The following is a 72,089-nucleotide window of genomic DNA, read 5'->3' on the forward strand; positions in this document are numbered from 1 at the left end:
ACATAACATGAACGCTCTCAGAGCCTACTTGTGCAATGTATGAATAAAGTCTCATACCCCCACTCATACTAACTAGAACATCTTGAGGAGCCATAGTACATAACTCATGTTCTTGTTCTTGTTCTTGTTCTTGTTCTTATTCTTGTTCATGGAGGGAAAATAACATTAACCGACATATTCCATGTGAGCTACATGGAATCCGGTGTCATGTCGCACACCAAAAAGAGATGTCCTACTTGCCTAAGATAGAACTAAATGTATTAGCTTTTAGGTGGATCCACTAGCTAAAAACCTGTGTGGGCACATAGTTATGGGATACAAAGATTGCTTCTAGAATTATTGACTGGGGAGCTTCCATCTCATGAGATTATATTTAGAGAACTCGGCGTTTTGAATTGACGGGAGTGCCTCTACCTCACTTTCCATATCCACTCGGTGCTAAGCATTATTTCCTAAAAATTACAAGTTTAGTCTTGAATTGAATTTACATGCATGAAAGAGTGTCTAAACCCTCCACCTAACACAATTCATAAAATAGCTCATAGATTCAATAGGTGAGAATGGGCTTTCAACCTTAGAATCATCATTAATTATGTGAGAAAAACTTTCATATTATAATCATGTGTTTTCATTAGAATAGTCTTTCAATCAACACAAGAAGATTATCATGGTCAAGTACATTTCATGCATAGTCATGTGTAAGGGTGCATATGAGAAATAGCCTTTCAACAACAACTTAGTCACATTATAGCCATGTCCATGCATGGGGTGTGTGTGATTGTCCTTTCAATGACACAACAATAACATTATCATCATAGACACTTCACTCTCAAAGTGCTCATAAAACACACACATAATATCATAATCATAGAATCTTCCCTTTTTAAGTGAGTCACAAGCTCATGCACAATTCTTATCAACATGCACAACCCTCATAATTTGCCCTTTAAGGTCTATGAATCAAACTCAACCCAAACATCTAGAATTACTACATTAGATAAGGGGAATATCATAATTCAAGTAAATTATTCATTTCATGTATAAACTCATGTACTCATATTATAGGTCTTGTGGGATAAGCCCTTTCACAATAATGTCATTTACAATTCAACATACATAATAGCCTCCTTCTTAAAGCCTTAACATCCTTAGTTTATTCAAATTAGCTTTTACCCTTAAAGCCCTAGAAGTCATCTTCATGCTACAAGCATTACTCTCAAGCAATGCCTCACATGATCATCATGTATACCTAATTCTCAAGGTAATCCAATCATATGCTTCATTCTTAATCAATTGTAATCATATGTCATCATATAAACATAATCAATTCACATACTTTCTTAATCAATCAACCCACGTAATGAAGTCACAATTTAGCAATATGAGGGATTCATGGGTTCATGGGGAGATTTCATCATAAATCAACAATAAATCATCAATTCAATCATAATCCATCATAAATCAACCATTGGAAACGTTTTGAAAGAGAACCCATGACTTAGATTGAAACCCTAGCTTTTGGGGGAAATTGAAAGCTTTGAAATCAAGTTTTTAAGGGACTCTATGGGTGAAGGCTACCCATAGATGAAAAGACACCATACCTTATGAAGATTCCTCACGAAATTGAGTTGAAAAGTTGAGTTCTTGAGCCCTAGACCTTGACCTTTTCTTCTTCTTCTTCTTCAACGGAGGTTTTTGAGAGAGAAATATTGGAGGGGGGGTTGGTTTTGATTTTGGGTTTGGGAATTATGAAGTGTAAAGGGGTGGTTAATGGTTTAAAATACTTATGTAAGTCTGAATAAACATTATAAACTGTCCCCACACTAAAATAATTAAAATAGAAATTACCTAATTCAACCTTACCATGGTCGAACCCTTGGCAGTTTATGCAGGCATCATCCATAACCCAGGACTCACGGACCGTGAGCAGGGTCACATCTCATCCTGCAGGTCCGTGGGTGGTGGTCTGCAACTCTACATTTTGGCCCTTGACCCACGACTTGGTTCCACGGGGCGTGGATGGACCTACGTCGAGTAGGTCCCATCCGTAGGTCATGTAAATAGGCAATTCTTTTAGGGCTGCTTTGGGGTCCTCCTCAAGGACCCCTTTGGTTGGTCCTTGGGGAGTTGTACCTTGACGTTAGACCCCTAAACCCCTCAACCTAAGTTCGGGAAACCATTTTACACTTTTAAACCTCACACCAAACTCAAACACTCTCACGTAAGGCTCTAGTTTCACCTACTAGTTTTTCGGGATGTTACAGAATGAAGAGGACGAGAGTGGGTGTGGTGGATGAAATTCCAAGAAGAAGAAGAGCGAAGGGGGGCTGGGGACAGAGTAGAGAGGGGTGGGGTGGGTGGGGGTGGGGTAGGGTGGGAGAGGGATGGTTGAGGAAGAAGGGTTTTTAATTTTTTTTGAATTGATAATAATAATAATTATTATTATTTAAATATTTTTAATGTAAAATACCTTGTTTATTCGTTGTCAAACGCGTGTAATCACGTAAATTTCCAACTCAGCATTATCAATGCCACATAAGTTCGGTCAATGGTCAAAGGAGTTTAAAATATTGTGTTCTGATGAGTTTAGAGGTTCAGTTGGCACATTAATAAGTAGGAGGGTCCAACTTACAAATGGAGTCAAGTACAAGGGTCTCCCAGGTCATTCCGTCGTATTCTTTCTTACATAACAATGTTGATAATTTCCACTATCAAAGTCAAGAGAAACTAGCTGATTTCAGTCACCTCGCGGATCTCTTCTTAAGATAGCTTTGATATTAATAGTTGTTTGTTAACAAAAAATTTAAGGAAATAACAGATAAATGTTATAGTTAAAAATTTTGATTTATTCGTCCCTTAAAAAATCTAAGAATTAATCATTGATAATTCGTCAGATCAATTGATACAAAAATATCTAAATACCAAATTCAACTTCTATATACTCCCCACAAACCAGACAAAGCTTGTGGAAAGGTCAATACAATTCTAACTAAGAAATTGAAAAATATGCCAATGACTTATATGAAAAATCAAATCACGAAATGTAACACTTCTAAATTCAAGTCACATAGAACTCTAATGAAAATAATTTGAATCCTTCAAGTTAAAATCTGATTTTCTACAAGAGAAATCTTTGATTTGTGTAATATCTCTAAGCTATATTATAGACATACATTTTTACTTACAATAAAGTTCACTTACTCTGCTTTTATTCTTGGCAGAAGAGAATGTTCAATTTTGGGTCATGAATTTAGTGGCGGCAATTCATACCCATTTTTTACTAACCCACCCATTAAATATGAGTTGAATGAGTAATTTTTAAATATGGATAATACTTGGGCTTATTTTCATATTTGACCCATTAAAATATGAGTATTTACGAATAAACTATGGGTAAATATGAAATAATTATAGGAGTTCCAGATTTTTCTCCCAACTCTCAAAATATGGGATTTGGCTCCCCTCCATTACCCCTATCCTCCATTTCGCCAAGTGCATCGCTAGATAAGAGACATGTGTCTTATTAAATGTTTAAAGGTCAAGATTATATTATATTAACAAATATCATAATCATAGTTAAGTCAACTAATTTTAGAAAACTAAATTTGTTAAAATTTACAATATACTTCATACAAAATTTGATATTTGTTAATATCATTAATTTCATCTTATATTTTTATATTTTTAAATAATAAATTTGTAAAACATGAAACGTTTATATTTAATCTTTTAAATAATAATCTTCAAAAACATTTGCATTTAAAACAATGTTTTCTTTTATTTCACAAAAAAAAAAAAATTATAAAACGTATATTTTTTCCCTTCAAACGTACAATAGCCACATTTCTCCTTGGAATAATTTTGGTATCGTTTAATTCTAAAAATGTTTTGTCTTTTTATTTTTTATTTTTGTTTTGTGTTCTTTTATTTTATGGTTTTTTTTCAACATGATAATTCTTCACTTTTTTTTTTTGTTTCTCAACATAGTATAATATTTCAAGAATAAAGTTTACTAGTACAGAAAATTGTTTAGTTGATTCTCACATTAAATATCACACAATTTAATATTTAAGTATAAGATGAAATTAATGATATTAATAAATATCAAATTTTGTATGGAATATATTGTAATTTTTATCAAATTAGAGAGTAGTTTTCTAAAATTAGTTGACTTAACCATGGTTATGATATTTGTTAATGTAATATAATTTTGACCTTTAATTTTTAAATAAGACACATACCTCTCATCTAGAGGTGCACTTGACGAAATGGAGGTAAGGGATAATGGAGGAGAGCTAAATCCCAAAATATAGGGTTTTTTCAAGCTTTTAGATGCAGACTTGGAGCTATCAAAGTTTTCATCTTTCATATATTTATTGACAGTTTTTTTTTCTTAAAATTTGTTGCAGGAGAAAAAATATTTTTTTTTCCTCTTTACAGTTGTTTGATTTTATTCTGTCTTTATAGTTTATCCTATTCGTTGCGTCATATTTATGACCCGTTTGATCATAGATTTCTCAAGTAATATTTGGAGGGAAATTTGGCAAATAGTGTTTATTCATACAATTTATCATTATTTGGCAAATATTTTTGATAAATATTCCAAATTCCCAAATACTAATTTTTTCTAGTATTTGAGCCAAATCTCATTATTTGGGATCTTTTAAAAATTGAAATTTTTAACTAAACTTTTTTTCTTTTACAAAAACACTCTCTATATTAGTTGTTTGCGTTGTATTACATAATTTTTACGTGAATACCAAAGTAGTGATGAAATATTCAATGAATATGAAAGTGATGATATGATTGTTGATGAAAATGATGAACAATCGGCTCAGGGTAACAAAGTCATGTGTTTTGTCTACTTCATGATGTATGAAATGATGTTTTGCACTCACTCCAAACTACCACATTGCTCCAGTATAAGGGTGGCAACGGAACCGGTAACGAGACTACCGGACCGGGACGTTCTGGAACCGGAACGGAACCGGGTACCACGGGCCGGAACGGAACTGGGCACCACGGGCCGGAACCGAACCAGAACAGGGACGGATCGGAACCGGTAATTTCGGAAAAAAATCCGTGTACCCTTCCCGGACCGGTAACGGACCGGACCGGAAACCGGGTCCAACCATTATAAATTATAATTTTTTTATTAAAATTAAAAAATTATGAACATTACACTTAAAAATTTTATACTTTTAAAGTTTTAAATACAAACTTTCAAACTTTTATAAGTATAAAAGTTTAAATTTCACAATTTAAAACTTTGAAAATTTAAATTCAAACTTTAAAACTATAAAAGTTTAAATTTCACCCTTTAAAAGTTTGAAAATTTAAATTCAAAGTTCAAACTTTAAAACTATAAAAAGTTTAAATTTCGCACTTTAAAAGTTTGAAAATTTAAATTTAAATTATAAATTTTAAAACTATAAAAATTTAAATTTCACACTTTAAATTTTAAAAGTTTGAAAATTGAAAATTTAAATTCAAACTTTAAAACTATAAAAGTTTAAATTTCACACTTTAAAAGTTAAATTTGAACTTTTGAAGACAATAATAAAAAAAATTAAGGCGAATAGCCTATACTTTTTATTAATATTATTAAATAGTACAAGTTGAGTTACAAAATATTAGTAGAGTATTAAAAAATCTAATCTACACAGCCACCTTCTAGGAAGGGTTCTGTTTGAATTAAACCTCGAATTATTATACTCATACTAATAGACATTTAAATTTAATAGTTCATGCTACCAAGGAAATCTTTTTTTAAATCATTTAACATTTCTCTAGTAACATGCTCTGGAATTGGTTGATTAGCTACTTCTTCCATTGTATCAATGCCGTCATCACTAAAATCTTGCATTATTTCATCAACGTCATTTTCAAATTTGGTCGGTAGAGGTGGACGACCATAACTCCTTCTCTCGCCATTAATCCAATCTCTAAATAGTACGGATATCTCCAAGCTATCTGCTGCTAATGAATATCTATGCTCTCCAATTTGAAATCTTGCTGCACTAAAAGCGCCTTCCGAAGCTACTGAAGATGCTTGAATAGCTAACACATCTCGAGCAACCGGTTGTAGTTTTGGAAATCCTTTGCCGCGATTGCTCCACCATTCTAGAAGATCAATAGTAGTAGGTTCTGTATTTTGATTAATATATGCATCAAAATCATTTCTATCATTATGAGAAAGTTCAATAATACAATCTATCATATCATCAATATCATCTTCATTATTATATCTACTCCTAGAACTTTGAGGCTCTTCGTTATGTACTACATTCCTTATATTAGAATTATACAAGTCGTACAATTTTCTAGCTTCAATTTTTATACTATCTTTAACATCTTGACAACTAGGTGTTTCATCATCTTCACTATCAATACCCAAATTAAAATATATTTTATCAACCATTCGTGATGCACCTTCATCTTTGTAATGTGGGTTTAACAAACAAGCAGTTAAATAAATTTGAGGAATAGGAATAAAATATTTTTTAAATTTTTCAATCATTTTCTTAACAGATTGTTCAAATCTTGGTTTATTTTTGAATTTATAAAATTTAGTAGAAATAGCACAAATATTAGGTAAAACAGAGCAAATAGTTGGATAATAAAGTGCAGATATTTTTTTTGTAGTTAAATAAAAAACTTTTAAGAATTCTATAAGTTCTTTTATGTCATTCCAATCATTATCATCAAGTCTATATGTCATATTTGAATTATGAGCATTCCAAACCATTTGTAAAGGTTTCCTATATTCATAAGCAACTTCAAGCATTTCAAATAAAGAATTCCATCTTGTACACACTGATTTTGGAATTTTTCTAGGTGGAAGATTAAATTCACGACAACGATTTTCAAAATCTCTACGTCTAGACTTAACTTGACATTTAAAAATAAAATGACATGCAGTTTCAACTTTTGTGCAACCATCATCATATATTGCTATACCATCTCTAACAATCAAATTATATATGTGTGCAGCACACCTAATATGAAAACCATCAATATAAATAGGGCAAAGAGACGGTTTTAGTATTTCAACAGCATTACTATTATTAGAAGCATTATCTAATGTGACACTACTTATTTTATCACAAATTCCATAGTTTTGCAAAACATCTATAATTGTTTGAGCTATATAACTACCGGTTTTATGCATTTCACAACATTTATAACCTAAAATTCTTTTTTGCAAAGTCCAATTTTCATCAATCCAATGCGCAGTAATTGTGAAATAATCATTACCATTTACACTACGGCCCATATCAGAAGTAATAGCTATTTTACAATTGTTATAATAAAATAAACAACGAAGATATTGAAAATGTTGAGCTTGATAATCAAAGATAGCCTTTTTAATTGTATTTCTAGTAAAACCTTTAAAATGTGGATTATACACAATTTGAATATAATGAATAAAACCGGGATTTTCAGCAAAACTAAATGGCAAACCCATAACAACAATCATTTTAGCTAATTCTTCAAGATCTTTTTCTCTACTATATGACCGTTGTATACTAGAACCAGAAACATTAGAAGGATTTAATTGTGTTTGGACCATATTAGAGCCATCTACTCCTACATTTTCAGGAAGGGTGGTACCATTTTTTTTAGCTTCGGCTACAGCTTTAGCATGCAAAAATTCATTTTTACAACATGACATTAAATGATTACTCAAATGTCCCGTCCCACCCTGTTTTCCTACAGTTTTATGATTCATTCTATGTTTACATTTATTACAAATAGCTTGTGTTTTATCTTCATTCTGAGTCATAAATTGCCACACAACTGATTTTTTAGCGCGTTCTACCTTAGTCCTAGGATGCACGGGGGGAATGGGAGCAGGACAACGAAAGGGAGCGGGAGCCGGGGAAGAGGGATTGGGAGGGGGACTAGTAGCCGACGGTGGCTCAGTTTCATCATCATCATATTCATCAACATTATTATCAAAACTATCAACATAATCATTAACATCATGTTCATCATCTTCAGGTAATTCCTCTTCAAAATTACCAAATCTTCTTTGTAAATGTTCATGATAAGGATCTAATCCACTATTACTATCAATATTAAAAACAGTTTCATCAACATGCGTATAATCATCCGTATTTATTCTTAATTGAGAAGTTTTTTTAGTTTTAGATTGAGAAGTACTACCGGTTTTTTTATTTTTCTTGAATTTTGAGCTAGATAAATTAGTGAACGAATTAACTATGGTTGTTTTACCCTTTTCAATAATGTTTTTTCCAAAATCCATATTCAAATATAAAAAGTGAGTAAATTATATATAATACGAAAATGATTAGCAAAGTTTTAAACAAATAAACAACTAAATAAGTAGAGACTAGAGATTAATTACTCACAAAATAAATAATTAAATGTAAACAAATAAATAACTAAATGAAAAGTGAGTTGGAACGAATGTACCAAACGTCTACTTAAAAAAGTAGACGTGTATGACCGGAAGACGAAAATTGAAAGTTGAATTTTGAAGCTCCAATTTCCAAAGACCAAATTCGTAATTTTAACGAGAAGTCGAGAATAAGAGAATTTAGAGAGTAGAGAGATTAGAAGATATTTTTGTGAGTGAAAAGAATGAAAGATTGGGAGTATTTATAGTTAAAAAAAAGGATGAAAATGTAGTTTTAAGAAGTTTGGGGTATTAAAAAAAGTTTGGGGGTAGGGAGGTGTAAATGGGGGGTTATGGGGTGAAAGAGCCGTTGGTGGGGCCCAAAACCCGTTGCCCAACGGCTCTCAACGGCTATAATTTCAAATTTTCAGATTTTTTAAAAAAAAAAAAAAAAAAACGAACCGGACCGGACCGGGACGGGACCGGGACGGACCGGTAAATCCCGGTTTCCGTCCCGTTACCCCTCCCGGACCGGAACAATTCCGGATCTAACCGGTACTATCCGGAACCGGTAACGGACTGGAACCGGTACCGGTTCCGTTGCCACCCTTACTCCAGTATCATGGACACTACTTGTTATTTGTTGCAACGAAGATCCAATTGACTTGTAATACAAACTTATGGTTAGTTTTGATAGTTTTTAAAACTTATGGGTATAAATCATATTTTTTCTAAAAAAGTGAAATATATTTCCCAAATACTATGGTCAAACACATGGTGAAATTTCACCCAAATTTTCACACAAATAATATTTGCCAAAAATATTTGAAAATCTATGGTCAAACGCTAGCTTATACAAATCATAATGTGTTACTGATTAAAAACACTAGTGACATATTTACAAGAAAAAAAATGATGGTGTGATTTGTATAAATATGTGCATATACTTAAAAATAGCTTCAAATATTGTGCTATTCAGTGATATGGTATTGATTAATTCAAGGTTGTTCTACAAGAGCAAATGCTTTAATAACCAAAAATGGGTATAACTTGTATTTTATCTAATTCATATTAAAATGAGCGGGCTAAATTACAACTCATTTTTAACCTATTGGTCAAACTTTTGGGTAACATGAATGATTTTTTAATAATATAAATAAATAAATTGTGTGGCAAAAAGATATTTTGTCATTAAGGATAAAATAAAAAGTTTAAGTTAAATTATTTTCAAATTTTGATGTTCTTTTTGAAATAAACTAAAAAGAAAATGCATTCACACAACTTGAAGGTATAATAGTATATCTATATAGTTTTTGAATATATAAGACACCTTGAAGAATTTATGCTCGAATTCATACTGAAAATTCAATATTTTAACCCTTCACTCCAAACCCATTCACATAAATTGTGATTGAAAAAATATCATGATTTCATTCTATCTACTCAAAGCAAAATATTCGACAATATTAATAGGGGAAGAAATAAATTACACTAGTTTTTGTGTTTCTTTACTATTCCTTTTGTTTCAACAATATGTACTACTTTCTTTTTTAGTACTTAAAAAAATGATGTTATTATTTATATTTCAATATTTTTTTAAAATTTTACATTTAACGTAATATATTTTAAATTATAAAATTCAAATAGCAATTTAATAGATTACACATATTTATTGAAATTCAGGCATGACATATCCTTGATCTCTAGTTAAAATATTTGAAGGCGATGAATATATATTATTTGAATTATAATTGAATTCAATGGCAAAGCATATTTTTCTCAAGTAACACCAAAGACCATAGATGACATTGTCAACTTTGAACTCCCTACTTTCCATTTGTCCATTTCTCCAAGCTTACTCTTAGCACCTCTCAAACTCTAAGCTTCTCTCTCCCTCACCTCCCTCCCATCTCTCTCCTCTTTGTGCTTCCCCATGCATGCCCACACAATCCCATTTCCCTAGAGATGTTGAAATTCTTTTTGCATGCCCTCTAAATCATAGTATTTTCTCATTTGTAATTGCCCTTTGTAAAGGGCGCGCACCCACAAGTGTGCGCACCCCTACAACTAGTCTATGCAATGTCGGTGGCTTATCGTTATAGCAACCACAATCGCCAGTATGGTCATCACCATCACTATCTCTTAATCCTCGTTGTGTTATTATTACTAGTCGTTGTCCCGATCAAATCGGATAGTTCTGAGGCAGAAATCCTCTTTCGATTTAGCAAGTCCTTGCAGAAAAATGGCGCAACAGCTAATTGGAATACGAAAGTATCGCCTTGCGATAAAAATACAGATAAACCCAATTGGGATAATGTTATTTGCGAAAACGGATTCGTTTTCGGGTTGCAATTGGAGAGTAAAGGCTTAAGTGGGACAATAGATGTGGATGCTCTTAAAGATTTGCCTAATTTCAGGACCATAAGTGTTATGAACAATAATTTTGAAGGACCTTTACCGAATTTAAGTAAACTTGCAGGGTTAAAAACGGCCTATTTCACAAATAACAAGTTTTCTGGCCAAATTGACAATACTCTTTTTGAAGGGATGCATTGGTTAAAAAAACTTCATCTTGCTAATAATCAATTTAGTGGTAAAATCCCATCTGTTTTGGGTCAATTGCCTAAGCTTACAGAATTGAGACTTGAAAACAACAAATTTGAAGGCCAAATACCTGATTTTGTTCAAGAGAGACTTATGGATATGAATTTTGCTAACAACTCTCTTGAGGGTCCAATTCCTCGTGGCCTTGCTAGTCTCAAACCTTCAGCATTTGAAGGTAATTTTATTTTTTTGTGTACATTGCTCTTTCATGTGTAGGATAAATACCATTTTTTGAAATCATTTTAACACTCATCTAGCTACGACGTACATAAATGTCTACATTTAGCTCATGATGAGGAGAGGATTGATCAAGTTCATATTATCAGATCATCAATCCATTTTCCAATCAATGTGAGACTCTTAACACTTCTTTCACGCCCATGTCAAACTGGAGCGTGGAGCCCAAAACGGGGATAAACCTGACTCTGACACCATAGAAAGATATGACGTTTGCGTCTAAGTAAATCTCAAAAGTTAGCTCACGAGGGAAAGATTGTCAAAGTCCATATTAGCAGACGATCAGCACACTCCCCATATGGCGCTTTAACCCACATTCTAACAATAGTTCTTCGTCATATTGACATTAGAAGAATTGTAGTTCATAACAATTTTTATATAGTTTTTAAATATCTCAATTTTAATGGTCTCATTTTTGTTCATGTGGTAAAATAATACAGGTAATGATCTTTGTGATGGTCCATTATCGAAATGCACGAGTGAACCAAAAGTAGCTCTCTGGACAATTATATTGGTGGTTATTGCAGTTGCAGCAGCAGTAGCAGCAATTGTTGTTGTTATCATCATTCTTCGTCGGGGCAAGCAGACACCCGAAACAGAAACAAGACCAACACCTACACTCTCTGGAGCTGCAGGGGGCGCTACTAACCAAACAGGGGCGCCCTCAGCAGCAGCAGATCTAAACAAAATGGAACAGGGCAGCAATCAAGCAATGGCTGCTCCTGCTCCTGACCAGTCTCCAGAGGGGACCGGTGGACTAAATAATAATAAGAGGCCTGAAGTACAACCAATACAAAAACTTCTATTCTTAAAAGATGATATTGAAAAATTTGATTTGCCAGATCTACTTAAGGCTTCAGCTGAAATATTGGGTAGCGGTGTATTTGGTTCGACTTATAAAGCTGCACTAAGCATGGGACGTGTTATGGTTGTCAAAAGATTTAGGCAAATGAATAATGTAGGCAAGGAAGATTTTCATGAGCATATGAGAAGGCTAGGTAGGTTGAGTCATAAGAACTTGCTTCCTGTTGTAGCTTTTTACTATAGGAAAGAGGAAAAGCTTTTGGTCTCAGAGTATGTCAACAATGTCAGCCTTGCAGTTCATCTTCATGGTACGTATTTCATGCTTTTAAGTTTCCGCGCTAAAATTAGATCATAAAATCATGATTTGCGCTACCAGTTTATTATATTAACTTAATCTATTTTAACCTTTGTTTTATTCAATTCATTTCAAAACAGAGTTGAGATATGCAACTCAAATCTTTTGAAGAGGGCTCATTTGTTGTTCTCTCTACCTACTCTACTAGCTAGAGTGATGATCTGACGTGTGATCATCTCATCTAAGATATTAAGTTTTTACTATGATGAACTCTGTGATCATCTCATTACACATATTGTTCAGGTAATAAATCGCGGGGGCAACCAAGTTTTGATTGGCCAACTCGATTGAAAATCGTAAAGGGAGTAGCCAAGGGACTATTGTACCTCTACAACGAGCTACCAAGCTTGACAGCACCCCACGGTCACCTCAAGTCCTCGAACGTGCTTCTGAATGAATCCTACGAGCCCCTCCTCACGGACTATGCATTACTACCCGTAGTAAACCTAGAACACGCTCAAGAACACATGATTGCTTACAAATCTCCTGAATTCAAACATAGTGGTCGTATCACACGTAAAAACGATGTGTGGACGCTTGGAATATTAATCCTCGAGATCATAACGGGTAAATTCCCGTCTAATTTCTTGCAACAAGGCAAGGGGAGTGACACGGATTTGGCTACGTGGGTAAGGTCCGTGGTAAATGAAGACATGACGGAGGTAGATGTATTCGAGAAGGAAATGAGAGGTACGACGAATTCAGAGGGGGAAATGATGAAGTTATTGAAGATAGCTTTGGGTTGTTGTGATCTTGATATGGAAAAGAGGTTTGATATGAAGGAAGCAATGGAAAGGATTGAGGAAGTAAAAGAGAGAGATGGGGATGATGATTTTTACTCTACAAGAGGATTATCTGATGATTATACTCAAGTTTCTATGAACATTTGAAGAGTGCTGGTTATACATACTCATAGTTCGTGTGTAACACTTTTTTATTTGTTCAAAAATCATCATGGTAAATATGGAATGGGACTTTTATTTTGTTTGATGCATGGTTGGGGGTCGTATATATTGGTCAATGAAACCACAAAATAAATAAATATGAAAACAAAAAAAAGAGATAGAAAAAATGAAGTTTAAGTGTTTTTTTGTTGTGATTCAATTGAAGCAAAGAACATGTAAATTGTCCTTGATGAATCTAGTTTAGCTAGTTGCCTTCACTTTTTTTCTTTTATGAAACTTTATCTAGTTTATTATATTTGGGGTTGTAAAAATTAATCCAAAAGCAATATGCAAGAACAATGAATTATGGATCTTTCAATTGCAGCTACACCATTAAAATTGGGTCGGATCGGGTTTTTCTACTTGGACGATCCATGATCCAAACCTAATATCTAACATAACCGCTTTTATTTTCATAGCTATCATTAAATCTCGTTATTTTTTCTTTATAAAAGAAAAAAAAACAAAAATCATTCCCTCTCGCAAAATTGTTTTCATACCACATCTTCTCAAGTCAATGTTTTAAGTTGGGGTGGAGCTAAAAATTTGGGTACGGATTCAATCGAATTTAGTATTGTTGAAATTATGTATTTTTTTAAAAGAAGTTTATTAAATATATACAAATATTAAGTTTAAACTCAGTTATTAACAAATGATGATTATAAAATTTTGAATTCAAAAAAACTAAAAGTTTAAATTCACCTCTAATTTTAAGATAACCTCACAAACTCAGAAGTTAGAACCATAAAAGAAAATAAATACAAAATACATACCAAATAAATTCCTAACGAGCTTGATAAATGGGCAAAGAAGATTTAGATTTCAGACAGCAAATCTTAAATTTTTAATTTGTTTATCTTACTGGGTCATTTTAAAAATATTATTTAATTTATTAACAACTCTTTAATTAACTTTCCATGTTTAAGATCATAACATTAAAAAATATTTTAATCTATTTTACATGTCTTTAATTTAATATCACAAAGTTTAAAAATTTCTATATATTTTTAAATTCCAAATCAAATAAAAAACATTAAAACGGAGGAAGCTTTGACTATGAGGGAGAAGAAAGAAAGAAACTAAACAAAGCTAAATTCATTAAAAAAAAAAACGACCTATTGAGGATACCTAGACATCTTATATTATTAAATTTCGAAGAGTCTCAAGAAACAAGAATAATAGACAAAATATGAGAACTAATTAAAAGGTTCACAACGGATTACGAGATATATGTCTATTATATCTTGGGCGGATTCCTTCTTTTGCTCCTCAGCCTATGGATACAAAAGAAGACAAAGGAGCTCCTTATTTGACTTTTTAATCCGCTTTTGAATTTTAATTACTTATCAACTTTAAAATTAATACATTTATTAAAAAATAATTATTTGAAAGAATTGTGATAAATAATTTAAGACGAAAAAGAGTAGTAAAAAAACCACACGATACTTAAATTTATGGAGAATGTGCGCAGATTAAATATAAATCATTATGGTCAACATAAAGCTCCGTGCTAGATCTGCAACAGAAATAGACACTATTTTAATTAAAGAATAAAGAGTTAATTACACTTAACACTTTTGTACTGGATTATTACTCAGTTACCAATAAAATTTTTATATTTTAAAATTAAATACTTATACCCTCAATACTATATTTTATTTTATTTTAACTATTAAGAAAATTCTACCACTGACATCCTTATTTTCTAAGAATATTTAAACCGTTTATATAATGAAAAAACTCTACATAAGTAAAAATCTATCTAATTATGTATATATAAGATAAATTTTGAAGTAGAAGAATAACAAAAAAAACAGCTAAATATATGTAATAAAATACGTAAATTAAATTAAATTAAATTACAATAATTTACATATTTTTAAAGTGCGAGAAAGTTAATACTAATGTCTAATGGTTGATATATGTTACAAAAGATAAACATTTTTAAATTATGTAGTTATGCTTATTTCCTATATTTATAAGTTTCAAAAGATAAACATTTTAAAGAAAATTATTCTTTTTTTATTGAAGGCACGAATAAATTCGTTTATCTTCGTAGAAACATTTTATTTTAGTTTTAATTGTTGTTTAATAGTTACATTTAAATATACTTGGTTACACATAAATCTCATGGGGGTTTGTAAATGTAAGATTTCCACTACTAAAAAATTACTATTTTCCTGATGAAAAATGTCAAGTAGCTATTTCTACATATATTTTAATTGAATTAGTGTGAAAATAAAAAAATAGCCATGTTTCCATATAAAAAGAATTAGGACACTTCCTAATATATTTTAATTGAATTAGTGTGAAAAGAAAAAATAGTCATTTTCCATATAAAAAAAAAATAGGACACTTCCTACTATTCCGTAAGAATCTATTTTCCATATATTATGCATTTTTTCAGTGAACTAATTAGGCAAAAAATAAGTAAGAAAATCATATGACACAATACATAAATGTGCATTTTAATTTGATTTCATTTCCAATTATATCATTCAACTTTGGGTGTGCACGTAGGACATGTATGTCTATTTGTTCAACTTTATACAAATTTAAGTGCCTACTTGTGAACACACAGAATTAAAGGGCATAAATATGAGTTGAGATCAAGTTAAAGAGTATATTTATGTATTATGTCAAATCATATTTGATAGCACAAATTTTTTTTAGTGATTCGCAATGAAAATAACCTTTATTTTTTATAGTGATATAATGGGTGTAAGTGTTTGATTTTAAAATATAAGGAAAGTATCAGAAACTGAGTCATATCACAAAGATAAATTACATTTAATCTAGCAAAACGCTTGATATAGTGATGGTACACTTTAATATCTTCTTGCTTCCTACTCCATCTTCTTGTCATGGCAAAACATCAAACCACTTCTTTCAATTTCAGATCTTCTTGCTCTATTCTTGTTTTTTTATCAATCTTCTCATCCATTCCTCTTCTCTATTGGTCTTATTCAATTGGTTATGGCTATTGTCATAATCAAGTAGAAAATAACAAAGAAGTGTTATCAATGGAACCAATTAATCTCCTCAAATTTCCAAAAGCTTGGAACCAACTTGTCTTTTCATCAAAACAACAACGTCGTACACCTCAGACAAGACTCCTTAAAATTGGTCTCTTTGTTAGGAAATGGCCAGAAAAAAATCAAGCTGGAGGTATGGAACGACACGCCTTAACACTCTATCTTGCCTTAGCTAAACGCGGACATGACCTTCACATCTTCACAACTTCTTCATCCGCGAATATTCCAAGTATCATGAGTAATCTCCATTTTCACATCTCGAGGCCTATAGGTTCAGGATATCTAAATCAAGTTGTTGCTTGGAAGCAATTTTTAGAAGAAAACACGACAAAGGCCTTTGATGTTATACATTCAGAGAGTGTAGGTCTCAGACTAACAAAATCAAGTAGTTACCTGAATAATGTTGCGGTTAGCTGGCATGGAATTGCTTATGAGACTATACATTCTGATATCATACAAGAACTCGTAAGAAATCCTCTAGATTCATCGTCACAACAAGTGATTAGTGATGGCAAAATGATGAAAGTTGTTGAAGAGGTAAAGTTCTTTCAATACTATGCTCACCATGTTGCCACGAGTGATCACGTAGGAGATGTACTTAAAAGGATCTATATGATCCCAGAAGAACGCGTTCATATCATCTTAAATGGAGTAGATGAGGAAATTTTTAAACCAGATGTCTCAAAAGGCAATGATTTTCTATTGAAATTAGGTATCAACAAAGATAGATCAAGGTCATCGATAATCCTAGGATTATCGGGTAGATTGGTTAAAGATAAAGGGCATCCATTAATGTTTGAAGCATTACAACAAATCTTCTTAGAGAACTCGACATTTAAGGATAGTGTGATCGTCCTAATAGCTGGAAATGGTCCATGGGGTGATCGATACAAAGAGCTAGGACCAAATGTGATGGTTTTAGGACCATTAGAACGTGCTCAATTGGCGGAGTTTTATAATGCAATAGATATATTTGTACACCCAACTTTACGAGCTCAAGGTTTAGATCAAGTACCATTGGAAGCATTTTTAACAGGTAAGCCAGTGATGGCGACAAAACTAGCAAGTTTTACTGGCTCTATTATTGTCAACGAAGATATGGGCTATACATTTTCACCTACAGTAAGCGAATTGAAGAAAGTTTTGTATGAAGTTTGGGAAGGGGGAAAGAAAAATTTGGAGAAAAAAGGCGGGTTTGCTAGGGAGAGAGGGTTGAAGATGTTTACTGCAACGAAAATGGTTGCTGCGTATGAGAGGCTATTTCTTTGTATTTCAGGTAACGATGAGGAAAAACAACAGAAGAACGAAGATTATTGTGTCTATCAGCCTCATCAAGAGATGGATTGATAGGAATATGAAACTTTGAGAGTCAGTTAGTTAGGTTGAAGGTTCATTTTTCGTTATGATATTGAAGTCTTGATTTTCTTAATTCATTGTTTATTTGATATTGAATTTTCATCTTACATCGTCCATGCTCCAGAGTCCACATGTGAATGAGTGTTCAGCCCCACATCTGGTTTGGGACGGGAAATTATATATACACCTTATATGGTATGGACGGTCCTTACCTCTTGAGCTAAATTCTAGGTTAAGTTAGATCTAAAGTATGTTTTTCTTGGCATCTTTCAAATGTTCAACTCATTTTGCTTAACTAAGCTTAAAATAAAGGAAACTTAACTGCTTGTATTGGAACTGGATTCCAACTCAGGTTTGTCTATTAGAAAATACTCTCTCCGTTCATTTTTTCTTCCTTAAGAAACAATGATTAATATAAATATTTTATCGAAATACCTATATTAATTGGTGGTGTATAGTCTTATCTCTCTAAAGAAAAGATTCGAGAAATAAATAATTATGTTAAGAATAAAATAAGAGAATAATTATATTTTTTTAATATATTAAAAATAACAAATAAAAATATGGAACAATATTAATTACTTAACCTTCATGCTAAATGCACCACCGTCCCCTTCGCTGACCTCCTAACCTCTCTTTGGTTTTATCAAATTAGTAATTTGTTACTCACATTACACTCTTTCCAAGTAATGGCACATGTTAACATTGAAAATGGTATTGAAGACTATTGAGTATTTGATATTAAAATAAAATAAAAAATTAACTGTTTAAAGACCAAAAAGATGCACAAAAATCAACACTTTGTATAAAGATTGAGTTGAAAAATAATAAGAATAGTAATACTATTTCTTTTTATCATAAACCCGTATGTTAAACTATTAAAATATTTACCAAAATCTCTACACTTATTAGTGATAATCTTAAGGATTTTATTTGTATAAAGATGGTTGACTATTGTATCACTAAGAAAAAGATAGATGTTATAAAGGAGTAATTTTATTAAGAATATATATTGTTATAATAAAAATGATTGTTGTTATATAGGGTGAAAAGAGTTAAGCATACCGTAATACGTAGAGAGATCAAAATACGAAGAAACGTCTTGTTTGTAATCAAGGGAGAATAGAGAAGGTTTTTTCCTACTATGTCGCAAGGAGCCTTCAAACTTGGGCAGTCATAATGACACGTCAATCAACTACTTCAGCGTTAGAATATATAGGCACGCGCTACGAAATAGTGTATTGTTAATTCACATTTAAGTGATAGTTAAATTTTTAGCCCTATAAAAGAAGGCTATGGAGAATAGAAACTAGACATCAAAAATCCTTAAAAGCTTTAGTTGTTCTCTAATTCTAATATTTTGAGTTGGACTTCAAATAATATGAGCTCATTTTTCAGCCCAAGATATCAGTTTATCCTAGAGACCTAGATTGATGTTATTATATGTAAAATAATGTAGCATGTTATCTAAATGAAAGTGCCACTACAAATTAAAATCATGTCACATGTTATGACATGACATGCTTAGTCATCAAATTAAAGACCAATAAAAATATGAAGATCAAGTATAACTTATTACACCATTTTCCAAAATCATAATGAACACCTTAATCGAAAGTATTTAAAATCACGTTACATGAATTTGGTAAATGGACGTACTTATATTTTCATATTGTTAGTAGTATACAATGTCATGTAATAATTATTAGTATCTCAAGATCTTACGAATTGCCACCTATTATTATTTTATGCTACATTGAACCGTTTAACTTGGAAAAATAATAAAATCACAGCTATAAACATTATTATTAAAAAAAAAAAAAAAACCATTTGTTTCCATGCCACGTCTTCTCTAGTCAAATATATATTTTTTCTGGTCCAAGAATTAGTCAATGTTTTAAGACAACCCTAAAGCTTAGAACCCTAAAAGAAAATAAATATTAAATAAATGAAAAAACAAATTCCTGGACGAGCTTGATAAATGGGCAAAACTCCTAGAGCCTCCAAAATGAATTAACATATATACATATAGAGATAAAAGAATTTCAACAACAAATTTTTTTAAAAAAACATATTGAGAAGAAAAAAAACTAAGCAAAGGGAAAAAAAACATAAAGAAACTTGGGACCTATTCGAGGTCCCTATACATATTGAAAGAAACAATTTAAGAATTGATCTTAAATTGAATATTTTCAATAATTATTATTGTGTTTGTGATTTTGTGGATAAATTTGTTGAAAAAGATCATATATTATAATGAGCCAAAGGAGTTTTACTGGAGATCAAAACAAGGCAACAGTAGTTGCAATAGATAAAGATAAAGGAAGCCAATATGCATTAAAATGGGCTGTTGATACTTTAATTGGAAAAGGCAAAAGTGTTACTCTTCTTCATGTTAAAGTTAGACCTTCTGTTTCCCTTCCTAATGCAGGTTTTTTTTTCTACCTTTATATAATCTTATTTTGAAATTTTTTTAAAAAAATCGACGAAAATCGATAGGAAATATTGATGTTTTTTCTGGTTCTTTGATGTCATATTGATGTACATTGCTAGTTTTGTGTTTTTGTTCTTCTTTTTGTGTTTAATCTTTTATTGTGTCATTTTCAATTGTTTCAAGAATTCTCTCTTTTGGTAAATGATTTGGCTGAAAGGTTTATCCTATCATTCTCTCTTTTGGTAAAATGGAGGTACATTTTTTTTCTTTATAGAAAAGGGTGAAAACTTACCTGCACGCGGTGTTTATCCCAACCGTAAAAAATGGCATGGATGTTTTTTTTTTATTTGTTGATAAGAGAGGTATATGTTCTGGCTTCAAAAGATAGACACATGCAAGATTTAAACGTGATGCTTTCAATCTTAAAGCTATGTAGTTCTCAAATAATGAATTTAGAATTTAATATTTATTAAAACTAAAGTGATTTCTTTCTACATATATATCTATGTTTCATGTCGAGAATATTAAGTTCAGTTGAACCTATTATTCAAAGCCTATATCCACCTCTGGCTTTAAACCTATTATTCGAATAACGTTCCTTTCTCAGATGTGAGTGATGGAACTCCCAGAGTATATAGAAGTGATCCTGATACTCAAGCAAAGGAGTTGTTCTTACCTTTCCGATGCTTCTGCAACCGTAAGAATGTAAGTGCACGTTGCTGCTTACACGTTCAATATTCCTCGTGTTCTTGCAGATGTCGTTTCATTTTCTGAATCATCTTATCTCTCTTTGTCGTAGATTCAAGTCAATGAAGTTGTAATTGAAGGCATAGACATAGCGACCTCCATAAGTGACTATGTTACAGCCAATGTCATAGAGAATCTGGTGGTGGGCGCTGCATCAAGGAACGGTTTTGTTAGCAGGTACTATTTTCTACTGTTTCCAATAAGTTGTAGTATTCAACAACATTGCACTATTTCATATCTAGCTACTTACGACATTTTTTACTTAAAAGATTCAAGACGATGGATGTCCCAACTGCGGTGTCCAAAGTCATACCTGGCTTTTGCACAGTTTATGTGATCGCCAAAGGCAAAGTTCAATCGACAAAGAATGCATCTTCTCCAGTTCCCAGTTCACCAACTCCCGTGCAGCAGAATCATTCCACCTCATCTCTAGGTGCTAAGCTTGGCTTCGCTGATACACGTTATGCACAAATCAGCAGCGACACAAAAGGTCTGTTTTTCCACCTGCAGCATATTGCGTTAATTTCTGTCATAAAGCAATTGAACACTGTTAGAACAGGTTTAACCTGTCCTATTTCAACAGGAAGTGTGACTGATATTAGGTCACCATACGCATCACGAAGCTCAGCTGACGATTTAGATAGCATCAAGTAAGTTTTTCAGAGAATCAGGAAGCAGACAGTACTTTATGCAATATATAAGAGGAAGTGCAAAATGTACTACTCCAAATGGTTGATTATCATAACACGACTCAATTTATATTTATCTCTTTCAACAGGTCCCCATTCAACAGAGGTAAAGGGATAAACAGATCATATGGAGACCTCTCAGTGGCAGAATCTGATTTATCATTTGTGAGCTCTGGTCGTCCAAGCTCTACATTTCCAATCTCTATGGACAGCAGTCACGATTTGGGTCTTCCCCCTCGGCTTTCAAACAGCTCAGACACAGATGCTAAATATTCTGCTCCGCGACTTTCAAACGGCTCAGAAACAGAGAGCAGATTAAGCTTTGGATCATCATTCTCAGCAACCAGGTTATCTGAAGCTAATGGCTTCTCATCAAATTCTTTTGATAGTGGCAATGGATCATGGTCTTCACCCAGCAACATGGTATGCATTTCAACATCAACTACAGGAGTATCTGCAAAAAATTGTTGAAACACACTAGATACAATATCACAAAAGCAATCTAAGTTTAACCAAATAAATCCAGAAAAAGTATAGGAAGATAAATATGGTGCAACAAACTCTAATCATTTGCTGGAACCTATCCTCCTCATGCTTCTAAGTTATGAATTTCATCACTTTTTTGTTGTTATGAAGGTGTTGTCATTCAAGCTTTCCTATGTTTCACTAAAGCTGTGACAGTGAAGGTTTCTTTACCAACTACTATTAGCACCAAATACAAAAGATAAATGATAAATATTTTTCTCTAATATAGGAAGACATAGAAGCAGAGATGAGAAGACTCAAGCAGGAACTCAAGCAGACCATGGACATGTACAGTTCAGCATGCAAGGAAGCACTTTCAGCAAAACATAAGGTATTAATTTGAGGTGGTGAAAATTTCTTTTTTTTTTATCAAAATATAGTACATTAGTGTATCAGAATATGTTGGAAAGTACCTTCTCTTGTGAACTGGAATGTAGCCTAATTTTTTTCATGCAGGCAATGGAACTTCACCGGTGGAAAGTAGAAGAAGAACAAAAATTAGAAGAGGCACGACTAGCAGAGGAAGCAGCACTGGCTGTTGCAGAGAAAGAAAAAGCAAAGTGCAGGGCAGCCCTTGAAGCAGCCGAAGAAGCACAGAGGATCGCCGAACGAGAGGCACAGAGAAGAATCAGTGCAGAAAGGAAGGCACTCAAGGAATCTGAAGAGAAGAAGAAGGTACTGGATGCCCTTGCACAGAGTGATTGCCGTTATCGTAAGTACACAATAGAGGAGATTGAAACAGCAACAGATAACTTTGCAGCAACTCGTAAAATTGGAGAAGGTGGATACGGGCCGGTATACAAGTGTTACTTGGATCACACACAGGTTGCGATTAAGGTTCTCCGTCCAGATGCTGCTCAGGGAAGGTCACAATTTCAGCAAGAGGTATGAAACTGAGGAATTCTTCCTTTGGTCAAAAGAAAGTAACTAAGATTTGAACACATTTAGAGAACATATGTGAGTTGTTTATCTTGCAGGAAAACAGAATATTAGTGTTCTGGCGTCATGAACTAAGCATCTGTATAAAAACTTGTGTCCTTCTTGGACCATAATCAGTGTTCAACAAATCAAAATATGTGAAATAGGAGCTATAGAGTCTCTAGATTGTGTGTATTACAAAATTGACGATGCCACACTACACCCCACCCGCTACACACCCGGAAAAGAAAGAAGAAAAGAAAAACATACCAAGCAAATCCAAAATTAGTCATAGAGTAGTTCCCGAAAAGGTTATATTCTCTCATGCCCCTTTTCATTTGCTCTGATGCAGGTTGAAGTTCTAAGCTGCATAAGGCATCCAAACATGGTTCTTCTACTTGGAGCCTGCCCTGAATTTGGCTGCCTAGTGTATGAGTACATGGCCAATGGGAGCTTAGATGATCGCCTCTTCCGAAGAGGAAGCACTCAAGTTCTTCCTTGGCAACTAAGATTTCGTATAGCTGCAGAGGTCGGAACTAGCCTCCTTTTCCTTCACCAGACCAAGCCAGAACCTCTAGTGCACCGGGATCTTAAACCTGGCAACATTTTGCTTGACCGCAATTATGTAAGTAAGATCAGCGATGTTGGTTTAGCTAGGCTCGTCCCCCCTTCTATAGCTGACTCCGTGACACAGTACCGAATGACATCAACAGCGGGAACATTTTGTTATATAGATCCTGAATATCAGCAAACTGGGATGTTGGGAACAAAATCTGATATATACTCATTTGGAATAATGCTTCTCCAAATAATTACAGCCAGACCTCCAATGGGTTTGACCCACCATGTTGAGAGGGCAATTGAGAAAGGCACTTTTGCTGATATGCTTGATCCAGCAGTTCCTGACTGGCCTATGGAAGAGGCTTTGACGTTTGCCAAGTTAGCACTCAAGTGTGCAGAACTCAGGCGTAAAGATCGACCAGATCTTGGCACTGTAATTTTGCCTGAACTTAACAGATTACGTGTACTTGCTGAAGAAGCAATGCAACCAATGCATTTTGGAAGCAGCCCAAGAAGCCCAACTACTGAAAGTCGATCTACCTCTCAAGTAAGTGATATAAGAACATCTTTGTAAAACAAACTGAAAACAGTTTCAACTTCAAGAAAATACCATGTGAATGCTGCAGATGGAAGAATGTCAGTGATGTTGATTGGCATACCCACCATGAAGAAGAACCTTCAAACACATAACAAGTCATGATCTTTTGCAGGTAATTTCAGGATCAGATAGCAATAAAAGCCGCTCAAGCAACCCCTTTTCATCAAGCACAAAATCAAGTGGTGAATAAGAATATGCATATAACAGAAAAAAGTTGGAGGAGCCAAGATACTGTTGACACCAAAGATACCACAAGCAGCTTCTTTAATGTAGTTCATCTTCTAGGTAGCTGAAGATAGCTGGTTTCATGCAGCTACAGTTACTTGTTATTTATCCTGCAAAAAGAAAATGATGCTTTAACTAAACTATGTTCATAAAAGTTGACAGACTTCTGATACCATGTTTCCTTTTGCTTTATAAAAAAGTTTTTTTTTCCCTTTAAGATCCTATATAAGGTCATGTGGCATGAGTAACACTATAAAAATGCAGGAATACGAATTTCCTGAACTCATTAGCTCTAACCAAGAAAATTTGGCACCAGAAGATTAACAAGTTGGAAGATGGACAAGATGGAACATCCAACTCTTTTAGTGAAACCACAAAATTCAAGCACTGTGATTATAACACTTGGAAAATGTTTTTTTTTTCTTTCAAAATAAGCGTAAGGAGAAATGCAAATGTTAGACGGATGTGCAGTCATACAAGATTAGAAAAAAATAAAAATGATGACATTTGGCAAAAGGTAAAAGTAGCGCATGTAGAGGATAAAATGAGAAAAGGTTGTTAGCTTGTCACGTGATATACCGACCTCAGATGCACCGGTCCATATTTGTGAAACTGTTGAAGTGTGTGACCTTCTCATCTAAAAGCTTAAGCTATTAGAGAGAGCACACATTCATTTTCTTAATTATATTCTCAACACGCCCCCCTCACTTGTGGGCTTAATTCTTTTTTTCATTGGCCAAGAATGTGGAAATTCTTTTTGATAATGGGTGACGGTTAGTTCTGATACCATGTTGAAATATGTGACCGACTTAATCTAGAAACTTAAGTTGTCAGAGAAAGCATACTATTATTTTGTTAACTATATTTTCAACCGAAATTATGATGATCAAAGGTAGTAAAAGGAGACAATATAGACCTAAAATCACATGGAATGAAGTTGTCTCGAAAAATTAAGTTTTGTTGGCGGAGTTCCACGTCAGTTGTGGACTGGGTATTCGGTCTCCTATTATTTTATTTTTTGATAAGGTAAACTATTATTGAAACAGTACCAAGAAGGATACAAGAATCAAAACAGAACCCAACTAGACAATCTGCTACTCTTTTCTACCTAACATCAGAAAATCCATGTACTAATCTAGATTAACTAACATATTGTTATTACACCAGAAGTACAGATCCACATTTATTTTTAACTCTAGAAATGTGATCTCTATGTCCTTCAAACAAAGCCTTGTTCCTTTCCAGCCAGATTGTCCAAGAAATGCAGAGTGGGATAGTCTTCCATATCTGTTTCAGCCTACTAGGAACCCTTTGAACATGCCAGCTTTCTAATGACTAATAGACCCTTATAACTTTTGACATCACCCATGAGATGCCAAAAACGCTAAGGAAAAGTTCCCAGCCTTGTCGAGAGAATCTGCAGTAGAGAAGTAAATGTTCAACTGTTTACTGTTCTTCTTCGCATAAATAGAATCTGTTACACAAAATAAAGCCCTTCTTCTGTAAATTATTTTGAGTATACATGCACCCTAGGTTGCAATCCATTCCAGACATGCTACCTTAACTAAAGTTTCAGTCTTCCAAATCATCTTCCAAGGCCAAGTACTATCCAAATGAAATGTTTCCCTTATAACAACTTTTAACAGAGAACTTCTTATCGTTACTGGTTGTCCAAATCAAAGGGGCCACTTTACCCTGAACAGACAGAGATCTCTTATATGGTTTTCGACAATACTCACCTCATGAGCTAGCTTTTGATATTGAGTTAGGACCGAAGTTCATTTTTCTTATCATGGTATTAGAGTTAGGCCCATCACAATTCTCTTGGTTTATCAGATGTAAATCCCCCCATCTAATATTGTTCATGCTACAGATGTCCAGTCCTAGCATACAGAATGTTCAGTTCCCACATCGATTGTGGTATTGGTAAGTCTCCTTATATGATTTTGGACCATTTTCACCTCATGAGCTAACTTTAGGGCTTGAGTTAGGTCCAAAATCAATTTTATTATCAGGATCCATGCAAACTTGTTGAAAAATAGCACACCAAAACATTAAAAGAAAAAAATTCATATAAACAATACAAATTAATAGGGACGAAAACTTGGACATGATGGTATGTTTGGTTTGAGTCTGATGTTTGTTAGGTATCCGTTAGAATACACTTGTCCCTCATAGGCTGTGCATGGGTTTTCGAAGAGATTTGTAAAGTCCTGGACCACCTATTGCCAAGGTTTTGGGTTAGATGCTCATATTCTTCACATGATATTAGAGCCGAACTCTCGTGAGCCCATTTGCACAACCATTTTCTCTTTCCATGTTCTATTGTTGTGCACTTCTCTTTCTCAACTCAGCCCATAAAGCTGCTCTGGGTTTCTCTCAGTTCAGCCCATTGAGCCACTAACATTACTCTAGGCCCACTATCCAAATGCATCACGTAATGAACCTGGTCCATTACTTGGATGTATCACAATGAATCTGGTCCATTACTTTTAGTTACTATTCATTCCATTAGTTAGTTACTAATCTGATAGTTAGTTGACTGGTTACTCATTAATTGGTGATGAGCTGGCATAGTTTGTTAGTATTCATTTACAAGATATTTTGTAGATTGGGGATATAAGACTTAGCACAATGCTCTCATTTGAATGTAACACACGAAAATAACGATAAATACAACTTCCTTTCTCTCTTTTCTCTTAGCTTGAATTCATTGATGGATTTGTGAGTTTGTGAGCTCATATTTTCTCACCCACTCATTAATCTATTGAGTCTAGTCTCTCTCTTCAATCTTCACCCTTTTAGCTACCAATACTCAGGTGTAAGTCCATCCAACCCTCGCCACATCAAGGCAGATTTTGAGTGTGTGTGTGTGTTTGTGTGTATAAAGCTTTAAGAAAAGTGCTAGTTTTCTGGGAGTTTTTGGAGACATGAAGTGGTTCCACTCGGAGGAAACTGTAACTGAAGATCCTCCTCGAGTTTCATTTATCTGCAGGAGTTTGTCTTCTTTCAGGTTACTAATCTTCAGTTTGTTTTTGATTTGTTGTTAGCATCTGTTAACCTATCCACTAAATTGTGCCACTCAGGTGAGCTTACTGAATGGATAGCTAGGCAAGAAAGGGACCCAAAAAAAGCATAAATGATGATTAAATGAAAAGAGAAAAAACAAAAGAAAGTTTAGAATTTTAAATTGCAACTAACCCACAAATGCAGCTTCCAGTTATATCCTTTCTGATCAAATCAGTGAATGGGTAGCTGCAGTCAGGGACGATAAACCACTTAAACCAGTGTATATGAAGAACTGGACAGACAGAAAACAAAATGTTATAATCTTGTTAGAATCAAATACTGTTTAAGAAACTGTTTCATCTTTCTCGCATATTATGGCATACTACGCAACATGTCCGAGGTGGATATTAGTATATTACTGTCTCGCATATCAGAAGTTACTTATGCACATTCATGGAGTTGAATTTGCTTTCAGTAACCAATGACAAACATGCTTACTTGTTCAAATAACTGAGCATAATGCAATTGCACAGAACTTCCAGCTCAGAAGCTATTCATCATCAATAGTTCCAAAAGATTTGATTACGGCGGAAGTATTTCTTGAGATAGGTGGTGATAAGCTCCTCATACGTCCAATTCTTTTTCTTACTGAACTCTAAACATGCCTCCGAGCTTAAGTGGAAATCTCCTTTCCCTATGGCCTCAAATACAAGCGGTTCTGTTGCTACTGTAACACAATCATTTATATTCAATTTCTGTAAAGCAAAATCCAAATTTCGTCCCAGACCTCTATCTAAGTATGCATCAACAACAGAACCGTAAGTCACAAGATCAGGAACTACCTTCTCATGTTTCATATGTTCAAGGGTTACATGCAGATCCCAAAATAAAGACATCTTTGAAAATGCCAAAGCTCTAATATTAAAAGTACTAAGATCAGGAAAAAATCCACTTTCTACCATTCTCACAAATTCTCTCTGCAAACTTTTCATTTTGAAGTTGGCAGCATAAGAAAGAAGTAACAGGTTCCACAGTAGATTCCCCACATTTCTCCTACAAAGACCGACATCTCTTACAAACTGACCTAAACTATAAAACTTCTCTTTCTTGAGATAAGCCAAGGATATAGACCTGATCGCTTCTTCCTCTATAAGAATTCTTGACATCTTAAGACGGCCATATGCAACTTCCATTTCACTCAGCGTGCCAAAATTGCTATAGTAAATAACATAGGCATTTCCAGTAGTAGAATCAACAGGGAACCCCATGGAAACCATCTCTTTCAGCATAACTTCCATCAATTCAAGCTGCCCTTTTTTTCCAAAACGAGAGATAGCCTGAGCATAAACATCACGAAGCAGGTTGGAATCTTTCAACTGAATCTGATGCAATATTCTGACAGCAACATCTAAATATCCTTTGCAGCCATAGATATCAATCAGTTCTGCAATTACATGAACATCCGGCAGAAATGAACTGTTCATAATTTCATCCCAAGCAGCTAATGCTTTGCAAAATAAACCATTACTAGCATAGCATAGCATCAATGCTGACAAGGTAGAGCTATCAGGTACAAAACCCTCAGATTTCTTTTCAAGGACTAGCCTTTCAGCAGCAACAGGCAATTTTTTCCTACTTAACCCCTGTATCAGTGAAGCACAATCTGCGTAATTACCACGTGGATCAATATTCCCTCCCTGTTTCATGCGCCAAAGTCTCTGTGATCAGTACAACATGCAACTTCCTTATAAGAGCAACCTCGTGAAAATATTTATGCAATGATTGTTTGGATAGTTGTTACTAATTGTATTGCTACTTTCAATACAATATTTGATTTGATTGTTACTTAAAATTTAATTATATTGTATTGTTAAATCCATCATTATGTAACAACGAAAAGACTCACGTTTTCTATAACGATCGATTTAGTGTGGTCGCGTTGTTATCTTTATTTTCTTTCTCATTTTGTCTTTGCTTACTATTTAATAATCCTTTTTATCCATTGCCCTACTTTTTCTATAATAACTCTACCTCATATCTTCCTACTTTTCTTTACTGTAGTTTCATCCTTGTTGATGTGTGTCATTGTGTAACAACAGGAACTATATAATCTATCCAAACATGTATTCTTCAAAACAATAGGTATAATAAATAACATGCACTTTAACTTGGTCTCCATCCACATTTATGCACTTAAACTTATATAAAGTTGAACAAGTAGTCACATGTGGTGTCCTACTTGACAACTCACGTACGTGTGCTCAACTTTATACAAGTTTAAGTTGGAGTGTGTTTATGTACTTAACCCAGTACAATGATACATAAAAATCATCCAAACAAGCTAATTTGAGTTGATTTAATTCAATTTAGCTTCAAAGATTAGTTCTAGAAAAGGAAAAAAATGAGCCAAGATGGATGGTAGTGAAAATTGTACCTTTTGTGCAGAAGATTGATTTTGGTGGGAAATTAAGGAAAATGGCCTCAATTTTGGAGTTACGGCTATGGATACAACTAACCCAGCTGCCATTGGTGACTTATCCTGAGAAGCTCAAACGCACAATGTTGCTGCCGCTAAACTTAAAACTGCGCCTATCGCCGGATCCACTTTCAACTTCTTATCTATTTTCCTCCCTCATTTTTTAGTTATCATCAAAAGTTAAATTAAATTATATTAATTTAATGTTTTAAATTAAAAATTTTAATATTTTTAAAAAAATATATGTGAAAGATTATAATTGGACGAAGAGAGTAACATGTAAATGTATGTTTTGGTATTTGGGTGATGGGCCTTCTCAAAGAGGAAACCTATATATTTTGAGTTTTACTCTCTCCATTTCTTTTTATATGTCATTCTTATTATAAATAGTTGGTCCATAATATTTGTCATTTCATAAAATTAATGCATAAATTAATTAATCAAAATAAATTAATTCATATTCATTAATTGAAAAATTGACTACAAAAAAATTAAATAAGGGTAGAATAGTAAACTTACTTAATATTTTAATATACGTAAAATCAAAAATGGTGACATATAAATAAAAACGGATGGAGTATATGATGCATTGATGATAAATTCGGTTTGGTTACCCAAAGAATTGGACATAAAAATTGGGGTCATTGCACAAATTTCTCTGTTTGGCCTGGTTTTTAATTTTTTTGCCTTTTAAAATTGTTTATTTATAATTTTTACTTTAGAAATTTTAAGTAAAAAGAGGGTTGAAATGACTTTAATAGTGAGAAAAATCACAAGACAAAAGAAAATGAAAATTTTCACGACGTAAGTTCACAGTATAAGTTATGTCCTAAGCATATGTTCATTGGTATAACTCACTTATAAGTTATGATTTACACATAAGTTCATTTTACCACAAATTATGTTCAGACATAAATGTAGTGATACAAATTATGTTTGAGGCAAAATAAAATAATAAAAATATTGAACCGAATGCTTAAATTTAGTATCTCAAGTTATGTTTGTATATATAAGTGCAATGACACAAATTATGCCTACATCATAAGCTCAGTGGCATAAACTATGTCACAGGACATAAGTTCATAACAAAAGTTAAGTCTAAAGGCAAAGGTTCTCTAAAAGTCTTGCCTTGTAAATCAAATATTAAACTTATGACTCGAGGCAAATATTCTCCAAAAAAAATTGCCTAGAGAAACAATGGCTATAATAGATAATTTGTCAAGTCTCATAAGAATATACATGGTATGGTGTTCTAACTTCTACTTGTCGTTTTAAAAAATATCAAAAACTTATCGAATCATGTCAATATTGAAAAGAAACCGAAATGATGAGATGATTTCAAAAAAATATAATTTTAATTATAAAAAATCAAATAACATAAATATTAATAATATGATATAAAATTTATAAAATAACAGTACGATAGTACAACTGACACCCAATTACTTTTCATTATATTCTGACTAATTTTTGTGAATATATGGAATTGTATTTATCTATGGAATTAGGCAAGTAGATATATTGAAATACCAAATATTTGTTGATTACATTTAGTAATCATTTTTAACATGTTATATATTAATGTTTATTATTAAAAATTTATCTATAATTACTCAAAATTGACCTTATTATATAAACATTTTTTTACAGCACTACATAGAATTCAAACTCTTACTTTTTATATTTGTGGCAGTCATCTTAAAATGTGGAAAACTTAAAAATGAAATTAGTTCAAGACCAATTGGATTCTTTAAGCAACCATAAATTTTAAAGTCGTATTTGGACATATATTTTATTTAGAAAAAAAATAAATTTTGTGAGTAGAAGTAAAATTTCTCAAATAGTTTTAGAATCGATTTCTAAAAAGTTGAAAATATTTGAAGATCAGATATTCAAAATCTAATCAAATGATTCACGACTAAATTGATCTTTAAAATATTTTTTTTAAAATCTGAATCTACGATCAAACGATAGCTTACGTATGACATAAGATTAGCTAGAAAAAATGTTTAAATGTAGATGAATGACATTTTTGGCTTTACCAACCATGAGTGAGTCCACTAGTTTTGACTTGGTTAATAGATAGCCACTATGTACATTCTCCTACCTAGAATTTGAACAATGCCCATGGATTATACACAAAACCATTTGACACCAAACTTTCCTACCCCCACCATGTTGTCAATTTTACTTCATTTATATACACATAACACCTTATGCCTATTCTCATAATAATTCATCTCTACAAATTAAAAAAACATGGCCAAATTTGTTAACAAAATGACCATCTATTTCATTCTCTTTACAATTATATTTCTTTCATATTCAAAATTACTATCATTCCCTCTCAATAACATTTCACTTGTTGTACTCCCTATACTTCCCCTTATTTTCTACTTCCTCTATGCCAACAAATCCCAAAACACCCTCCCTCCGGGCCCACGGCCCGTCCCGATTTTCGGTAATTGGCTTCAAGTCGGGAACGACTTGAACCATAGACTCCTAGCGACCATGTCACAAACCTATGGTCCGATATTTTTACTCAAACTCGGGTCGAAAAACTTAGCTGTTGTATCGAACCCTGAGCTAGCTAATCAAGTCCTACACACACAAGGGGTTGAGTTCGGGTCACGTCCACGTAACGTTGTGTTCGATATATTTACGGGGAATGGACAAGACATGGTGTTCACAATATATGGTGAGCATTGGCGAAAAATGAGACGTATCATGACAGTACCATTTTTCACTAATAAAGTGGTGCACCAATATAGTGATATGTGGGAAAATGAAATGGACCTAGTTGTTGATGACTTGAAAAAATTGAAAAATGAGGGAATTGTTATAAGGAGACGTTTGCAATTGATGTTATATAATATTATGTATAGAATGATGTTCGATGACAAATTTGAGTCTTTAGATGATCCTTTGTTTATTGAGGCAACTAAGTTCAATTCAGAGAGAAGTAGATTAGCTCAAAGCTTTGATTACAATTATGGTGATTTTATACCTTTGCTTAGACCATTCTTGAGAGGGTATCTTAATAAGTGCAAAGATTTGCAAACAAGGAGACTTGCATTCTTCAACAATTATTTTGTGGAGAAAAGAAGGTAACCCCTTTTCCCTCTCATTCTTCAGCTTTATTTTATTTTGAAATCGCGTTTGAAGTTATGTGAGTGAAAACTCCTAAAACTTTTCTTTGAACTTTTTGAGTACAGGAAAGTGATGGGTGAAAATGGAGAAAAACACAAGATAAGTTGTGCTATTGATCATATAATAGATGCTCAAATGAAAGGAGAAATAAGTGAAGAAAATGTGTTGTATATTGTGGAGAATATCAATGTTGCAGCAATTGAAACAACTTTATGGTCCATGGAATGGGCTATAGCTGAGCTTGTAAATCATCCAAATGTTCAACAGAAAATTAGGGATGAAATCTCAATTGTCCTTAAAGGTAAGTCAGTCACAGAATCAAATCTCCATGAGTTGCCCTACTTGCAAGCCACATTAAATGAGACATTAAGACTCCACACACCAATTCCTTTACTAGTACCACATATGAATCTTGATGAAGCAAAGTTAGGTGATTTCACTATTCCTAAGGAAACTAAGGTGGTTGTGAATGCATGGTGGTTGGCTAACAATCCTGCATGGTGGAAAAACCCAAATGAGTTCCGGCCTGAGAGGTTTCTCGAGGAGGATGGTGGCACGGAGGCAGCTGTTGCTGGTGGTAAGGTGGATTTCAGGTACTTGCCGTTTGGTATGGGGAGGCGGAGCTGCCCTGGAATCATCCTTGCATTGCCAATTCTGGGGCTTGTGATAGCCAAGCTAGTGTCAAATTTTGAAATGCAGGCTCCTCCAGGTGAGGGAAAAGTTGATACAAGTGAGAAAGGAGGGCAGTTTAGCTTGCACATTGCAAAACATTCCATTGTTGTGTTCAAGCCTGTTGCTGCATAATATGCTTACCAGAAAGCAAAATTACTGTCATTCTTGAAAGATTTCAATGAATATTTATTTATAGTTTCTTTTTCACCTCTTTGTATTACCATAATATCATTTTGTAGTTCAAAATAATAAAAGCTTTCACATTCTGTGTCTTTACTAAACAGCAGACAAGACAGTTTCCACAGGACACATTTTGCTTTCCAGCGTCAAATTTCTTCATATTTGTGTGTATTACAAAACTGAGATACATCAGCTACAACTAGGGAAATAACTTGTGCTCCACATCTATCCTCGAGCAGTGGAACACTCGATTAGTTTTTCTATAAAAGGAAGAAAAGGAAATGCCGGCTAATCCTCATATCAATGGGGGGAAATTTACACATCACTTGATCTAAGGCTAATGAGAGTTCCCCAAGTACACACTCCTAGACTAGAGGTACAGAGAATTTGCAAACATTATCCCTCGTCGAAGGCTCTCACTGGCAGCAGCAAATTTGTTCTCCAAATCCACTTCTCCCGCAGCATGTGCAGCACCTTTTAACTGTAAATCCAAGAGACAAATTTCCAGTATTTGATTCCATAACGTATATAAAGACGGGAACTCGTATCCAAAGTGTTACATAATGACATGCTTGTGTACAAGAGTTCAATAATAAAAAAGAAAATCAACTTATTTCATGAAAGTACTCCTTGATGCACCAAACTAGCTTAGTAAACCCGTGATATTAAAGATCTAGGTTTTTTTCCCACATAAAAACTATACCAAAGTATCCATGAATTACCTGGTTCAAAAATTCATCAAGCCTTCTTACTAGCCGAATGATGCTACCTTCAAAGATATCAGTCATTTGTATAACCTCCGCGAAAGATGCTCCCTGAAGGAAAGCATTAAAACAAATAAGAGGAAAGAGTAAAAATTCACAGTGTTTTCTTCTTCTTTTTCAATTGGGGTAAGGAAAGACCCTAGGTTAACTCAATGTGGAAGAGACAATGCTAGAAACCTTTGTTTAGGGCAACCGGCAATCATTTATTTTTAACCAAGGAAGAATCCTGCAACACTAAAATGTTCCTTAAAGACTGAACTTGAGCTGAACTGAATAAACCTCTTCCAAATACGAGAAACTAGTTTGATTATAATCAACTTTCCTCCAACTGGTTTCAATCATAAAAAACTAAGCAAGAGTAATCAGCAGTTCCAAGTTCAAACTAGAAAATTATGGTTCCTGAATAAAAATAATTGCCCTATAGTAGATCAATATTCCTGAATGTGCCTCTTGTAGGTAAATGACGATCATGGAGCTTAACCAAAAATATGAACACCACAAGAACAAACAGAGTTAGGCTGACCACAAAGAACAAGAAATCACTCGCTTTCTAGATAGGAAAACTACACTGAAGGCAGAGGGGACTTCCAGTAGGTTTGCAATTAATAAAGAGCTTGGAAGATGATACATGCAGCCATTTTTTGGAGTATCTGGAACGAAAGGAATAGAAGATGCTTTGATGGAATATCAACTACCTACCAATCTTTAAAAGCTAATTGCCTCAATGTTTTTGTATAGTTGGGTTTATTTATCCCCTCTAGATTCCCCTGATTCATTTCTGAACTTTGTTAGCTCATCGACTCTTAAGAGCATCTCCAACCCTACACTCTATTTTACTATCCAAATATAGAGTTCTCTATTTTTTCAGACAACCATCTCCAACCCAATTCTCTATCTTACTCTCTAATAAAAATCTTCTTCTCTCTCCTCAATATTATATTATTATTTCTATTTCTATTTCATTTTTTTATTTCATAATATAAATCCGTTCTTTCTTTTTCCAAAATAATCACCGTATATAATTTTCATGTAATATAAAATTTTATTTTATTCAAAATTTTAAAGAACTACAAATAATTGAAAAAAGATACCAACAAGCACAACCACATTCACAAGCACAACAATTCTCTGGATCAAACACTATTTTTTTTTTCCGAATATTGTTAAATTTGAAAGACCTACTGGTTTACTAAATTATTGTTGCGATTTTTAAAATTATTATGTTATATATTGTATTGTTAACTTGTATTTAAATTAGTATGTCTATGTATTGTATTTTAAAATTAAAATTTTCTTCTTATCATTTAAATTTTGTGCATTCTTAGTGAAAATAAATAATAATTTCAAATTATCACTTAAAGTGACAAAAACTAGGAAAAAAATATTTGAAATATAGTTAATTCGGGATGAAAGTAGTATATATTAAATAATATATTTTTTAAAATGTTGTATTACATTTAAAAAGAATTACAAATATTAGAAATTTAATTAATAATCTTATATGAAAAATAATATGTTAATTATAAAATAATAGAAATAATACTAAAATAATGAAAAAGTGAAATAGAGGTGAATAGTAGTTCTCCAAATTTGGAGAACTACTATTCACCTCTCTATAAATAGAGAATAGAGGGCTTTTTAGAGTGTGGTTGGAGACCCGATTCTCTATTTTACTGTCCAAATGTAGAGAATGGAGAGTAAAATAGAGTGGGGTTGGAGATGGTCTAACTAACAATGTAAAGGAGAGCTGACCTTTTGCTACTAAGTTTTTGTAACTATTATGCATCTACTTGATGCCTGCAATAGAACTAATTACTTCATCAAAAGAAATTAAAGAGCTTGGAATTTGATGGTTGAAAGGACAGATTTCATGGTTCACCCCCCAGCCCAAAACATAAAAAAGGTGAAATTTTTAAAAAAGATCAGTTTTTACCTATCAGAAAAGGAAAAGGAAAAGACAAAAGAAATAGATGAGGTTGCTGGTTTCAGCAAGATAGATGTCCTATAGATGGTAGTTTCTTTGGACTGAAGCATGGAAAACTAGTGTCAATCATAAGCTCCTTGAGAGTTGGCTTATAGAAAAATGTTACAAAAAACATGAACTTGTAGTATCGCTCTAATTTAAGCATGGAATTGAACACAACATTGGCATTGACACTTTACCTTCGACCAACAGTAAATGACATCCATCAAGAATGGCCGTACTGATGCCTCTACATACTCTTCAATGTTTATCTCCAACTTGCATTCACATTGAATCTGCAAATGGAAAAAAAAAGTTTTTGCTTGTGCTTCTGACATGCAATCATTGAATTACAAACCCTATATAAGACTGACCTCTGCTATTCTTCTTGCAGTATCTTGTAGCTGTTGTAATGGTTTAGTTAGCTCAGCTCTTAAATGTATTTGTTCATTTGTTTTGTCTCCTGGGATAAAGCAACTTGCCAGAGCCGCAGTTTGATGATGATCAAGATCATTGAATGTACCTAGCAAAAAAGATTATTCACAAATCGTATATCGCTGGTTCATAGCTACTTCTGGCACACACCCAAAGGAAAACTAAAGCAACTAGTTGGATTCTGAAATCCAGTTAGCAGAAGTACTCAGCAATACAGGCATAAAAGAGATAACTGAGCAGTAAAGGAAAAAATAATTTATTTATTTTTGTAATATCAGTTCCAGTGCAACTACATGGTTGTCAAATCCTTATATCGCAAAAAGAGTAAGCTTGGGCACGCCTTAATTCGTTTTAACGTGAACTCATTTGCTTTCACTCTTAAGAATTTCAAAACCGTGTCTTCATGCGTTCCAAAGTATTACACATTGCTCCCACTTTTTAAATCAAGTCCAAAGAATTAAAATTGCATACTAATATGGACAAATATTACCATTCAACATCAATTCAGTCACAAGGAGTTCATCCCCGGTGTCTATCAAGCAGGCTGCTCGTCCCTTCAACAGCACAACACCATCAGCATCTATGTGACCCAGCTTCTTCAAGACTTGGGAACGGTTTTTAAGTTCATCACGAAATTTTTGAAGCTGAAAATTGTCAATCTCGTATTAAATAAATAAATTGATAAAATCCAGTAAAGTACTAAAAGGTTACAGCAATAACTCCAAGGTGATGCAAGTGAAGTTTAATATATATAAATACCATCTTGAAGCTCAAAAGAGTATATAGTATAGAAGAAAACTTGAGAAGGATGAGAGCAAAAAACGTGCCACAGGATGTTGATTGTTCAGGACTAATCAGAAGAGAACATCCTGAACCTTTTAAATGAAAACAGAAAGCAAATCTTGAATAGAAAAACTGGAAATAGAAAAATTATATAATGAACCAACCTAACTAAAGAATAAGACCACCTCTCTCTCTCTCTCTCTCTCTCTCTCTATATATATATATATAGAGAGAGAGAGAGAGACAGAGAGACAGAGAGAGAAAACAAAAACCATAGTTTAGTGATTGAAGAACATTGGAGTGAAATAGGCCAGAATAGAACGGGATAGTTATATAGGATTCATGTAGCAAAAACTAATGAGTTTGGGATTCAGGAGTAATTGATTTAATTGATTCATTCCACATAGGAGCTTTACCTGTGAATCCCGCATTTTTGACTTGAGCTGTTGAATTTCATGGTTCACTTCCGCCTTCTTTTGGAAACTCTTAAGTTGATGTTCATCTTGTGACTGTTCCACATGTGTGCAATACCATATGTAGAAAGTAGTGACAATAATTAAATCATATTCATCAAAAACATAAAAAGTAAAAGCTTATACTTTTCATGTGTCCTCACAGATTAAACAGTAAAAATAAACTTTTTGTCAAACCTTGTGTAGTGGATGAGCAAACAATTTTTTCTCCAGTTCTTCAATCTGGTTCACTATATCAACAAATTCAGGATCTTCAAATCCCATGTCCTACAACGATAGAAATCAGGAAAAGCAGCAACAAACTTATCTTGATCAGTAGTTCGAAGCTGAAGAAAGATTGTTTATAAGGTTCATTCCACAACCAGTAAGCCTCCGTTGTACTTAACCCAAACAGAACAAAACTATGCTGGATGTGATGCTAAACTCATGTGAGACTACAAGAACAATAAATGCAGAATTTTGACCAGCATAAGATGAATGCCAGAGAAAGTAACAATGTTAAAAAAAAATTGGATGACCGAGAAATCCATCAGGAGCCGACCCTTGGGGCTAACTATAGCACTCAAAACTCGCAGATGATGGGCCCGCCCCTCTATCCTTATCTACTAAATACCAGAGTTAGTTTGTTTGGCGCAAGGCTCAAACTTGTAACCCAAGACACAAGTCCCTCAACGAAAGTAAGAACAGTTATTCTCAACAAGATATAGGACAGTAGAATGGTACTTGGCATCAAATGCAGCTAGGATACACAATGAATGAAAGTAATATGATAATTATAGTACAATTAGCTGACGGAAGATACTTTCCCTTTCAGCTCTTGTTTTCTTTTTATTACTGAGAGAATTGTGCATCAACAATTCAAAAATGCTCAATGAGTAGGTTAGCCTAGACTGCAATCATATAGGGTACAGATCAACCACGAAGTGCATATAGCCTCCGCTGTTTGTGAAGGAACACGTAAAATACAGTTGAATTACACATGGCTCCAGTTTCCTATAAGTGACACTAATTTATGGTTTTTGACATGATTGGCAATCTCTCCAAACAAAGAATTTCAGTTAACCAGATAATCATTTCACAAAAGGAACCACACAGGACATAATTAAGATGTCAATCTTCTCTCACCATAATGTGTTTAAGTTTTGGCTTTTACTAACAGACGGTTCCATATTAAAAATGCCAAATGTTGAATCCAATGTGGAACCAGAAGTAAGATCATTCATACCTTTACAGGGTTAAGCTTCGGGAGGCCTTGAGGAAAACGTTTCTGAAGCTCCTGAACAGCAAGAAGGATGCTTTGCCTTGCCTCCAATGGCCGAAGATCCGCAGGAACAGATATTCTAAGCTTACTGAGGGAAGAAATCAGGGGCAATTGAACAGGAACCTAATATTTGGAAACATACTCAGGAATGAAATCATAATCTAATTTAGTTATAGGAAATAAACAATTATTACAAACTTATGTACTCACTACATGCATTTCTCCCTTCTCCCCTGGACGAGGAGGACATGGTTTGGGTTGAGAACCATTTTCACCAGAACCAAGAGAGCAATGAAGTAGGGTATCCACAATATAGCCCGTGTTACGTGAAGCAGAGAGTGCAGCAGGCATAGAACCCGACGCAGCTGGAGGCTTTTTTACCACATTTACTACAACACCCCAACCCCAATCTTTTCCACCTTCCCATACCTTGACCTGCCATCATCGATGCAATCTCAATGAACAACATTAAGATGAACAGTCTAATGGGAAAAGTCAAAAATTTATTAAGTGAATGAATTTTCAAACAATACATACAGATAAATGAACTTTTTTAAGAATGAAAAAAAATGAATTGAACACCACAAAAGTAATAAATAGCACACACAACGAGTACAGTGGCTTAAGTTAATGGAAACTAACAGCAATCACGTAGCATCATGAGAAAATAGAATACTCTATCTATTTTGATAGGTAAGGAGCAATAGCAAATGACCCAAGCAAAAAAATTCACAAAGGTAAAGTTAGAACGAAAGCAAGAAATTACTGATAAAAAAAAAGAGCAAGAAATTACTGATAAAAGAAAAAAGAGCAAGAAATTACTGATAAAAATAGAGTAAGAAATTACTGACAAAAAAAAGAGCAAGAAACTATAAGAAGTATCTAAAGTGTAAGTTGCAGAAGGCAAGAACACAGAACTACGGCTCATCTCACAAAGAGGCTTAGGCATCAATAGTAACTAGTTAAAAGTTACATTTCGCGGGCTTCCAAATATATGGCAGATAGATTCATGTGCACCCAAAAATAGAGAGGCAGAAACATGGTGACGAAATCATATAAGGGGTCAAAATAGGGTAATGTCACGTATGTCCACACTCCACACTAATCAGAGCTCAATATACTCACAAAAGTACAGTAGAGAATAGAGATGCCTCGCCACTTACCAGCCTGCCGGGAAGAAGAAAATGGAGAACCCTTTCAGGCCGTGTTATTTCAGCCATCAGTTTTTTTTCACGTTGTGCTATCTCAAGCTTTAGTTTATGATATTCTGCAACCTCACCCTACAAGTAGAGAGAAACAAATTTCAGGATCTATTGCATAAGAAGATAGAGGTATCTGAAAACCACGATAAGTCGATAACAACTTATTTTACCTCCCCTGATGCGTCAAGCTTTGCAGCTTCTTCTTCCAGCTTAGAGACCTTCTTTCCAATGTCAGGTAACGCCTTACACAAAGACAACCTCACTGTCAGTCATTAAATAAAACGCAGTCAAAGATAGAGTGGGCGTTGACAAAGACAAAACCTTCTCATGCTGAAACTGGTGGAATGAATGTTTGATAACATGCTCGGCAGTAAATTGGCCTTGAGCATGACTCAATAAATTCAGAATTGTATAGTAACTCAGCCTAAACGTGCTGACTAATGGAGCTGGTTTACCCAAAACCATGTCCTTGATGTTATCCATCTCCATCTGAAATCATCAAACACTACGTAAGCCATCCACCAAAAGAGCTAAGAAGAATACTTGACAACATTGTTTGCAATTTTGCATATGATTGAGTGGCTAAAACTATACATTTCAAGATGACAATAACAGTTATCTACGAGATTCTCTTAAAGTAAGAATATTACTACCAACTTACCTTCTCATCAATCATGATAATACAAATACCCCGGTCATCTTTTCCACGACGTCCTGCTCTTCCACTCATCTGCATGAAAGAAAAAAGAATTTGAAGAATAAAAAACTGAAATGCAAAATGATTTAAGTCATGTCATATGGGTAATTCAGACTCACCTGTATATACTCACCAGATCCAATGTAACGATGACTATCACCATCCCATTTCTTTACACTGGTAAAGACAACAGTTTTCGCAGGCATGTTTAGCCCCATGGCAAACTATCAAAACATTAGAAGGGAACACAAAGGAGAAAAATCATTAGGGGAGTCTAACTACACAAGATAACAAGACACACACAACAAAAAAAAAAGGGAAGTCATTACAGTCTCTGTTGCAAAAAGAGCCTTGATGAGTCCTTCTTGGAAGAGAAGTTCCACAAGTTCCTTTATAACAGGAAGCAGGCCAGAGTGGTGAACAGCAATCCCACGCTGAAGTAGGGGCAACATTAATTCAATAGCTGGTAAGTTTCTATCTTCCTCGCTCAAGCAATCCACTGCATTATGGAAAACCTCCTTCACTATTTCCTTCTCCTCTTCAGTATTAAAATCAAGCTTGGGCATAGACATTGCATGTTGTTCGCATTCTCTTCTACTAAAACTGAACACAATGACTGGCTGAAACTTCCGTTCCATGATCATCTAATTGTCAAGAATCAATTGCTTCAGTGACATGAGGTATCACCAATGTTATAGTAAATCATTAAACAACTGTAAAGGGCAATGTATTATGACACGGTGTTTTTAAAAGCCATAAGGCATACGAGTGACAAGGTTCATGGGACATAAAGCCATTTTATGTAACAATCAATTTGGTGGATCACGTCGTTACCTCATAATTTTCTTAAAATTTTTTCTTCACTTATTATTTAATAATCATATTTTATCCTTTACCCTACCTTTTCATATCAGCTCTACCTCGTACCCTATTTTCCTTATAGGTTTATCATTCAAATTGTTGATGTGTATTGTGTAACATTGAAGAGCATGGCTTCACTCAAGAAGCAAGTTTCATATGTAAAAACGCTGTTATGAAAAGAATCTAAGTATCCTAAGAAAGTAAGTTGATATAACATGAAAGAGCAAAACCAAGATAATATCATCTGGAGACCAAAGTACCAAACTACACACCTTGACAATTTTGCAGATATCTGAGACACCACCAGAGGTAGAGCCACCTTTAGCAATTCTACCTCTAACCCTAGCATTTGCACTGTTGCTTCCATCTCCTACTTTATTCTTTGCAAAACTGTCCTGCATCTTCAAAAAATTGTCCTCCCTAAACTGCTCATTTTCATCAATAACAAGATACAATCCAGAACCACCCATTGGAAACATATAATGCTGCAGCGGGGTAGGCCGAAAATCAGTGTAGACTACATGGCATGGCTGTTTATGAATATTGCATATCCATTCAGCAAACTGAGTAGCATTCGACATAGTCGCTGAAAGAAAAACCATCTTAATAGCTGGTGGCAAGAATATAATACTCTCTTCCCAAACAACCCCTCTTTCACGATCCTTCATGTAATGTATCTCATCAAATATAACCCAGGCAACTTCCTTTAACACCTCAGAACCCCTATAAAGCATACCCCTTAATATCTCCGTCGTCATCACCAAACAACTCGCATTTGGTGAAAGCGTTACATCACCAGTCATCAAACCAACATCAGAAAACTCATGACTTAACTCTCTGTACTTCTGATTACTCAAAGCTTTCAAAGGCGAAGTATAAATAACCCTTTGTTTATCCCTAAACGACATTGCAATTGCGTACTCAGCAACAGCAGTTTTCCCAGCGGAGGTATGTGCTGATACAAGGATTGATTCATTTCGTTCCAAGCATGCAACTGACACTTCCTGAAATGGGTCGAGCTTGAATGGGTAGATTTTCGCCATTTCACCATTGTAACAAGGATTTGAAAGGGTTCCGTGAATTGATTCGTCATTTGTAGAAGTGTAACTAGATGGAACTGCTACCTCGTGCACGCAGGTTCTAGTTAAATTTGCTCTCTTGGAAGATGAATTTAGCTCCGGGACTTCCTTCTCGCCGGAGTTCGCCTCCGGTTCCTTCCGTTTCACGGCAGCCGGAGAAGACTCCATTTCAGTTAGTTTTAGGGTTTCGGCTTAAACCCCTCTTTACTTAGCAGTTACAGTAGTTTTTCCGAATCGGAAAATCACTTAGTGCAGGTAAAGCTATTGGTTGGGTTTATTAAGATGAATATAAGTGGCGCTATGTATTTGGCCACGTTTCATTGTGAAATTTAAAAATAAAAATAAAAAAATATTTAAAATAATATTTGAAATTATGTATTTGATCATGAATACAATTTAAATTTACTTAATATTTATGAATAATTTAGAGTGAAAATATTTTTTTCATAATTTTTCAAAAATATTGAAATTTTGAGATTCAGCTTTAAATTAAATTTTAAAGCTTTATGACCAAAAGCAATTTTCAGAGTTCAATTCTGAATGAAAAAATTTCATGATCACTTTATAAATATATTTGCACATAACTTTGATTGAAATTTCAAAAAGTATATTTATCTGTCATATTTTTTTAATATAATTATCCTTATAAAACTTTGAACATACATTTATGTTAAACTATTAAATTTAAGGGTAATTAATAATTTAATACAAGTCTCACTAGTTTAGGAGTTAAGGAGTGAATTATTTGTTTTCACATGAGTTTTTGATATTACAATTCTTGTCATTTTTAGTCTCCCCCCCACCCCCCAACCCCTCCAATCGCCAGGGCTAGACCCCCTTTCACAGAAAATGAAGAGATGAATATATTTATTGAATCCGTCGAGATTGACGGGGCTCGAACCCGCAGCTTCTGCCTTGACATGGCGGTGCTCTGACGGATTAAACTACAATATGTATCCTGAGTGTTTTGATATATGTATCCAAGTATCTTGGACACATGTAAAGCAGATACATCTAGTTATGAAATGTAACTGACATGCGATAATTTAGGAGCTAATTATACGTATAACGATTCTATAGGAATTACTATATCATTGATCCAAAAAAAAAAAAACAGTATCTCTTTTCTGAATTTCTTCTTCTGTTTATGTTAATTCAAGTTTTGAATTTTCTAGAATCAACAATGACAAGTATTTATCAAGTACAAACTTTTATCAGATACATAAAAGAAACAAAATAAGATATATAAAAGTAATAATTCAAATATAATGAAGAAACGGTTCAGATACAATTTTTTTTTAAAAAAAAAAGAGAAAGCTATATATAGAAGAAACAAATTTTTTGACCGTCAAAGCAAACAAATAAACATCTAAATCAATGAACCTTCAAGAAAATAATTTGGTATAACTATCCAAATCAAGAGGAAAAAAAATATTAAGTGAAAGCTATAAAAAAAAAAAGATACATAACTTAAATAATGTTAAATCAGTTACAAATTTCAACAATTTAATTTATAGTGGTCCATTTTCCATTCTAGCTGAAGATGATTGTGTGGGAGAGAAGGGGTAAAGAGAATTAAGTCATGAATGTGGGAGATGAGCATGAAGAGAGGGTGGACTGATTTGAAGTTACACATAAATTAGGGAGATAATTAAGTGATGGATATTTAAGGACTTTATTTTAGGTTAATTTTAAGGAGTGGTGTTTCTTAATGTATCGCATTTCAAATCTGGTACATAACTATTAAATAGTAGGATGATAGGTAATTATTTGAAAGTATAGATAAGATTAATAGATATAGTATGGATGTATGTCTAATTAGACAATTCTTCTATAATTTTAATGTTTCTAACCTTATTATCTTACGTAGCGCTTACATGTCACCTATATAAATATGTTATTATTCCAATTTAAGAAAATCAATATAATTGTTCTACCCAACGCACCTTTCATGTATTAATTTTCATATAATTTACATAACATTTGATAGATCGATAGAAAATAAGTTATTCATGTATATAATTAATATGACATTTGGTTGACAATTTAGAAATTCGCATAACTAGTACATGTATAAGTTATGAATAAATGTATGTATTATTTTATGCATGCAAGATAGAAGGTACAATAACTAATACATGAATAATTAATTCATACATAACAAATACTTGCATAAAATAACATATAGACTCATTCAACTAAATCATGCATACTAATACATGCATAACTCTAATTACCAACTACCAAACGACCTTTAATGGGATCATTCAGTAGCTCGGTTAAATATGAATAATGCAAGTATTAGATCCTGCATAAGTAATATTATATTCGATAGTTGATTAAGAGGTAAATTATTCATGTAAGATTTGTAATTAAGAAACCCACACAACAAATTAGGGCTGGGCATTCGGTATTTCGGTTCGGTTTTGGGTTTTTTTTTTCGGTTTTTTCGGTTTTCAGTTCTTGTACAACGTGTACCGAACACCGAACCGAAATAATTCGGTTCGGTTCGATTTTTATTATTTCGGTTCGGTTTTTGTTAGTTCGGTTCGGTTTTTGTTAATTCGGTTTTTTGTTATGGGCCTGCTTAGTGGGCTTTTTAAAATTTTGTAATTTTTTTGTTTATTTTATTTATGTTTATTTCTTTTTGCTTATTTTACTCTGTTTTTCAAATTATTGTATGATTCAAAATAATAAATTGTCGTTAACATTGAAATTTAGCCTTGTTATAACATTGAAATTTACCGGTCGTTGTTGTGCTACGGCTGCCAGCTGCCCTGCTGCGTGCTGCTGGTCACCGGAACGGTCGACGCTGCTATAGTCTGTAGACGACTAGACGTGGGAAGTGGGAACGATAATTTTTGCCTTTTGGGAAGTGGGTTTGTAAAGTTGAAAAGTTTGAAAAGACAAACTTTTGTTTTTAATTTTAAATTATAATATTTATTTTTAGTATTAATAATTAATATAATATTAATATATATGATAATTTAATATATTTCGGTAAACCGAAATACCGAAATACCGAATTACACAAAAATTACATACCGAAAACCGAACCGAAATATCGAAAAATACAAAACCATATACCGAAAACCGAAATACCGAAACCGAATTACCAAAATAATTCGGTTCGATTCGATTTTTTGGTTTTTCGGTGTTTATGCCCACCCCTATAACAAATATATGAATTATAAGTTATAATGAAATCTATGTACTATTATCCTATGCAAAACAGAGGGTAAAGTAGCTAACCACTATATAACTAACACAAACATAAAATAATACATATATTCACTCAGAATTAATTTATACATTACTAATACTCGCACAACTATAACACGCTACCAAACTACCCCTATTTGTTTCTTGAAATGGTGTTGAAAATTTTGGAAGGAGTGTCAATGATTACATCTTAGATAGGGATGGCCATGGGGCGGGTTAGGGAGGGTTGGGGCGGATTAAGAGCTTCCCTATTAAAATTTTGCCCTACCTTATCCTGCCCCGTTTAAGTCACTGCCCTATTTAGATCAAGTCATACCTTGCCCCATTTAGCCCCGCGCTGCCCTATTTGACCTCACATTACTTAAGTGAAATATAATATTTACTAATTTAAATTAAATGAAACATGCCAATGTCATCACTGCATCAGTAGCATATGCCTTAAAGAACTGAAACAAAATTTGGAAAAAATAACTAGAACAATTACGTGGAAAAAGAGTGCAACTCAAAATTTAGAACTAAAAATTAATAACTAGATGTATCCATGCTCATTGCTCAACAAGTTTATCAAAAAAATTAAGAGTTAAAATCAAACTTCACCCGATTTAGGAAGATAAAAAGTCAACTAAATCAGTTAAACAGATCCACAAGAATCAATTAGAATGCAAAAAAGATTTGTGCGCTTGTGTGATTAGCCTACTATTTTGAGAAGAAAAAACCCACAACCTGCCCCGTCTAGATTTAATGAAATTTTTTTTTGCCCCGCCCTGCCCTACTCCACCCCATTTCAGTTTTCCCCTGCCCCGTCCCGTTAAGAATTCACCCTGCTCTGCCCTGCCCTCATTGCCATCCCTATTCTTAGACATACCAAATTTTACACCAAATCCTATTTTGGCGTAACTTTTGGTGTTTTAGTGCTCTAATATTCTTACACTAATTTAGTGGTGAATAGTATTGCATCAAATTTGATGTAACACTATTCATCACACCAAATCTCTTTTCGATTATTTTTTATTATTTATACTCTATTAATTTTTTAAAAATATATATGATAAATAAATAAATAATAATAATAATAATATATTAAAGAGGGAGAAAAATATAAAGAGAATACGCCTTTTTAGTGTAGTGAATTGGAGATGGTTTGTGAGTCCCTCGTAAAAACTAAAGGTTTTTTTCTCTACATGAGAGTAGTTTCTCCTTATTATGGGGGGCATAAGATATGAATATAACCTCCGACTATTAAGATAACTAACCACGTTGTCCGTAATATTACCCACGTTCCTCAATTTTTCATTCACAAAAAACACTAAACTGCTAAATTTAATCCTTTTAGCGTATTTCAACATTGTTTTTTGTTTTGCTGCTTCACAATTCTTATACAAATCTATATTTTTCAAAGTTCAACTTAAAGACATTCGACTTATTTGTCTATTGCTCTTAGGATGCTGACGAGATTACGGATCGACTTCACAAGCTATTCTTACGGAGGAGGAACATGATTCAATTGAGATTTTAGTTTGGGAAAGTCCTGAATCCTTGGGGCCTTCTTCAACCCAGGATGTGATGAGCCGACATTGAGGTGTCAAACGACTCCGTCTATAAGAGCTCTTGGGAGTCATCTGCCTGTTTTGGTCTGGACATAATATTGGTTGGTAAGAATCTATTTCAATTTTTTTTTCTAATTCAAAGACGACATTAAGAGAAAAACACCACAACTCTATGATAAATATATGCTCAACATATATCAATGGCAACCAGAACTCCATACTAACTCTCATATATTTAACATATCTGAAATATGGCTCCAAGTCTGAAATTCCCCTTTCTTCACACCTCATCATTTCTTTAATAAAGTAAAAAAAAAAGACCTCTTGTGGAAGGAGATAACTTGTTGAGCAGAATATCAATAACAAAGTTTAGGGGACTGCTCGTGTAATTGCTAATGATCTGAAATATAACGATACAACGAACCTTTAAGCGTTGAATATCATAAGGAAAGACAAACAAGACTACACATTGTGCTAAATCAGAATGAGAATTTATATCATGTGGTAAATTTGGAAGGCAAGAAATTCGAAGAGTTTCAATGTAGAAATTTTTGAACCCAATGATATTGTAAACAAAACTCTTTTTAATTTTCATGAATATGAAAATAATTTGATTCCTACACAATATTCTACAATTACACTTGCTTGTAATAATGATAGAAATATAATTGCGGCACAAGATGGTATTATTTTGTTTGCAGATGCTAGTGCGCATAAATTTATGTTAATGTACTACTATTCACTTTAACATTTGTCACCTAATAAATCACACCCCCTACCATCCCTTACACTTGCCCATCATGATACCTTACACTTGTACACCTACTTTATGACACACCATACCTTACTTTACACTTGTCCATCATTCCTATCTACTTTCTTTAATATGCACATGCATAATAATGCATACTTGACTAATTTACATAATAATGCATACTTGACTAATTTACATCTTATCTACACATCTTTTTGACTACTTTACGTTATTTACTTTATCTTTTTTGCCCCTTTGTTTGCTATTTGCATCTTATCTTCATCATTTTCTTTTACTCTAAATCAACATCTGGAATTATGTTATCTTCACCGTTACATTTCGAACATATGTGATCAGGATATTTATGTCCAATTAATTTGCAATATATGGTTAATAACTTTGTCGAATGGATAGCTATGGTAATCCGCTTCAAGCCTTTGATACCCCAATTCAATATGCTGAGAAAATCATCACTATTGAAGCAATCACAAATTATATACCGCTGGAGTATGCTAAGAAAAAGTGTTAGGACAAAGGTGCAAGTCTTATTATATTCAAAAAATGTGGTGCATACGATACTATAAAGAATTATAGTTTTATGGGAGATAGACACTACTTGTGAAGATTTGGAAACTTAGAGTAACCTATAATTTCGCAATGTTTTCCATTTCGTTATTACATAAAATTGTTTGACTTTATCAGAAAAGAAACAAAATAAGATATATAAAAGAAATAATTCAAATATAATAAAGAAAAGATTCATATACAATTTTTTTTTAAAAAAAGGGTATACATTGAAGAAAGAGATTTTTTGGCCATCAAAGCAAATAAAGAAACATCTAAATCAATGAACCTTCAAAAAAACAAATTGGTATAACTATCCAAATCTAGAGAGAGAAAAATATTAAGTGAAAACTATAAAAAAAAAAATAGATACATAATTTAAACAATGACTAAATTAGCTACAAACTTCAACAATTTAATTTATAGTGCTCCATTTTCCATTCCAACTGAAGAAGATTGTGTGTGAGAGAAGGGTAAAGAGAATTGAGTGATGAACATGGGAGGTGAGAATGAAGAGAGGGTGGACTGATTTGAAGTTAACACATAAATTAGGGAGATAATTAAGTGGTGGATATATAAGGACTCTATTTTAGGTTAATTTTAAGGAGTGGTGTTTCTTAATGTATCTGATGTCAAATTTGTACGTAATTATTGAATAGTAGGATGATAGGTAATTATTTGAAAGTATAGATAAGATTAATAGATATAGTATGGATATATGTCTAATTAGATAATTCTTTATAATTTTAGTGTTTCTCTTATTATCTTACGTAGAGCGTACATATCACCTACATAAATATATTATTATTCCAATTTAAAAAAAGTCAATATAATTTTTCTACGCAACGCACCTTTCATGTATTAATTTTCATATAATTTACATAACATTTGATAGATCGATAGAAAATAAGTTATTCATGTATATAATTAATATGATGTTTGGTTGACAATTTAGAAATTTGCATAACTAGTACATGTATAAGTTATGAATAAATGTATGTATTATTTTATGCATGCAAGATAGAAGGTACAATAATTAATACATGAATAACTAATTCATACATGACAAATACTTGCATAAAATAACATATAGATTCACTCAACTAATTCATACATTACTAATACATGCATAACTCTAATTACCAACTACCAAACGATCCTTAGTGGCACTACAACAAATGTGATATATAGCTACGAAATTATTAGCTACGATATCAAATTCNGATCACTTGGTAGCTCGTTTAAATATGAGTTATGCAAGTATTAGATCCTGCATAAGTAATATTATATTCGGTAGCTGATCAAGAGGTAAATTATTCATGTAAGATTTGCAATTTAGAAACCCACATAACAAATATATAACTTATAAGTTATAATGAAATCTATGTACTATTGTTTATAGCTAACTACATGACTAATACAGACATAAAGTAATACATATATTCACTCATAATTAATTTATACATTACTAATATCCGCACAACTCTAACATGCTACCACACTACTCCTATTTGTTTCTTGGAATGGTGTTGAAAAATTTGAAAGGAGTGTCAATGCTTACATCTTAGACCATCTCCAACGCAACACCAAATTTTACACTAAATCCTATTTTGGCGTAACCTTTGGTGTTTTAGTGCTCTAATATCCTTACACTATTTTAGTGGTGAATAGTGTTACATCGAATTTGATGTAACACTACTCATCACACTAGATCTCTTTTCAATCATTTTTTTATTATTTATACTCTATTAATTTTTTAAAAATATATATAATAAATAATAGTAATAATAATATAATATTAAAGAGGGAGAAAAATATAAAGAGAATATTCATTTTTAGTGTAGGGAATTGGAGATGGTTTGTGAGTCCCTCGTGAAAATTAAATATTTTTTTCTCTTTACGTGAGAGTAGTTTCTCCTTATTGTGGGAGCATAAGATGTGAATTATAACCTCCGACTATTAAGATAACTAATCACATTGTCCATAATACTTCTCAAAGTTCAACTTATTTGGCTATTTGTTTTTTTTTTTTGGCTGCTTCACAAGTCTTATACAAATCTATATTTCTCAAAGTTCAACTTAAAGGTATTCGACTTATTTGGCTATTGTCCTTAGGATGCTGACGTGATTACAGATCAACTTCACAAGCTATTCTTACGGGAAATATTTGATGTCGCTATACCGAAAAATGGAAGCGAGAATGGTAGACACATACGTCTAAAGGTCTTAATGAGTATAAAATAAATAAAGACAGGCTTAGAGGAAAAATGGATAAAATTTCGTTAAAAAAATCTGTCATATACTCATATATATGTTTGCTACTATTGTGGAATTCTAGGACATACACAAAAAGATCATGCTTCTCCGTGAGGGGGATGTACAAAAAGATAATGTTGTGAGAGAAACCAGTTTAACATATGGATGAGGGCTGAAAATCACAAATTTGTTGGGCACCAACGTCCCAAGACGACAATATAATAAAAATGGTGCTCCCCTAGCCTCACGAGTGATAAAGGCATGCAAATTGTGAATTGTGTTGAAGGTACTGGATCAAATGTTTTACTATTGAATCATAAAGGAGTGGACACAAAAAAGGACAATGGGAACAAAGAAATTCTCCTTTCTTCACACCACATCATTTCTTTAATAAAGTAAAAAAAAAAAAAAAAAAGACCTCTTGTGGAGAGAGATAAGTCTACTAAGCAGAGTATCAATGACACAGTTCAGGGGACTACTCGTGTAATTGATAATGATCTGAAATATGATGATATAAACGAGCCTTTAAGCATTGTATATCATAAGGAAAGACAAACAAGAAACTGCACACTGTGCTGAATCAGAATGAGAATTTCTATCATGTGGTAAATTTGAAAGGCAAGAAATTCGAAGAGTTTTCAATGGAGAAATTTTTGAATCCAATGATATTGTAAACAAAACTCCTTTTGGTTTTCATGAATATGAAAACAGTTTGATTCCTATACTTTCTTCTACAATTATATTTGCTTGTATTAATGATAGAAATATAATTGTGGCACAAAATTGTATTATTTTGTTTGCAGATGCTAGTGTACATAAGGAGAAGAAGACGACAAATATTGGTGTGTGGTGGCTATGAATAGCTATGGTAATTCGTTTCAAGCCTTTGGCACCCCAATTCAATATGCTGAGAAAAATCATCACTATTGAAGCAATCACAATTTATATAGCTCTGGATAATGCAAGGAAAAGGGTTGGGCAAAGGTGTAAGTCTTATTAAATGCAAAAAATGTGATGCATATGGCACTATAAAGAAGCATAGGAGACAAACACTTGTGAAGACATTTGAAAACTTGTAGTAGCATATAGTTTGGCAAAGTTTCTATTTCGTCATTTCATAAAATTGTTTGGCTTTCTAATTTTTCTAAAGGAATTATAATTTGATGCTATGACATCTTTTTAACTCTTTAAACCTTCTTATGCATTAATACAACTAGCATATTGATTGATAAAAAAATAATAAAAATTATCGAAATAATTAATACTAACATAGTACTGATATTATTTTAATATAAAATTTGATGTTATGGATCGCAAATGCCCCTTTAGGGACCGATTTGAGCGAAGTTCCAAAAATAAGAGGCTAATTTGTCGACTTCTTTTGGGTAGTGATTGAGTAATTGGGAGCTACCAAGTATTTCTTCCTCTTCACGTAATAGTATAAGCCAATTCCAATTAGTATTTTCATCATTTCTTCAATTTACTTGTAGCGCTTTGCCAGTTTGATCGATTTTGTGGAAGATGGAAAATGCTTCGGTCGATGTTAACCAGCCCCACTCCATGGGCACCACCATAATCGGTGTTACTTACAATGGCGGCGTTGTACTTGCTGCTGACTCTCGCACCAGCACCGGTAACTCAAATCTCATCCCTTCCCTCACTCATTCATCATTTTTTAGATTTTTTTAAATTAATTTGTGTTTTTTCTTTTCAGGAATGTATGTTGCGAATAGGGCTTCTGATAAGATCACTCAGCTCACTGATAATGTCTACGTTTGCCGCTCTGGATCAGTATGATTTCTCTAAATGCCATATTGATATCTTGTTATTTGGTTTTAAAAAATTGGGCTTTGTGGTAAAGGGTTAAATTTGGCACTAATATCTCGTTAAGTAACAGTTACCTGGCATTCTTATTGAGCTAATAGACCATGGTAACATGAATTTTGTTTATCATGTAATTGTACTTTAATTAGAATAAGCAGAATAGAGCTGATTCACGAAGTTATGTTTTATGCAACTGTACATTTGGACGGTCTTTGGAAACAAACTATCTACCTCCATAGGTAGTGGTAAGGTCTGCGTTACACTCTACCCTCCCCACTACCCTCCCCAGACCTCACTTAGTGGAATTTCACTGGGTATGTTGTTGTTGTTGTACATTTGGACGGTCTATGAGTTAAATGTGTAATCATGCTTGGTTTGTGGTTCCTTTTGTTAATTCTGGTGAAATACATTTTTGTTTTTTCCCTTTTTATTTGACAAGGAACTACTAACAAGGAGAAAATATTTGAACCTCCTTGGGCTTCATCATGTATTCACTTATCATATTTTTAACCCTCTCAGTGTACATCTTGACTCGCCACTGGTCGCTTAGTGACTCAACCACCATCATTTAACAAGTCATCCGATCTATGAAATACAAGTGTGAATCCTCTCTTTACACTAATAGTACAAATGAAACAAAACATATTTTAATACTTTTAACGTTGTTTTAGTATTCTACAATAATCTCATGTTTCTTCAATCCAAATTAGCCAAAAGAGACACAACAGTGATGTTCTCCAGGCTACCGTCCACTCTTTGCCTGTCTTTTCTAGTCTCCAACTTGAATTGCTTCATCCACAGTCTTAGTGAAACCCATGGAATGTTGGACATAGCAAAACCACAGTCCACATCTGTGAGGTAAAGCTATAATACAACTTGAGGTAGTTTTTGTCATCCCTGTACTTCTTACTTATGCAATTCATAACAATTTTTCTTTTCCTAAGATTTTTCGCCACTAAAAACTGAATCTCGTCCTGCCACTAATTGTAAAAAGTCACTCTTTTCCTTTTTCTAGTAGCTCCATGTAAAAAAGTCTTACCTAGAGTTATTTTCGGCCTTAACCCCCTTAATATCATTGGGACGGCATTCCTCAACCTTGTCCCATTCCCACTCTTAAATAATCCACTGTCCTATCCTCTTTACACTATCTATCATCAGTAGCTAAGTCCCCACAAGCTTTTGAGCTGCAATTCCGGACTGGTGCATTTACTTTTGTCCCCACTTCGTGGTATTTCACTGGGTATTTGTTGTTGATGACACTAAAGCATTGAACTATTTCATGTCTATCCATTGTGTTGGCCACACCCAGAAGTGTTGTTGATGCTCTAATTAGCACACTTCACATCTGCCTACTCAAATGAATCAAGCATAAGGCTGTGCTCGCCTATGGACCAAAGTTTCTAATCCTTTGTCCACAATTACCATTTTGGTTGAGATAGAACTCCATTACCAACAATATTAGCTTCACGTGCATAATTACACGTGAAATAAAACCTGTTGTTTGAACTTGGTGGTTTAGAGAAAAATTTGGACAGTCATAAGGTACTGAGAAGTACAAGTTCCTTGATGATTGAAAATAAATCCTAGAAAGTGGAATTCTTTATTACTTATATACAATGTTCGCTTTTGCAGGCAGCAGACTCCCAAATTGTTTCAGACTATGTTCGCTACTTCCTGCACCAACACACGTAAGCTTCTTCCCTTGATTAGAATCTGTTCTTATCTTTTAATTATTGAAGTGCTTGTTATGGTCACACCTTTTACAACTTGCAAACCCACCTCAACCCCTCCCCCCAAAACTTCTTTTAATGGTATCTGCTGTGTTCTTTTCTTTTGGCCTGGTTATAAGCCGCAATAATAATTGTTAACTTCTTCATAGCTATCTTCTTTATTGTAAAATTGGTTCTCTCTTTTTGTGTATATTTTATTGATGTTTGAATCACATCATCTATAACTAGGGACATGAATTGGCTCTCTTGTTTGTGTATCTACTTTTCGAAGGAAGTAAATTTATAGTGTAGCAATATTGTTTGCCGGCTTAGTATGCAAAGTTTTTTTTCTAGATAATCCAACTCAGTATGCGGAGTTATTTTTAGGAACTTCTAATCTTGGGTCTTCTTGTGAATGCAGGATACAGCTGGGCCAGCCAGCTACTGTCAAGGTTGCTGCGAACCTTGCAAGGTTATTATCCTACAACAACAAGGTTTGCTCTGTAACCATTATACTCTTTCTTAGTCTCCCCCATTAATATAAATTTTTATTAGCTATTCGTCACTTGATTTTTCCTCTTTTACTTGTAATGTAAATATCTTTTGCATTAGTGCTTGAAAATTGTCTATCTCTTTAAGTCCTCTGTAATGCGAATAGATCAGGGTTGTGTACTCACGAGTCTCAACAAATAGTGATAACTGGTAATTGTGTTCAAGTAATTTTGTGCCATATTTCGTGCGCATCTTTGATGGTTCAATAAAATATGATGTCAGCCTTTCACCGTCTAGTTGGACATTTTCCTTTATTACCAGCAATCTCTTACCCATCTGATAGTAGTAAAAATTTGGCTGGTCTTAGCTGCACTTTTTGTAAAATCAATATAACCCTGACACTTAGTATTGATTTGAATATCAAACTGTGATTATGTTCTAAACAGAGATGGAAAGCTTTAGAAGCGAAAGTCTTCATATCTTACTCAGGAAATTATGGTAAATTTTGAGTTGATCTCATTATATATGTTTTCTCCAGACTTATAACATCACTTTTGCTTTTGTGTTTTTCTTTAGTGAACTTAAACCGTTTAATCATTATGAATTATTTCCTGGTAATTGTGCCACTATAATATTTATAGAGATGTATGCAGTTTCACCACACATGCATTTTCTTTTTCCCTCTCATGGATATATTTATGCCTAATGAAGTAGTGCATAAATACCCATTTGGTATTTAAGTTAATTAGCCCAAAAGGTTTAAACAATAGCTTTTACAACTCTTGTTCACAAGCTTACCATTGCTACTATGCTGTTATTATGTAAATAATTGCTTGGAATTTTGGGTGAACTTGTCTTTTTTTGCACTCTGTTTTCATGTGCTGTTCTATAGATCCCCACCAAGTGTATTCCAGAATCTTTAACTGTCCGTAAAAAAACGGATCATTTTTTTTTATGACAAAAAGTACGTCAAATGTAATATTTACTTGATAAAGATGGTGGCTGGACTAGCTTGCGTGCACCTCGACTGTTCATCTGGAACCTTCTATCTCCCACCAACACAGTTACTGGGTAACTTTGCCTGCCAAGGCTTGGCATAGGCAGATGGGAAGAAATCACCTAGTGCTTTCTTATCGTAATTAGGATTTCAACGTGGTCGCAAAGGTTTATACCCACTTCATTGACCACTAGGTTACATACTGTTGAGAATTAGAGAGAGCACACTTTTATTATTTAATTATATTTTCAACACATACTAACAACAACATACCTGTGGATTCCACAAGTGGATCTGGGGAGGGTAGGGTGTATGCATACCTTACACCTACCTCGTGTGAGGTAGAGAGGAATCACTATCCAGTTACATCATAACTAATACACTACCTAGGTTAATTTATGATGTACCTTTTTATATTTATTTGATCCATTGCTCTCTGTATGTCCAGGATAGGCTCCAAACAGGACTGATTGTTGGTGGTTGGGACAAATATGAAGGAGGAAAGATCTATGGAATCCCTCTTGGAGGCACAGTCTTGGAGCAACCTTTTGCTATTGGAGGTTTGCTATTAATCTGTCCTTTTTAGTCATCTCGTGCATGTATACCTCCAGAAATACTTGGCTTTTGAAGGTTCTTTTCAGCTCACAGAAAATTTGTCCCCTATTCCTGAAACTACTTAAGCAGACTCTTCAGTAGCCCCATTCGGGAGGGGGGGGGGGGGNGGAAATTGATCTCTACAAAGAGCTGGAAACTGAATTGGAAAGAGACAACTAGATACTCCAGGCCATAGATCTCATTGCAGAGTTCAAGAAAACTAAACAAATAAACTGCTTGTTTTGGTTGCTGCATATAAATGGCTATGGGTGTATGAAAGAGAGACCGAGTTTGAGGGGGAGGGGGGGTGGCCATCACTTTGCAAGGGAGATGAGGAGCTGCATTGTTGACTAGAAGAAGAATAGGTAGAGTTAGATGAAACCAGATCACAAGAGTGACGGTAGCATATGTATGTTTTCCAACAGGTTTCGATTTATCATCATCATAACCTGGTAGTCTGGTTCAGTGAAACCCATGTTTCTCTTTTGAACGGGAGTGTAAAGTGCGTTTAGCTGTTTCTCGAGATGGCTCTGTTTGTGGAGGATTTTCCTAGAATTCATTCTTAGATCCAGAAATATTCTTCACTGCCCTTGTCCTTTTCTTTTCTGGAACGAATAATGAGAATGGAAACAAATGAAAATGGATGAGAAAGAATACTTTGGAACTAAATTAAACCAAAATAAAAAGAACACCGGAACTAGACATGAGCTACAAGGTTCACATATTTGGTTTTTAATAACCTATATGTGATGGAATAGGTTATTTGGTTGGATTCAAGCTTTCTTGGATGATATGTTCTCCATACATTTTGGTGCTCTAGTGAAATTAAGATATCATGTCATAATTTTTGGTTGCTGTACATGACAATGGGTTCAATCCCTCTTCCTGGGAAGATAAGAAGCTGATTTAACACCCTAGTGTCTTGTTTGAAATATTTTCAGAATGTTGCTTAATGAAGTATATTGAGAGCTGAACTTCACAGCTGATAATTGGTTTAGTTTATTAGTTTCCCTGTGCAAGATGCTCCAGGTGCTGCCAGTAGGCTGAACAATATTCTGTTCATTGGCTGTTACTTTCAGGATCAGGCTCTACTTATTTGTATGGTTTCTTTGACCAAGCATGGAAAGAGGGAATGGCTCAAGAAGAAGCTGAGGTTAGTTTCATGTAGTTTGAATTTACAAGCTGTCTAATTTGTACGACATTGTTGGACCATCAAGATGGCTTCATCTTCATAGCTATGCGTTTATCTTCATCTGTCATGATTTAGAGTTTATAATGGAAGTATCTATTGAAAAAGTACTTGTTCAGAAGTAGAAAATTTCTTATTAATTTGGTACACAGCTTTCAAACCAATAAAATACTTTTGTTAGTAAAGAAGGGGCTGCATAGTTTGGTTCACATATTGACACTACAACCAACCACCTTGGTCATTGAATAAGATCTTGAACTTGCATCTTTCCTATGGGCTCTGTTATTTAATTAGGTAAAATTTTCTGAAATTCTTCTAGATGGGATAGCTTTTTTGACTAGGCATAATAGACTCTTCTTTGTGGGCATGATGATACTCTGATCAATCATCTGCATTGGTATTGCTTCTCTATTAACTAATCTGCTTTAGTGATAATTCTGAAGATTTAAGTTTGTTTCACCTTTTCTGCAGAAACTGGTGGTCACTGCAGTATCTCTTGCCATTGCACGAGATGGTGCTAGCGGTGGAGTTGTTCGGACTGTAACTGTGAGTTAATTAATCTGCTTTATGCTTGTTCAAGTGGCATAATATGATTCAATGAAATTTATTTGCTTACTGAGTCTCTAATAGCAAATTATTCAAGTTAAAATAGACAGTCTTCGCTTATAAGAAATAGAATAAAGAACTTGCCTCCCCACCTATTCCTTTTATCAAGCCCTAGGAACCTTTGATATACTTGTTGGTACTAGTAGTTGTAGGCTTGTAGCATCAACTCCATGAAACTCTGCTTCTTAATTTACCTACATGTTTAGCACATTTCACTGTGTCCAAGAGCCCTTCGTTGTGCTTATATCTGAGCCTTGTAATTTTGGAGTGTGGATCAATTCTCGATTGTAAGAAACTAGTGTTATTTGTAGTGAACAAAATATTACTTCCACTCTAGGTTTTAAAGAATTTTCTCCGTGATACGGTGCTGTTTGTGTGCTGTATTGCTCATTTGAAAGTCCAGCATAATTTCAGCTTTTGTTGGAGTCTGTAATATTTTTACTGGCTAGTGTTTTTGCTTTGGAACACTTTTATTTAATAACGGTGGTGTCCTGGATTTGCTTTGGAACACTTTAAGCAATATCCTCATCTTATTGAAAGAGAGGTCTCATGTCTCATTATATAAGCTTGTCTTTTTGAACAATTTTGATAACCAGATTAACAAAGATGGAGCTACAAGAAAGTTTTATCCATGCGATTCCCTTCAACTTTGGCATGAAGAACTAGAGCCGGTGAACTCCCTGCTGGATGTTATGTCTGCATCAAGTCCTGTTCCAATGGTCAGTTGAAACTAGAGTCTCTTTGCCCCTCTTAGCATGCTGTAGAATTTTGTTAGCTGCTGCTGCTATACACGTACTCTTATCGCGTGTTCTGGATCATTTCTTTTTTTTCCCTTTTGTCCAGCTGCAACTTTAGAACTCTTATCATCTGGGGTCATTGTACTTGTCCCTTCTTTTAATCCTGCCCTGCAATGGGTTAAACATAGTTCTGAATTCTGACTGTTTCTGGTCCATATTTGCCTAATTCAGTTCTTCTGAAAAAATTGGGCTAAGCAAGTAGCCTACAGTGACCCATCAGAAATTTTATCAAAATAATTTTAATTTTCTTTTGTTTGATAGGTGTGTATGTAGTTTTATTAGTTTTTTTTTGGTAATTAAATAAATAAAACTCGGTAGGAGTTGAGAGATTGAGTTCTAATTTATTATGGAAAAAGAACACTTGTATCTCAAAAAGGAAAACTATTACAAGCGGCTACCTCCTTACTTTCATACCCCCTTGTTTTTAACTGATAATGTGCGTTTAGTGCTTGAACCATCAAAGTGTATATATGCTCTGATGGTATCAAGCAGTGGTTCAATAAAAACACTACTTAGTTACTCCTTGATATTATTAGAGTATGTACATACCTTGATGACATCAAGGAAGAACAAACTGTGTTTAAGTGAAAAGACTGTTCAATTATTGCTTGATACCATTAAAATATATATACATACTCCAATTGTATCAAGGATGAAGAAGAAGTGATTCAGTGAATAGAACAAGGGGTAGTCCGGTAAATAGTTTGAATTGTGGTGCCAATCAGGATAAATATATTGGGTTGGATCCAATTGGGATAAATATTTGTAACCTAAATATTTTAGGAAAAATTGTATGAAATAGCAAACTATTAATTCAAATTAAATGTTATAGCTACAGTTTATTTTAATTGTAATTCGCAGCAAACATCCCCTTTTTTTGCCATATGATTTGATATACAAGTTGCCATTTTATACATTTTGGTATAAAATGCGTTTGTGTTTGTATAAAGCGAGAGAAAAATGTATATACAAATATACATATATATATTTTTGTCCTATACACTTATAATTATACAAATACAAATCTTTTTATACAAATTACAACGTATAAATGAATTTATATAAAACTGAACAATTTGTATAAAACAGGATGATTGTAGTGAATTATACAAATCAAAAGCTCCATAGCAAACATAAAATTTGTTATGGAGCGCAATTATGCAAACTATAATTATAACATACAAATATGATTTTTGTATTTGTTATAAGTGAAAATTGCTCTATATTTTACCTAATGAGTTTACCCTATTTTGGTCCAAGCCCAAACAAACAATCCACTTATTTAGCTAAATTTGTTTTGATCCAAATGTAGACTTTGGTCTTTCGATAACACACTAGAGTTGGTCTTTTGATTACACATGAGCCGTTTAGAAGTTGGCAAAGAAAGGCATCATATCCTAACAAAATGTGAAGGCTCAAATATAGATTTTTTTTTTTAAAAAGTAGTAATCAAAATAACATCTCAAAAAAAAAAAAAAATAGACAAAAACTATATATAGCACACTAATTTAGTGGTACTATATAAGATCTATCAACGGATTAGGTTTAACGATCGTTACTATTGATGGAACTTATATAGTGCATAAAATTAGTACACTATATGAAGAAAATACATTGCAGTACACTCACTTTTTTAATTTGTTATTTACTTACATACACATATATTGCAGGACATTTCTCTCCTTTTTGATAGCTTTAATGTTCAGGTCTGTACATGCACATTAATTATTTTATGGAGTCTTTCACCAATATATATAAATATCTGATAATTTAATCTATTAAAATTTGGATAGATAAGAAAAAATCACGTAATATTTTTGCTTTTGCTGAGAGTTTAAACTTACAATTTTATAATTATATAATCCCACTTTATTGACTATTTAGGCATACCTTTCTTGTGCCAATATATAATATGACATTTCTCAGGCTAAAAAAAATACTATTAATTGGGTTTAAGGTCTTATTTCGATCTACCTACTTTTAAAGTCAAAATGTTGTAATACTACGTTATGTAACATTGTTACTTTGAGTTTTATTATCTACTCTTTTTTTTTTATATCGTTGTGTTTGGGCTAGCTTTTGCATATCTCGATTAATTTTATGAGATATCTGACATCTCCTACCAGAAACATGTATTAGGTAACTCTATCCATCAAGGTTAGGACAGATAGAAAGAATCACCTACTGTTTTTACAAGATGTCACGTTATTTTTTGAAAGTCAAATTATATAAATTAGCCAATGTTTTTATTATGACTTGTAACTTATACAATACACTTTTTGTATAGTTATTAAATTTTAATTTTAAAAATATTGAATTAATCTAATTTAAACTCCAAACACCAGTCAAATTAATTTTCAAAAAGTAAAATGCGACAACTATTTTAGAATAACGGAAGTAACATCTTTATACGGTTTTCATCTTGAGCTGTTATTTTGTATATTGGTATATCTAATGAATAACAATATCAAACTTTATGGTAGAAGATTAATATGGTGAGGCAAGATGTAACATATGGAGCACTAAACTTTTTATATTATTAAAGATGAGAATTATTACTATTTTGATAATAGAAAAGTGAAGCATGCTAGGAATTTCACGCGTAATAATTTAGTTAGATGAATAATTTTTAAAAAAGGCATAATTGCTTCTATCATTATTATTGTTAGTACTACTTATTAACCAAAAAAGCAGCATCAAATAATTTCAAAATTAAGTTTAGTTACTTTGCTAAATAATTTCATATACTTGATTAATCTTTTGAGACATTTACTCTAAAAAAAAGTCTCATATGTTAAAAACTTGTGAGAAAATATCATTTTAGTCAATAAGGATAAACTTTAGTCCATATTAATAATGATAAGGGTACATTTAATCTTTTTTAACTATTAATAAATGACAAATTATATATTTTTTTAAAAACTTGGGATATTTTCAAAGGCCTCCCTCGAGGTTTTGCGCTATAACACTCATCTTCCTCATAGTTTACGATATTACGCCTGCGTTCCTTACTTTAATATTTTTGTAACCATTCTTTTAACCTTTTTAAAATAAATATAAAATAATTATGATTTGATAAATTTGTCCCTTTTTATATTAATATTTTCATACTAATCCATATATTAAAAAAAAGACTTATTTAATAAATACATTAAAGATAAATCAATATGAAGAAATGAGTATCGATCTTTGTTTGGTAAAAAAAAATGTGTGTATATAACATATGTTATAGTATTAACTTATTTGTACATGTTGAGTTATTTTTAAAGTATTTATTAAATAACTCGTGTTTTTAAAAATATGAAGAAATTAATATAAAGTAGGACAAATTTGTCAAGTCATGATTGATCTATATTTATTCTAAATAGATTTAAAGAATGGTTACAAAAATCAAAATAAGGGAGTTAGGCGTTACAATGTAAACCACAAGGAAAATGAGTATTATAGCAAAACCTGAAGGGAGATCTCTAAAATTATTTCGAAAAACTTCGAATTATGTATTCATAACCGACAATTATATTCCATTTTGCGTTGCATCAAAAAAATTAGTATATATATATAAAGTCATGGAAATGTTATGCGATTTCATAGAATATAATGTCAATTGCATTTAATTAAGATGCTGCCTAACTGATTTGATTTCATAGAATATTAGTACGGATTTTATACTAATTCCCAAGAAAATCCCCATGTAATTCACACTTTTCTTGTAGTGGATGAATCGGATCGATTTGAAAAATAAAAAGATTTGTATGAATTACGTTCCGTTATCACTTTGTGGGAACTTGTTAGGTATGAATATACTAAATAAACGTGACTTGATTGGTGAAATTAAATTATATTTTTCTTTCAAAAAGTGTGTTTTTTATCGATATATAAATAAAATATTTTATTGCTAATGAACAAGATAATTGAGAAATTGTCCATATGTAAAATTAGAATTATTGATATAAATCTTTTCCACCGAAAAGAAGAAAATTATTTTCAGGTAGAAGTGAAAGTGATGTAGACTATACAAGAATCAAAATCAATCTACTTTATAAAAAGAAGATATCAATGAATTTCTATGAAATGATTTCATGAGATTCAACTAAATACCAATCATGCATTCAACGTAACTTCAGCGGTATCAAATTTAATGTACCCCTCAAGGCACGATTCTAAGACCCTAAAGTTAGATTTCCAGTTGTAGATTTTAGTTTAGGATGTCAATAATAAGCATAGTTGCTTACGTATTACAATATAGATGTCTTATATATTGTCTTTAGCAGAAAACAGACTTGATGAAAAAATATTAAAAAGAGAAAGCCTAGCAAAAACAAGTCCTATCACCCCCCCGCACCGCACACACAAGATCCCATTTAATTAGTGATGGCATTTACCACGATGGAGCCACATACATAAAAAATGAAATTTCAAATTTTTTTCTCATATATAGATATATATATATATATATTTATCTGAACAGTTGAAAAAGTCTAGATATACCAAATTAAAAAGATTCAAAACTTCAAATGTACTCTTGCATGCGTGGCTTTTAACATATCACTCAAATCAAATCAAATTTTCATGATAGAAAAATTGTTATCGATAACGTCTAAAACTTTTATAGACCAAAGGATTAACAAAGAACAAATATATTTGGACCTTTTTTTGTGTGTGCGCCACATATGCCAATTTTTTCTAACCTATAAAAGTAAGAATCAATTTTTACACTAATATAGAATAAATCAACACACTATTACTCCATTTGATAACTAATTAAACTATTACTATAATTGATATTTTAAAATACCGTTATTTCTGAATTTTTCTTTAAAAAACATAACCTATAAACTTTGGCTTATCTTGATTCTTTTCTTACTGTAAAGTCACTTTTAAGGGATCACTAGCAAGAAAAATGAAAAGTACATAACTTTTGTTGAATTATAAACCTTATAGACCTATGCCTTTCTAAGTAAAGTTATCATAAAATACACTTTTGGACAAATGTTTCTACCCCATTAATTTTTGTCATTGTCTCTTATGGACCATTATATGATTCGATAGGATTGGAATATTTTATTGTATCACCATTACACACCCATCTCAAATTAATTCTATATGGACCTTAGCTTGTTGTCACAATTCTCATTCATTGATCAAATTATTTTTTTGGGAAGTATCATGGTTAGGGTGTACAAGTCAAATCATAAAGTCAAATCGAATCGCTAAATCAAATCAAATCGAAAAAAATTGATTTGTGGTTTGGTTTGGTTGGTTTGGCGGTTGAAAAAAAAAAACCGACCACTCTTAGTCTGGTTTGGTATTAAAAGAAAAAAAGTCAAATCGAACCCAAACAAAACCGACATAATATATACACATATATAAAATTTAATTTTATTTATAGATAAAAAATATTATTTATAATCTACTTTGTTAATATATTTTTAGTTAGTTTATAGTTTTCAATGTTTATATATTTTATTTCAAATTTGGGCTTGTAAAATTTGTAAATATTTTATTTTGTATTAAGATCCGAAGTTACAATTATATTGTTATAGTTTTTCAAATTTGAAGTTAACAATTTACTTTGTAAATATTTTGTTTTGTATTTAGTTCGACTGTATCCTTTAATCTTATTAATTTAACATAATGAACATTGATATTTCAAAAATATATATTTTGTACTCATGTGAATTTTACCCTTTTTACGAAAATTTCTATTCATTTAACATTTCTTAAGTTTAGCTTATCACACAGGTAAGTGAAAATATATTTGATCACTTTTTCAAACACCATATATATAGTTGTAAAAAACCGAAAAAAACCGAAACCGAAAAAACCGAATTTGCATGGTTTGATTTGGTTTTTAGATTTGATAAAGCGACATAATTGGTTTAATTTTTTTTTTAATGAAAAACTAAACCAAACCGACATATATGTACATTCATGAATTTGTATAGTATGAAAAGTTTCACTTTTTTAATCCAAATGAATAATGTAAAGACTTATTGATTCTTAATACCTGATTCAGAGTTGATTTTCGATTTTTGGGGTTATATATATATATATATACTAATTTAGTGTATGTGTGTTATATGTATGCATCATGTGACTGCATCACGTCAAGTTTTTTAATCAATATAAAATAGAGTATAAAAGAAGAATAAATTGTTGAAAATTGTCACATCTCTTCTCTTCCACTTCACAACTCGAAACGTATCCTTCTTATAGACTTATAGAGATAAATGCGCTTTCACATCTTTTTAATTGAAATGGCTATGAAGAGAAAAAGTTTTTTGTTAAGGATACTTTCGGAAACTTATCCAGTGGAGACATTAGGGCCTGTATCTCAAAGGACTAGCAATTGACTTTTAAAAAAAATATTATTTTTTTCAAATAAATAATTCTATGTGGACCTTATTGTCACAATTTTTGTTCATTCAGTGATCAAGTTTTTTTTTTTTGGGTAATATCATTATCGTACGATATGAATAGTTTCATTTTCTTTTTCAAATGAAACTTATGAATCCTTAATAATTGATCGCAGAGTTGATTTTCGATTTTTAGAGCCTATATGTATATGCTGTTTTAGTTATATCCTATTCTTTCTTTCTTTTTTTACAAGAAAATAGAGTAAGAAAAAAGAACAATTGATCATTAAATAACTAAACATATAATTTTTTTGTTGAATTATTTTCATTTACTTAAATTATAACCCGTCATATGACATTATTGTATATATATATTCCATTTTTCCATGTGATCCATATATAAATCCTTTTGTGCCACATATTATGTATATATCTTTGACTAAATGTTTGGCTTACAATTTAGAAAACGCAGTGTTGTATCTATCACCAAGTTACTAAGTTTTAAGAAAACCCTAATTTTTGAAAGAGAGTGGTGGGGTAAAGACGTTATTGTCCCTTTCAAATATCTATTTTATGTCGGGATTACATGTTAGAGATACACGATCAGAAGGTTATCGTGGAATGACTAAGATTTTTGCACCCTCAACTAGATAGTTCGGGTTCAATATCCTGAATATGAAAATCTTGATAAGAAATGTTTCTCCTTTTAATGAACTTTAAGCAATATGAATCCCAAGTAATCGAAAATTCAATATAAATATAAGGGAAAAGGTTCAAAACAAGATAAAATGAGTCATACTTTTAACAGATGGTATAATTTAGTCTTTTCTCAAAGTTTGACCGCAAATTTGAGCCTTTTTCTGTTTAAAAAAATAATTTAATTAATGACATGACTAAATCATAATTGAATTGTTTCCAGTTAACAAGCAATGACATGAATGAGTCTTTTCTCAAACAAAAATGACATAAATAAATTTTTTCTCAAAGTTCGATAGCATATTTAAGTCATTTCCCTAAATATAATACCGAACACCAAATAATTAAAAACAAGATACACTTAACCTATAAGAAAAGTTTCATTATATATAGGGTACCCTACAAAAAACGAAGGTGGGGGGAAGTTATGTTAGATCAAATGACACATACATTATTTGATTATGAATTATTTCTATCTATTGAGCTGGCTTGTAGGATCCATATATTAAAAAACATCAGGGTACATTATTATTAGAGTTGGAAGTGTGCGCGTTAGAGCATTTAATGCTGTTTTTTGGCTTATCATTTTATAACAAACATATTCTAGCAACGTCTCGTAAATGGAGAGAAAATTACAAGGTGAGGAGAATTGAACCATCACCAACTAGATAACGTTTCATCCCTTCAATTGTGTTACATGGCTTTTTTCTTTTTGTTGAGTTTCTTTCCCTCTTCTTCTTAGACGATAAGTTGCTTAGTAAAAATTTATCTGTATCGAGAGCATTTATATGCAAGCTAATACATGTATAACATATGTTTCAACATAAAGCTTTTACTTGATTATAATTAATTACATAATTCTTTATTTTTTAAAATTACTCAATTATACTCCCTTCGTCCATTTTTACTTGTCCACTATACTATTTGGGATGTCCAATTTTCAAAATCAATGAATAATTTACCATTTTGTACTCTATTTTACCTTTGCTATTAATTAAGTGTTCTACTATTCATTTTTTAATGTTTAAATAACTTATATTTAATAAGGGTGATTTGGTAAAGTTACCCCTATCATTTATTGCTTCTTAATTCATGTGTCAAGTCAATAGTGAACAATTATTATTGAATCAACGAAGTAGTAGATTGTATTGATTTGATATAAACATTTGATGCAGATAAGGGAGAATAATGTGCAAACACTTAGGGTGTAAGGCCGGTGTTAAAATTACATACTAGGTAAAATTTACCAAATGTTTAGAATAATAAATTTTGAATTTTTTATCGACGTAGGAGTTAACAAGTTTATCATGAGAACAATGGTAAAATAAAAAAGATTTTTAATGATATATTCACACACTCTCTATGTGAATTGTGTTTTAATAATTTTAAAACTATATGAGTAACATGTAAAAGATCTAAATGAATAAGACTTATCATGAACAAATAAGTGGTTGCAAACGAAAACAATTAATGCACATAATTCAACTTTATAACAAGCAAAATAATTGCTATCAATGTTTTCGAACTATATTTAATTTGGAATTTTTATTGAATTATACAAAACACATAATGTGACCATACATACCCCTTATTAATTGCTAGTAGACATGGGATCTTCTAAATGGCTATATAGTTTAATTTATCAGTACATTTAGTTCACCTCTATGGAGACATAATGACCTTGTTTGGGGCAGACATGTCAAATGAAATAAACTTGCAAATTCTCAATTATTAGTTGTTTAATTTAACATTATTGGTCTACTGGGAATTCAATTTTCCCTACCCTATTTTATGTATAAAAAAAATCTCCCTCTAATTTAATTTGGATGTTCATTGTAGATGATAGAACAAGTCCGCTTATGAGGAAACATTCAAGCACATGCATATATAACACCTTAGTGATAATATCTTTTGGAATCCAAGTAATATTAGCATGGGGTTTTGGTTCTCTTTAGATTTCGACTTAGTAATTTTGACTCAGCATACTATGTGGTATTTGACAATTTGTTCATGATCTTACTTGACTTTATCACAATTTTTTTCTATGCTATGTCAGTCTTACTACACTCAATATTGTTAGAAAATGTAGATAAGAAAGATGAGATTTATCAAAGGAAGTTTTTATATTACTCAAGAATTGAATAATTTACTTGATTGATGATTTATAAATGAACGACTCTATATACACTATTCACATAAGGGCTAGTGTGTAAATATTGATTGTTATACAAGTCTTTTAATATCTATCAATAAGTTCCCTTTCTAAAACTCTCTATATCTCAAGAATTTTTTAAGGCATTTCAAAATATTCTTCCTACTAAATCGATAAATATCTAGAGCTTTTTCAAAGAAACTTTCTATAACTAAAATATTCTATCAAGACCTAGTCTTCTTCATATGTAAGAGCTTGTTTGGTATTGCGACTAAAAACTGCTTATTTTTAAAAGCATTTTACTAAAATAGTTTTTTCGTAAAAATGCTTTTGAAAAAATAAATTGTGTTTGGTTAATTTACTTGAAAAGTGCTTTTGATCATAAGCGGATTGTGTTTGGCTAAATTTTTTTAAAAATACTTTTGAGAGTCAAATTACGAAAAATATCAAGTATCAATGCACTTTTAATATTAAGGTTATTTTAAATATCTATTATAAAAATTTTGATATTTTTTTAAATTAAAATGTACATATTCAAATTTTCAATCAATATTATACATAAATGAATAGAAAATAAATTAAATATGCTATAATATTAACATGATGATTTAAGTATAATTAAAAATATCAAGATAAATAAATTTAAAAATCATTTCACAAATTAAAGCATTACCTACAAAAAAAACTCATAACAAAACAAATAAATATAGGAGATATATTGGTATATTTATATATGGCAGGAATATTTTAGTCTTGCAATAAATAGTTTTCTGCTTTTTTTTTAAAACATAAATTTTTTGCTTCTTTTCAACCGTAGAAAAATTAATTTTACTTCTATTTAAAAGCAGTTTTACTGATTAGCCAAACACCTTATTTTTTCTAGGACCTCTAGGGACATGGTGAATCGGTGATAATGTGGCGGATCATTGCACTAAAGTTTTATTTTACTAATTTCATATATTAATGACATATTTGTTTTACTTGTTAATTTTAGCAAATTAATAAAGATTTATTGTTTTCTTTCAATAATATTATTGTTAGTGTCAAATTTCCACACTTTAGGTACATCCCAAACCAAATATATTGGAATTACAAGTTTAATAACCATGAATGAGGGTAACTTAACAAAACAAACGCCTAATAAATATTTTTTTAAGGGATGTACCTAGTTAAACAAAGGACTAGTAAAAGAATATATAGAAAGTAGGAGTGTTCACGATTAGGCGAAAAAATCAAATCAACTCGATTAAAAAAAATGGCATTGAGTTTAGTTTGATTTGATTTGGTTTAAATTTAAAATTGATAATATTCTATTTGGTTTTAATTCTATTAAAAAAAGTCGGAAAAAATTAAACCAAATCAATAAATTATATTCATAATTCTTATCGCTGGATAGTTATGCATTTCAAACTCCAATACAAATTTACAATGTATAAATTTTGCATATGAAACCACAACACATTTCAAATTTATAATTCTAACAATATAGTAGTAACTAGCTAGTGCACACAAAAATTAGACATTTGTACATGTATATGATCATAACTCTGCCAAATTGTACTTTGCCCATGTATGCATGGTACTGTTTGATAGAAAGTAAAACAATCAGAGAGAAACTGTTGTACCACATAAAATTGAAGTGATTGAATCATGTGTCCACTTGATAACACAAAAAACCAAGCCTTTGTTTTATTAGATTGGAAATGAAAAGTCAATACATCTAATCTAAAACCAAAATGAGGGTATATAATATTATTATAATAATATAGTATATACATATATATGTTATAAATATTAAATAATTAGTACTTGCTTATTTGATAAGATTTGAACCTCACCCTTCTTGATTATTGCAAGCCTTGGCCTTTAATTTGCTCGTTGAGCTAGGTCGATTAAGAACACGAATTCATATCGGTGTCTGAAACATGTATTGGAGTTCCGATTAAATTCATATCACGCATTGTAGAGTTCATTTGGGGTGTCGCTCCTAACAAGATTTTCTTCATATCTAAAGCTCAAACTCGAGACTTCTATTTAAGGGTGAAACAATTCTACCACTACATCACAATTCATGTTGATCATAGTTAATAGGTTATTAATATGACATTGGAAAATAATCATTTTTTCATATGACAATAAATATAATAAGATTTGAACTTCAGAAAGTAGGTAGACTATCTTTTCACATCTTAATTAATCAAACAGACAATGGATTGATTTTGTGAGCTTATAAGAATTAATGTTGAAGACTAATTAAAGTTGAAATGGAAAATTAAAATGCTGATTAGGCTTTAAATTTTTAAAAAGACTAATGTCTATATGGACTTTGTAATGAAATTCCTATGAAAGTAAGTTTTCAAGATTCTACTCAAAGTAGATTTCGTACTATACATTATAATTTTATAAATATAGATGTTGTGTTGATAATTATATAAATAATTAATCCGTAATAAATAAGAAATAAATAATAATATTATAAATGACTCAATATATCGAGTACGAATAATAATATCAATAAAAAAATTGCATTGCTTGTGTTACTAAACATGCGGATTTATTTTGAAAAAGATGAGATCAATAAATGATAATTTATTGAAATTGCATTTTTGTTGGATCATCCATATTATAATGAAGAAGTCTTGATTGTTGAGATAATGAGTAAATTATTTTAGGGTAATAGTATCTTCAAAGAACCTAGTAAAGGGATGATGAACAAAAAGATTGTTTGGTACCTACGTGGGATAAATATAATAATTTTAGAATTAGCTTTATCTCGTTTTTATTTAAGATAATTATTCAATCCTTGAATTATTTTATTTCATCATTTATATTAAAGTGATAAAATTATTTTTCCAAATATAGAAGGCTGGGTAAAGTTTGTATGCTAAGAATTTTAATATATACTTCCTTCCTTTCAATTTGTTTGACATATTTT

General features: G+C 32.5%; 7 protein-coding genes across 10 annotated transcripts; 5 read left to right on the forward strand and 2 right to left on the reverse strand.

The window, feature by feature from the left end:
* The first annotated feature begins 10,264 nt into the window (after positions 1-10,264).
* On the forward strand, positions 10,265-13,418 carry LOC125869227 (pollen receptor-like kinase 2). Its single transcript, XM_049549795.1, has 3 exons — positions 10,265-11,141; positions 11,644-12,315; positions 12,606-13,418. The coding sequence occupies exons 1-3, from the start codon at positions 10,442-10,444 to the stop codon at positions 13,250-13,252; spliced, it is 2,019 nt and encodes a 672-aa protein (XP_049405752.1). The 5' UTR covers positions 10,265-10,441; the 3' UTR covers positions 13,253-13,418.
* Positions 13,419-16,164: 2,746 nt separating this feature from the next.
* LOC125866569 (uncharacterized) lies at positions 16,165-17,810 on the forward strand. The gene has a single exon (XM_049546837.1). It carries the CDS (start codon positions 16,171-16,173, stop codon positions 17,686-17,688), a length of 1,518 nt encoding a protein of 505 aa, XP_049402794.1. The 5' UTR covers positions 16,165-16,170; the 3' UTR covers positions 17,689-17,810.
* Positions 17,811-19,887: 2,077 nt separating this feature from the next.
* Positions 19,888-24,611, forward strand: LOC125866568 (U-box domain-containing protein 35-like). Of its 2 annotated transcripts, XM_049546836.1 has the most exons (9): positions 19,888-20,128; positions 20,739-20,836; positions 20,931-21,055; positions 21,148-21,368; positions 21,462-21,528; positions 21,657-21,990; positions 22,322-22,423; positions 22,549-22,977; positions 23,363-24,611. In XM_049546836.1, exons 1-9 carry the CDS (start codon positions 19,954-19,956, stop codon positions 24,143-24,145), a joined length of 2,334 nt encoding a protein of 777 aa, XP_049402793.1. In that variant the 5' UTR covers positions 19,888-19,953; the 3' UTR covers positions 24,146-24,611. The 2 variants fall into 2 exon arrangements, with proteins under 2 accessions (XP_049402793.1, XP_049402792.1); XM_049546835.1 differs by having other exon boundaries at positions 21,148-21,528.
* LOC125866570 (pentatricopeptide repeat-containing protein At3g42630) lies at positions 23,294-30,005 on the reverse strand. Of its 2 annotated transcripts, XM_049546839.1 has the most exons (5): positions 29,838-30,003; positions 27,902-29,100; positions 27,596-27,695; positions 23,855-24,504; positions 23,294-23,747 (listed from the first exon to the last, which is right to left on the reverse strand). In XM_049546839.1, the coding sequence occupies exons 1-2, from the start codon at positions 29,928-29,930 to the stop codon at positions 27,964-27,966; spliced, it is 1,230 nt and encodes a 409-aa protein (XP_049402796.1). In that variant the 5' UTR covers positions 29,931-30,003; the 3' UTR covers positions 23,294-23,747; positions 23,855-24,504; positions 27,596-27,695; positions 27,902-27,963. The 2 variants fall into 2 exon arrangements, with proteins under 2 accessions (XP_049402796.1, XP_049402795.1); XM_049546838.1 differs by lacking the exons at positions 23,294-23,747; positions 23,855-24,504; positions 27,596-27,695 and adding an exon at positions 25,478-25,811 and having other exon boundaries at positions 27,902-29,121; positions 29,838-30,005.
* Positions 30,006-32,124: 2,119 nt separating this feature from the next.
* Positions 32,125-33,861, forward strand: LOC125866849 (cytochrome P450 CYP73A100-like). The gene is made up of 2 exons (XM_049547214.1): positions 32,125-32,986; positions 33,095-33,861. The coding sequence occupies exons 1-2, from the start codon at positions 32,139-32,141 to the stop codon at positions 33,831-33,833; spliced, it is 1,587 nt and encodes a 528-aa protein (XP_049403171.1). The 5' UTR covers positions 32,125-32,138; the 3' UTR covers positions 33,834-33,861.
* A 146-nt stretch (positions 33,862-34,007) lies between these two features.
* Positions 34,008-43,652, reverse strand: LOC125866848 (DExH-box ATP-dependent RNA helicase DExH10-like). The gene is made up of 16 exons (XM_049547213.1): positions 42,593-43,652; positions 41,789-42,103; positions 41,579-41,683; positions 41,424-41,492; positions 41,084-41,251; positions 40,933-41,004; positions 40,724-40,840; positions 39,771-39,995; positions 39,525-39,683; positions 38,477-38,566; positions 38,243-38,335; positions 37,534-37,687; positions 36,983-37,131; positions 36,809-36,904; positions 34,604-34,696; positions 34,008-34,362 (listed from the first exon to the last, which is right to left on the reverse strand). Exons 1-16 carry the CDS (start codon positions 43,565-43,567, stop codon positions 34,252-34,254), a joined length of 2,991 nt encoding a protein of 996 aa, XP_049403170.1. The 5' UTR covers positions 43,568-43,652; the 3' UTR covers positions 34,008-34,251.
* Positions 43,653-53,093: 9,441 nt separating this feature from the next.
* Positions 53,094-60,163, forward strand: LOC125867550 (proteasome subunit beta type-6). 2 transcript variants are annotated; one of them, XM_049548094.1, is made up of 9 exons: positions 53,094-53,375; positions 53,457-53,533; positions 55,199-55,254; positions 55,697-55,769; positions 57,213-57,324; positions 58,438-58,511; positions 59,019-59,093; positions 59,750-59,883; positions 59,929-60,145. In XM_049548094.1, exons 1-8 carry the CDS (start codon positions 53,264-53,266, stop codon positions 59,879-59,881), a joined length of 711 nt encoding a protein of 236 aa, XP_049404051.1. In that variant the 5' UTR covers positions 53,094-53,263; the 3' UTR covers positions 59,882-59,883; positions 59,929-60,145. The 2 variants fall into 2 exon arrangements, with proteins under 2 accessions (XP_049404051.1, XP_049404050.1); XM_049548093.1 differs by having other exon boundaries at positions 59,750-60,163.
* Positions 60,164-72,089: the final 11,926 nt, after the last annotated feature.

The sequence above is a fragment of the Solanum stenotomum genome, chromosome 6 (assembly GCF_019186545.1).
Source record: "Solanum stenotomum isolate F172 chromosome 6, ASM1918654v1, whole genome shotgun sequence".
Taxonomy (NCBI): domain Eukaryota; kingdom Viridiplantae; phylum Streptophyta; class Magnoliopsida; order Solanales; family Solanaceae; genus Solanum; species Solanum stenotomum.

Coding starts and splice junctions, on each gene's coding strand:
- LOC125869227 (XM_049549795.1), top strand. CDS start 10,442: ATGTCGGTGGCTTATCGTTATAGCAACCACAATCGCCAGTATGGTCAT. Junction 11,142..11,643: donor CAAACCTTCAGCATTTGAAG/GTAATTTTATTT, acceptor AAAATAATACAG/GTAATGATCTTTGTGATGGT. Junction 12,316..12,605: donor CCTTGCAGTTCATCTTCATG/GTACGTATTTCA, acceptor CATATTGTTCAG/GTAATAAATCGCGGGGGCAA.
- LOC125866569 (XM_049546837.1), top strand. CDS start 16,171: ATGGCAAAACATCAAACCACTTCTTTCAATTTCAGATCTTCTTGCTCT.
- LOC125866568 (XM_049546835.1), top strand. CDS start 19,954: ATGAGCCAAAGGAGTTTTACTGGAGATCAAAACAAGGCAACAGTAGTT. Junction 21,056..21,147: donor AGGAACGGTTTTGTTAGCAG/GTACTATTTTCT, acceptor TTTACTTAAAAG/ATTCAAGACGATGGATGTCC. Junction 22,424..22,548: donor CACTTTCAGCAAAACATAAG/GTATTAATTTGA, acceptor TTTTTCATGCAG/GCAATGGAACTTCACCGGTG.
- LOC125866570 (XM_049546838.1), bottom strand. CDS start 29,930: ATGGCAGCTGGGTTAGTTGTATCCATAGCCGTAACTCCAAAATTGAGG. Junction 29,122..29,837: donor ATCAATCTTCTGCACAAAAG/GTACAATTTTCA, acceptor TACTGATCACAG/AGACTTTGGCGCATGAAACA.
- LOC125866849 (XM_049547214.1), top strand. CDS start 32,139: ATGGCCAAATTTGTTAACAAAATGACCATCTATTTCATTCTCTTTACA. Junction 32,987..33,094: donor TATTTTGTGGAGAAAAGAAG/GTAACCCCTTTT, acceptor TTTTGAGTACAG/GAAAGTGATGGGTGAAAATG.
- LOC125866848 (XM_049547213.1), bottom strand. CDS start 43,567: ATGGAGTCTTCTCCGGCTGCCGTGAAACGGAAGGAACCGGAGGCGAAC. Junction 39,996..40,723: donor TTCTTCTTCCCGGCAGGCTG/GTAAGTGGCGAG, acceptor CGATGATGGCAG/GTCAAGGTATGGGAAGGTGG. Junction 38,567..39,524: donor CGAAGCTTAACCCTGTAAAG/GTATGAATGATC, acceptor CTATCGTTGTAG/GACATGGGATTTGAAGATCC.
- LOC125867550 (XM_049548093.1), top strand. CDS start 53,264: ATGGAAAATGCTTCGGTCGATGTTAACCAGCCCCACTCCATGGGCACC. Junction 53,376..53,456: donor TGACTCTCGCACCAGCACCG/GTAACTCAAATC, acceptor TTTTCTTTTCAG/GAATGTATGTTGCGAATAGG. Junction 55,255..55,696: donor TACTTCCTGCACCAACACAC/GTAAGCTTCTTC, acceptor TTGTGAATGCAG/GATACAGCTGGGCCAGCCAG.